Source organism: Hordeum vulgare, chromosome 7H, assembly GCF_904849725.1.
Source record: "Hordeum vulgare subsp. vulgare chromosome 7H, MorexV3_pseudomolecules_assembly, whole genome shotgun sequence".
In the NCBI taxonomy this organism is placed as follows: domain Eukaryota; kingdom Viridiplantae; phylum Streptophyta; class Magnoliopsida; order Poales; family Poaceae; genus Hordeum; species Hordeum vulgare.
This window is the reverse complement of record NC_058524.1, coordinates 607,337,428-607,399,620: the sequence shown is the minus strand read 5'-3', so window position 1 is coordinate 607,399,620 and position 62,193 is coordinate 607,337,428. Positions and strand designations below refer to the sequence as shown.

The 62,193-nt window shown below is 45.3% G+C and overlaps 2 protein-coding genes across 2 annotated transcripts in view; one reads left to right on the top strand and one right to left on the bottom strand.

The window, feature by feature from the left end:
• The first annotated feature begins 21,935 nt into the window (after positions 1-21,935).
• Positions 21,936-23,442, top strand: LOC123412299 (GDSL esterase/lipase At1g28600-like). Its single transcript, XM_045105256.1, has 3 exons — positions 21,936-22,245; positions 22,326-22,541; positions 22,701-23,442. Exons 1-3 carry the CDS (start codon positions 21,981-21,983, stop codon positions 23,246-23,248), a joined length of 1,029 nt encoding a protein of 342 aa, XP_044961191.1. The 5' UTR covers positions 21,936-21,980; the 3' UTR covers positions 23,249-23,442.
• A 37,723-nt stretch (positions 23,443-61,165) lies between these two features.
• The window catches only part of LOC123407040 (U5 small nuclear ribonucleoprotein 40 kDa protein), a 2,598-nt gene continuing 1,570 nt past the window's right edge, over positions 61,166-62,193 (bottom strand). The window contains exon 2 of the mRNA XM_045100074.1: positions 61,166-62,193. This exon is cut by the window's right edge and continues 183 nt beyond it. Coding sequence (XP_044956009.1) covers positions 61,310-62,193 — 884 coding nt within the window. The 3' untranslated portion in view covers positions 61,166-61,309.

The window sequence follows — 62,193 nt, the reverse complement described above, 5'->3', positions numbered from 1 at the left end:
ATAAGGTTAAATAGCAGTTCATATATCTCCGTTGTGGTGTTTGCGTAAGTAAGATGCGATCCTACTAGATACCCATGGTCACCACGTAAAACATGCAACAACAAAATTAGAGGACGTCTAACTTGTTTTTGCAGGGTATGCTTGTGATGTGATATGGCCAACGATGTGATGTGATATATTGGATGTATGAGATGATCATGTTGTAATAGATAATATCGACTTGCACGTCGATGGTACGGCAACCGGCAGGAGCCATAGGGTTGTCTTTAAACTAACGTTTGTGCTTGCAGATGCGTTTACTATTTTGCTAGGATGTAGTTTTAGTAGTAATAGCATGAGTAGCACGACAACCCCGATGGCGACACGTTGATGGAGATCATGGTGTGGCGCCGGTGACAAGAAGATTGTGCCGGTGCTTTGGTGATGGAGATCAAGGAGCACGTGATGATGGCCATATCATGTCACTTATGAATTGCATGTGATGTTAATCCTTTTATGCACCTTATTTTGCTTAGAACGACGGTAGCATTATGAGGTGATCTCTCACTAAAATTTCAAGACGAAATTGTGTTCTCCCAGACTGTGCACCGTTGCTACAGTTCGTCGTTTCGAGACACCACGTGATGATCGGGTGTGATAGACTCAACGTTCACATACAACGGGTGCAAAACAATTGCACACGCGGAACGCTCGGGTTAAGATTGACGAATGGGTTCCGGATGTTCACCGGGGGGGGGGGGCAACCCACCCCGGGGAAGCCCATAGGTCTTGGGGGTGGCGCACCAGCCCTTGGTGGGATGGTGGGACAGCCCAAGAACACCCTATGCGCCAAAGGATAAGAAATCAAAGAGAAAGAAAAAAAGGGGAGGTGGGAAAGGAGAGAAGGACTCCACCTTCCAATCCTAGTTGGATTCGGTTTGGAAGGGGAGGACTCCCCCCTTGGCTCAGCCGACCCCCTTGGGGCTCCTTGAGACTCAAGGGAAGGCCCCCCCCTCTCCCACCTATATATACAGAGGTTTTAGGGCTGATTTGAGACAACTTTTGCCACGGCAGCCCGACCACATACCTCCACGGTTTTACCTCTAGATCGTGTTTCTGCGGAGCTCGGGCGGAGCCCTGCTGAGATTAGATCACCACCAACCTCCAGAGCGCCGTCACGCTGCCGGAGAACTCATCTACCTCTCCATCTCTCTTGCTGGACCAAGAAGGCCGAGATCATCGTCGAGCTGTACGTGTGCTGAACGCGGAGGTGCCGTCCGTTCGGCACTAGATCGTGGGACGGATCGCGGGACGGTTCGCGGGGCGGATCGAGGGACGTGAGGACGTTCCACTACATCAACCGCGTTCACTAACGCTTCTGTTGTGCGATCTACAAGGGTACGTAGATCGAATATCCCCTCTCGTAGATGGACATCACCATGATAGGTCTTCGTGCGCGTAGGAAAAATTTTGTTTCCCATGCGACGTTCCCCTACACTTCTTCTCCTTTTGCTAGATATTGGTTATGCACTAGGGGAAGTAGGAGTAGCGACCATCATCGACGGTTGAAAAATCAGGTGAGCTAGTGTCCACCATATATCAGAGAAGAAGAATGTCGTCTCTTATTGTGGGGGTCGCTTCTACTTCCAAAGAGATTGTCCATTTTGTACACGAAGTGCATCAAGTTTTTAACGTAACCCTCTCAACTTTCTCGCACATGATATGTGGGTGAAATGATGATAGCATGCCAACTTTCAACATTTTCAGAGTTCATTTGTAGTGCTTTTCAATTTCAGGGTCAACTAGCTCAAAAAAAAAAATAAGTAAATGCACGAAGAATACCAATTGAAGTCAGAAATTGTTGAAATTTTGTGATGTGCCTTTGAATGGTGCATTTTGAACACACAAAAAGTATGGAGTTCAAATAAGTTCAAAAAAATGAAATCCCTTTGTAAGAGATGAGTTCTCGTTCGAAACACTAATACTTCGAGAGAGATTGTCCGTTTTGTACATGAAGTGCATCCAGTTTTTGTCGTAGCCGTCTCAACTTTTTAACACATGCTATGTCGGTGAAATGATGATAGCATGCCAACTTTCAACATTTTCAGAGTTCATTTGTAGTGCTTTTCAATTTCAGGGTCAACTAGCTCAAAAAAAATAAGTAAATGCACGAAGAATACCAAATGAAGTCAGAAATTGTTGAAATTTTGTGATGTGCCTTTGAATGGTGCATTTTGAACACACAAAAAGTATGGAGTTCAAATAAGTTCAAAAAAATGAAATCCTTTTGTAAAAGATGAGTTCTCGTTCGAAACGCTGATACTTCGAGAGAGATTGTCCGTTTTGTACACGAAGTGCATCTAGTTTTGTCGTAGCCCTCTCAAATTTTTAAAAATGCTATGTGGGTGAAATGATGATAGCATGCCAACTTTCAACATTTTCAGAGTTTATTTGTAGTGCTTTTCAATTTCAGGGTCAACTACCTCAAAAAAAAAAGTAAATGCACGAAGAATACCAAATGAAGTCAGAAATTGTTGAAATTTTGTGATGTGCCTTTGAATGGTGCATTTTGAACACACAAAAAGTATGGAGTTGAAATAAGTTCAAAAAAATGAAATCCCTTTGTAAGAGAAGAGTTATGTTCGAAACCCTGATACTTCGAGAGAGATTGTCTGTTTTGTACACGAAGTGCATCCAGTTTTTGTCGTAGCCCTCTCAACTTTTTAACATATGCTATGTGGGTGAAATGATGATAGCATGGCAACTTTCAACATTTTCAGAGTTCATTTGTAGTGCTTTTCAATTTCAGGGTCAACTAGCTCAAAGAAAAATAAGTAAATGCACGAAGAATACCAAATGAAGTCAGAAATTGTTGAAATTTTGTGATGTGCCTTTGAATGGTGCATTTTGAACACACAAAAAGTACGGAGTTCAAATAAGTTCAAAAAAATGAAATCCCTTTGTAAGAGATGAGTTCTCGTTCGAAACTAGATACTTCAAAAGAGATTGTCCGTTTTGTACATGAAGTGCATCCAGTTTTTGTCGTAGCCCTCTCAACTTTTTAACACATGCTATGTGGGTGAAATGATGATAGCATGCCAACTTTCAACATTTTCAGAGTTCATTTGTAGTGCTTTTCAATTTCAGTGTCAACTACCTCAAAAAAAAATAAGTAAATGCACGAAGAATACCAAATGAAGTCAGAAATTGTTGAAATTTTGTGATGTGCCTTTGAATGGTGCATTTTGAACACACAAAAAATATGGAGTTCAAATAAGTTCAAAAAAATGAAATCCCTTTGTAAGAGATGAGTTCTTGTTCGAAACCGTGATACTTCGAGAGAGATTGTCCATTTTGTACATGAAGTGCATCTAGTTTTTGTCGTAGCCCTCTCAACTTTTTAACACATGCTATGTGGGTGAAATGATGATAGCATGCCAACTTTCAACATTTTCAGAGTTCATTTGTAGTGCTTTTCAATTTCAGTGTCAACTACCTCAAAAAAAAAAGTAAATGCACGAAGAATACCAAATGAAGTCAGAAATTGTTGAAATTTTGTGATGTGCCTTTGAATGGTGCATTTTGAACACACAAAAAGTATGGAGTTCAAATAAGTTCAAAAAAATGAAATCCCTTTGTAAGAGATGAGTTCTCGTTCGAAACCGTGATACTTCGAGAGAGATTGTCCGTTTCGTACACGAAGTGCATCCAGTTTTTGTCGTAGCCCTCTCAACTTTTCAACACATGCTATGTAGGTGAAATGATGATAGCATGCCAACTTTCAACATTTTCAGAGTTCATTTGTAGTGCTTATCAATTTCAGGGTCAACTAGCTCAAAAAAAAATAAGTTAATAGTTTGGATAGTCAAAATAATTACTTTTGAATATAGAAAATAGTTTTGCATTATTTATTCAATTTCAAACACTTTTCATTATCATAGTTTTGTCAAATTCTCAAATATGCAAAAAGAATTTGAATAAACATAGTTTTTAATTGAAAATAACAAAATAGTTAATAGTTTGGATAGTCAAAATAATTACTTTTGAAAATAGAAAATAGTTTTGCATTATTTATTCAATTTCAAACACTTTTCATTATCATAGTTTGTCAAATTCTCAAATATGCAAAAAGAATTTTAATAAACATAGTTTTTAATTGAAAATAACAAAATAGTTAATAGTTTGGATAGTCAAAATAATTACTTTTGAAAATAGAAAATAGTTTTGAATTATTTATTTAATTTCAAACACTTTTCATTATCATAGTTTTGTCAAATTCTCAAATATGCAAAATGAATTTTAATAAACATAGTTTTTAATTGAAAATAAACAAATAGTTAATAGTTTGGATAGTCAAAACAATTACTTTTGAAAATAGAAAATAGTTTTGAATTATTTATTCAATTTCAAACACTTTTCATTATCATAGTTAGAAAAATTCCAACCCAAATCGTTCGTTTCTCTTCTTCTTTCTCTCGTTCTCCAGCCCGGCGCAGCACACCGACGACCTCGACGACGCCGTCAGGCTGCTCGCCGTCCTCCTCGCCGCCGCCTGCCGTCCTCCTCGCCGTCGCCGTCGTCCTCCTCGCCGCCGCCGTCCTCCTCGCCGCGCGTCGCCCTCCTCGCCGCGCGCCGCCGTCCTCCTCGCCTCGCGCCGTCGACACCTCCGGCTGGTAAGCCCCCCGCCCCCTCCTCCCCAACACTCCGGCCAGTAGAAGAAAAGAAGAAAAAGGAAAAGAAAGGAAGAAAAAGGAGAAGAAAAGAAGAAAAAGGGAAGGAGAAGAAAAGAAGAAAAATGAGAAGAAAAGAAGAAAAAGGAGAAGAAAAGAAGAAAAAGGAGAAGAAAGGAAGAAAAAGGAGAAGAAAGGAAGAAAAAGGGAAGAAAAGTAGAAAAAGAATTTTTTTTTGTCATTTAAATTCTATTGTTATTAGGTTTGTGCTAGATTATTAGGGTTAGTAATATTTAGAATTAGGAAAAAGGAAAAGAAAAAGAGGAGGAGAAGAAAAGAAGAAAAAGGAGAATAAGAAGAGGAGGAGAGGAGAAGAAGAGGAAAAATAGAAGAAGATGAGAAGTAGAAGAAGAGAAAAAATTAGAAGAGGAGGAGAGGAGAAGTAGAAGAAGAGAAGAGGAGAAGTAGTAGAAGAAGAGGAGAAGTAGAAGTAGAAGAAGAAGTAGAAGAAGAGGAGAAATAAAACAAGAGGAAAAATTAGTTTAGGGTTACAAGAAGAAGAAATATATTTTTTTGTCATTTAATTTTGCTATTGTATAGTTTATATGCTTAAGTGTTAATAGTGTTTCTTAGATTATTGCTTAATTTTGCTATTGTATATGCTTAAGTGTTAATAGTTTAATTTTGCTATTGTATATGCTTAAGTGTTAATAGTTTATTTTTAGCAAGAAAATTAATAGAACTAGTTTATTTTTTTAGTTCATTTTACGATGCCTATCCCGCATCCTCGTCGTCGACTCGGCGGAGGACACCTGCTTGATCAGAGGGGCCCTGTCCGGGACTGGGCTCCGCCCGGCTGGTATTGGGAGGTGCTACCTTCCGGGGGGCGTAAGTTGGTGAGGAGCCAGCCCGTCGTTGACCCGATCCTTGTTTGGTGGCGGTCGCGTGGGCTAGTGAGGGTGTCGAGGCTTCCGGACACCGTGGAGGTGGTACGTCACCGTGTCAGCGAGGGGGATGAGCACGTCCGTCGCTACATGGTTGCGTTGGTGGGCAGGTTCAGCATACCTGGCAGGTTCTTCGGGGATCTCACTCGAGCTATGATCCTGTGATGGTTCCTTCTCTTTGGGTGTCCACCGCCCGCGCCAATACCCGTCGGGCGCTACGGTTCTAGATGTATCAGTGATGCTATATGTATGATAGTATTCGAGGAGTATTAGTGATAATATTCGATGATGTACGGACAAAAGAGATGATGTATTTGCTTATAATTGAATGCATGCTAATTTGAATACTACTTTATTTTACGATTTGGTTTTGCTTATTGAATGCTCAAATTGGAAAAGTACTCCTACTTTAAAGTTGTTTTGGAACGGAGTTCCTGATAGAAAAATTCTTTTTTGGTACAAAGGTTAAGAGAACCCGTTAGACATATTTTAGAGTTTAGGTTCTAGCCAGGACCCAGGACTAAAGGTCCTCCTATATAAAACGACACTTCGAAGTTTCCAACCCCTCTTATATAGTTTGTTAGTTTATTAGTTAATCAAATGTCCGTTTTTTGCAGAACTATGGATCCACATATCAGGAACCTCGAAGAGGAAGAACTTCTCGAAGATATAATCAAAGACGGCCCCGACGTTGAACCGGATGAATCTCCGTCGTCATATCTAAACCCCTCCGGATATGGAATGGAGGTCGACCGACACGAAGATGAAGCAGATGGGGCAGGAGATAGGTCCAATGACGGAGAAGGTGATAGCTCCACTGATGGAGAAGCCGGTGAAGAAATAATGAAGTCCGGCGAGGTATACATATGAAGTTCGACAATCACTTGTAATATGTGAAAAATATTGGAGATAGCTCTATATTGTATACATATACATTCATTTGACGAATGTTTCTCCCTCTTAGGCCTCCACATCGAGCAAAGCTACGAAATGAGGCCCGACTAGAAATTTGGATGCACAGACGCATTACACCTTTGAGGTGATATTGCCTACGGGCGAACCCAAGCTTCCTAAGAATGCTGCTGACACATTCAAGAAGCAATGCGGAGTTCTCGTTAGGGATCACGTCCCAATCAGCGTTCGGGAGTGGAACAAGCGCAAAGGGGCAGCCGATAGTGACTATGTCGCCGAAAGGTACAAAGATAATCTTTGGAATGATCTCATGTCACATTTCAACCTGCCAGAATGTGAGAATGAAGACGCCGCAGACAAACTGAGGGCCAAAGTCAAGCAGTGGACTCTAAAGAAGATGGCCGAACTGTTCCGTAGCTGGAAGAAGAAGCTATGGAAAAACTATCTGAAGACAAAGAAAGTGCCAGTGTTCGAGGGGTATCTAGCCAAGCACGCGAATCACTGGAAGGCATTTCAAGAGTACAAGGAGTCAGAAGATTCCCAGGCATTATCAAAAAAGAACAAGATAAATGCCGACAAGAAGAAATATCACCACAAGCTGGGGCCAGGGGGCTATGAGACTGCCATCCCAAAGTGGGATAAGAAAGAGCAAGATCTGCTAGCTAAAGGCATCGTACCTGAACCACTCCGTGATGAGTGGGAATTGAGAGCAAGAAATTGGTTCCTTGCGCATGGTGGTTCGTACGACGAAGAAACAGGGGACCTCATCTGCAGTGACGGTCTTAGGATACCCAGGGAGAATTGGAAAAGGATAGTGAAAGAAATTAAGGAGGGAAAAAGAAAGTTCACTCCAGATAGACATAAAGATTTGCTCACACTGGTCCTCGGCAATGACGAACATGGAGGACGAACGCGAGGCTTCGGTCCTTCTTACCCGTGGTGGCTTGGGTTTGCCAGAGACCAAGACACTTACAGAAGCCGAGAGAGAGCAAAGAAGTGGCAGCAGGATGAGGAGAATGACAAGTTCAACCAGTTGCTTGCCAGGATTAATGAGCAACGGTAGCAGATTGATGAGCTTAGAGGAGTAGCGCGCCAGGAAGATCCTGCATTTGATATTACCGGCGACCCATCTAAGCGGAAAAGCAGCGTGGCTGAATCTGAGGCCCCGCCCGATGATGCACGAAGAATGATAGAGGGCGGTCCCGGCTACCCCGTGGATGGAATCAAGGAGTCAACATCATGTGAACTCCATCAGAAATTCAAGAACATATCCATGAAGGTGGCCGTCAGACAAGCTTTACCTTCTGGCCCTGATGCACGCTGGCATGGCCGTGAGATTCCAACTGGCTTTGCTAAAGTCGGGGTGGATGAAATCATGGTGGGGTTTCATGATATGGAGCTCGACATAGCTGGACCCGAAGATGAGAGGACACTCGGAGAAGTACTGGGTGGAGTCATCCTATGGGACAAGAACTACATCAAGCTTCCAGGCTCGGCCCCAAGGACAACACCGCCTCCGAGTCGTCGTAGGTCACCTACACCTCCATTACCTCCAAGCCCTCCACATGACGTCGGCCAGCACAACACGAGTCCATCTCGATCACCGCCGCCGGACTTGGGTCGTCCGTCTCCGCTGCCGCCCGCTCCGGATACTAAGCGGAAGCGTGCCAGCAAGAATGCTCCGCCGACGATTTCTAAGCGACGGAGCCCCCCAAAGCGCAAACGGTCGCCCCTCCCAAAGGTACCTCATGCTAATCTTCCTATCAGACCTTATGATCGTACCCCCGAGGAAAACGCCAGGATAGCAAAGGAACATCATGATGCGCAGATGAAAAAGAAGGAACCCGAGCCCCGCCCGGAATACACCGAGAAGCAAATAGCATTTGCAAAATACTTCACGACCCTTCCATCACAGTATGACTTACACCATAAGCCTGATGACTATACACGCACATTGCAGAAGGAAGTGAAAAAGAGCAGATCAGGTGCAAGTGCAAGTGGGAGCAAATCAAGTTCAACTACAAGCAAGAAAAAATCAGACGTTCCTCAGCTTGGACAACAGGCCAAACAGTCGATCCCACCCCTCAGGGTGTTAACCGAGAATGTCTCCCCTCCGGTGCAGGGGCAAGATTTCGAATTAGCAAAGAAGTAGGCGGCTGAATGGGGTATCCCGGTTGAAGACATTCTGGCTTCCCAAGACGACAGGTTACCCAAGGGTGCGGTAGCCCCTAAGCCACAGTTTGTCATGGGAGCGCCTTTGGTCAGCAAAGATGATTTCCCAACAAATATGCGTTACTTGCATACATGGTACTTAAGTGAATCAAAGAATGGGAGAACGATGATCGTGGTGAGTGTCCCACGGGAGTACTACGGCCGCCCCGAAGAAATCCATATCGACTTGGATGAACTCTTCCAGATATACAATGGCGACGCCCTCGACAAATCGCTTATGAGTTGCTATTGTGTGTAAGTATTTCAATTCGTTGTCTACATATAACTTGTTTAGTTATTTCAATTCATTGTCTATATATAACTTGTACTCTATTATGCAGAATGAAGATTCTGGATTGTAAAAGTAGGAACATCATAAATTTTGGGTTTATTGACCCAGATAAAATACATATAGCGACGCTAACTGATAAACCCAAGGAGACGGAGGAAAACCTTCTAAGGTTTCTAACAGATCAAAATTTCTGTGACCACATACTGTTTCCATACAACTTCAGGTGAGGGTCTTTACTCTGTTGTGTCCATTCACTTATAAGTGTAATTGATAAGTTACTGACACACACACATATATATATACATGTGCAGCTTCCATTGGATTCTGTTGGACATTCAAATTGATAAGGGAAGAGTTGATGCCTTCGACCCATTATCGAGACCCTTGGAACAGTTCCAAAGCGTGCAGGACATGCTCCAAGGGTAATTTCAATCATTCTTGCGCTCTATCGGTCTCTTTCGATGATTTTCTGATATATCAATTAATGAAAAACTTAGCAAATCATTATCCTTGTCGGGCAGGTTTTGGAAGCGGTTCAAGTGCGTGACTCCCGGTATCGAGCCTGAGAAGCTGACCTTTAGAGCGGCTCAGGTAAGTAGTAGTATGATATACTTCTATTTTCAATACATTTATGATGCTAGATTATTATTTTGATTATATATATTCTATTCTCGTAAAGTGCGACCAACAGCCACGGGGGACGCATCTATGCGGATACTATGTTTGCGAGACCATTCGCACGTTTACCTCTGAGCACAAGGATCACAGATTCGACGTAAGCAATGAACATTCACACCTCTATTTTTACCCATCATTCTTTGTTATCATGATTGATATTCATATTCATCTCCTCTTCTTATATAGTACACGGCCATGAGGACGAAGGTCCTACCAGAGCAACGCGCGATTGCTGTTGCAGAGGAGCTTGCGACCTTTCTGAGGACGGAAGCTATAGATGACAAAGGACAATTTAGTGTAGCTAGGGGCCATTACTGATGTTCGTCCATGTAATCGAATAGACGGGCTCTAGTCCCGATAATTCAGATCTCCACATAATTGTATATATATGCTCGCTTGTAAGATAAGTTAATCTGATATATATATATGCATAATTATTTCTATTTAAATTATATGAAAACTAATTCCCGAACACCAAACAAGGCATCACGTTAATCTCCCGAACACCTTAACCCTAAAACCATAAAACCCAAAAATAATTTCATTCAAAAAAAACCCAAAAATAAACAAAATCTGAAACTCTTTAGTCCCGGTCCGTGTAACGGACCGGGACTAAAGGGCCTGCCCCTGGGGCGCTACGAGGCGCCCATGTGGAGCACCTTTAGTCCCGGCTTGGAACAGGGTCGGGACTAAAGGTTAGGCCTTTAGTCCCGCCCCTTTAGTCCCGGTTGGTGAACCGGGACTAAAGCCCCTTACGGGCCGGGGCTAAAGGCCCCGTCCCCACTAGTGCATCCATTTAGAGACATTCTATGAGAGCTTAGACAGCAGGACCTTGAGGATTTGAAGGACAAAATCTTCCCTTTATTGAATCAAAACTAGTTCACTTATGGACTATGTATGGAAGAAACTTACGGACTATTTCGTCTCCCCCCTGTTGAGCAAGTAATGCCCTAGCCCGGCATAGTAGATAGGTTTAGCTTCCCTTCCTTCAGTTAGCAGAATAAGCGGGACGATGACCGGCAGTAGTATAGGTTAGTTTGTTTTTTCAGTTCCGTTTCTGTTAGAAATTAGCTAGCTTTGCACGACCGTTTATTGAGCATGGGATGGCATGCAGTTGCAGCTGGCGGGTGCGATCCAGCCGCATCGCGAGGGTCGTGGGATGGCACGACCATTAGACTCGGGAAGTGGTTGATCACTCGTTGTAATTCTGCTTTCAAATAAGAGAAATAGAAGAGAGAAAAGCTGCAGTTTTGCACGCAGCACAAACACTGTCTTCATCTACCTTCAGCTCGGTCTGATCCACGAGAGCGAGAGAGCGGCGAGAGCACTCCGTAGGCTTCGGTTCCAACAAGTGGCATCAGAGCCGCGACGATTCCTGGAGACCATGGCCGGCTCGCGTTCCTCGACGGTACACCCGCGACCGGCGACAGTGCAACGGAGAGGGGCACCGGGAGGACTGGCAACGCAGTCGACGATGGCGCACGATCCGTAACTCCGACACGAGGTCGGAACCGCACACGCAGGCGCGGGAAGGAGATCGTCGTGCACGAACGCACGGTCCAGGAGCGTCTCGTCCCGGCCGGCTCCGCGCTGTGGCCCATGCTCACCCCGACGAACTATTTTGAGTGGTCCATGCTGATGCAAATCAACATGGAAGCCAGCATCCCCAAGGACAAGGCGGCGTTGGCGGCCATCCTACGGTCTATCCCACCAGAGATGGTCGGGGCGATCATGGTGAAGAAGACGGCAAGGGAGGCATGGGAGACAATCATGACCATGCGCATGGGCGTCGCGCATGTACGAGAGGCCACGGCACAACGACTGCGCTCCGAGTTCGAGACGATTGCGTTCCGCGACGGCGAGACGCTCGACGCATTTGGCATGCGGATCACCTCCCTCGTCAACCATCTACGATCCCTTGGTGACGCCATGGACGAGGTGAGAGTGGTTCAGAAGTTCCTCCGTGTTGTCCCCTCTCGGTACATGCAGATCGCCCTCGCTATCGAAACGATGCTCGATCTCAACACGCTCTCTGTTGAGGAGCTCGTCGGTCGCCTTCGCTCCGCAGAGGAGCGCTACCTCACCAACGATCAAGGAGGAGGTGGCGGGGCTCAGCTGCTGCTGACGGAGGCACAGTGGCAGGCACGCAAGAACCAGCGCGCCCAAGGCCAGAACGGTGGCCAGGGCGGCGGACAAGGTGGTTCCGGGGAGCCACGCAGCTCCGGCGGACAGGGCGGCGGTGGAAATCGTCGCCGCGGTAAGCAGCAAAACCGTCGAGGCGGAGGCTCGGGCGGTGGTGGAAACGGTGGCCGTGACGGCGCGCCGAACGGGGAACGCGACATGTCTCAGGTGAAATGTTACAACTGCAACAAGTTCGGGCACTACTCGAAGCAGTGCACCGAGCCGCGCCGAGAGCGCAAGGATCAGGCGAACCTTGTGGTGGCGCATGACCAGGATGATGAGGCTACTCTCCTCCTGGCCACGGTCACCAATCTCACCGTCACCACCCAGCGCCCAGTAGAGCGCGTTCTTCTGAATGAGGAACGCTCCCAGGCGCGCACCCAGGAGGACGGCATCTGCGACACCGCCTGGTATGTGGACACTGGTGCAAGCAACCACATGTCCGGCCGCCGCGATATCTTCTCCGAGCTCGACGTGGGAGCACGGGGGATTGTGAAGCTCGGCGACGGCTCCAGCGTGCAGATCGAGGGCAGGGGAACGATCCTGTTCGAGTGCCGCAGCAGCGAGCACCTGATGCTCTCCGAGGTATACTACATACCTTGCCTCTACAGTAACATTCTGAGCATCGGTCAGATGGATGAGCTCGGCTGCGAGACGACGATCGACGTTGGGGTCCTTCGTCTCCGCAACCCTGACGGGCGTCTACTCGCCTGCGTGGAGCGCAACGCAGGGCGTCTCTACATCCTCCGTCTATCTCTCACCAAGCCTGTGTGCTTGCTGGCGAGCGGGGACGACAAGGCCTGGCTGTGGCACTCACGCTACGGCCATCTGAACTTCAGGGCGCTGCGCGATGTTGCGCGCCTAGAGATGGCAAACGGCGTACCCCTCGTCGACCGCATGGATCAGTACTGCGACGGATGCGCGCTAGGGAAGCAATATCGACTCCCGTTCCCGCAAGCCTCTGCGTACTGTGCCGAGCACGCGCTGGAGCTCGTCCACACGAACCTCTGCGGCCCGATCAACCTCACGACAACTGGAGATAACAGATACTTCCTGCTGGTAGTCGACGACCACTCACGCTATATGTGGTTGGAGGTGATCACATCCAAGGCGGAAGCATTCCAGCGTTTCAAGAAGATCAAGGCTCTGGCCGAAGCAGAGTCCGGACGCAAGCTCCTGGCGTTCCGTTCTGATCGGGGCGGAGAGTTCAACTCCATCGAATTCCGCGTGTACTGCGAGGATGGAGGGATCAAACACTGCACCACTGCGCCGTACACGCCCCAGCAAAACGACGTAGTTGAAAGGCAAAACCAGACCGTGGTGGAGATGGCACGATGTGCAGCATGGCCATGCCCGCCATGTTCTGGGGAGACGCCGTCAAGACCGCGGTGTACCTGCTCAATCGGTCGCCCACTCGCAGCGTTGACGGACAGACGCCGTACGAAGCTTGGCACAAGAAGAAGCCGGCAGTTCATCATCTCCGCACCTTTGGGTGCGTCGCCCACGTCAAGCGCGTCGGCCCCGGCATCGACAAACTGGCTGAGCGCTCGACGCCGATGATCTTTCTCGGGTATGCGGAGGGATCCAAGGCGTACATGGTGTTTGATCCAGCCACGAACAAGATGCATGTCACACGCGATGTTGTATTCGAAGAGAAAAGGAAGTGGGACTGGACGCCAGCCCCAGGAGCAGTGGCGCTCCCATCGGACGAACACTTCGTGGTCATCTACAGTGACGAGGAGATCGTCGACGTGCAAGCTCCCTCATCACCCGCAGCAGGACCTCCCTCTCCACCATCCATGCTGGCTGACTCCCCCATCGCGTCGTCATCATCACGATGCACTCCAGACTCTGTTGAAGACGGATGGGCTACGCCGCCAGGTGACGATTGGGAGCGGCACGACCTCGACCACACGCCGCCCCACTATTGCAAGATGAAGCACGTCCTCACCGAGGTAGATGCAGTGGCAAGAGAAGAGCAAGTCGGTCTCTGCCTTGTCGCTGCTGATGAACCCGACAGCATCGACGTGGCCCTGGATGAGGCATGCTAGAGAAGTACCATGGACGCCGAGCTGGCCGCGATTCGTGAAAATGGCACCTGGGAGCTCGCCATGCTGCCGTCCGGCCACCGTGCCATAGGACTGAAATGGGTCTTTAAGGTCAAAAGAGACCCCTCTGGCAAGATTCTGAAGCACAAGGCGCGCTTGGTGGCGAAGGGCTACGCACAGCGCCAGGGGGTGGACTACGACGAGGTTTTCGCGCCTGTGGCTCGCATGGAGACAGTCCATCTGCTGCTGGCTCTAGCGGCGCACAAGGGGTGGCAAGTGTTGGAAATATGCCCTAGAGGCAATAATAAATTAGTTATTATTATATTTCTTAGTTCATGATAATCGTTTATTATCCATGCTATAATTGTATTGATTGGAAACACAATACTTGTGTGGATACATAGACAAAACACTATCCCTAGTAAGCCTCTAGTTGACTAGCTCGTTGATCAAAGATGGTCAAGGTTTCCTGGCCATGGGCAAGTGTTGTCACTTGATAACGGGATCACATCATTAGGAGAATCATGTGATGGACTAGACCCAAACTAATAGACGTAGCATGTTGATCGTGTCATTTTGTTGCTACTGTTTTCTGCGTGTCAAGTATTTGTTCCTATGACCATGAGATCATATAACTCACGGACACCGGAGGAATGCTTTGTGTGTATCAAATGTCGCAACGTAACTGGGTGACTATAAAGATGCTCTACAGGTATCTCCGAAGGTGTTCGTTGAGTTAGTATGGATCGAGACTGGGATTTGTCACTCCGTGTGACGGAGAGGTATCTCGGGGCCCACTCGGTAATACAACATCACACACAAGCCTTGCAAGCAATGTGACTTAGTGTAAGTTACGGGATCTTGTATTACGGAACGAGTAAAGAGACATGCCGGTAAAGGAGATTGAAATAGGTATGCGGATACTAACGATCGAATCTCGGGCAAGTAACATACCGAAGGACAAAGGGAATGACATACGGGATTATATGAATCCTTGGCACTGAGGTTCAAACGATAAGATCTTCGTAGAATATGTAGGATCCAATATGGGCATCCAGGTCCCGCTATTGGATATTGACCGAGGAGTCTCTCGGGTCATGTCTACATAGTTCTCGAACCCGCAGGGTCTGCACACTTAAGGTTCGACGTTGTTTTATGCGTATTAGAGTTATATGGTTGGTTACCGAATGTTGTTCGGAGTCCCGGATGAGATCACGGACGTCACGAGGGTTTCCGTAATGGTCCGAAAACGAAGATTGATATATAGGATGACCTCATTTGATTACCAGAAGGTTTTCGGAGTTACCGGGAATGTACCGGGAATGACGAATGGGTTCCGGGAGTTCACCGGGGGGGGGGGCAACCCACCCCGGGGAAGCCCATAGGCCTTGAGGGTGGCACACCAGCCCTTAGTGGGCTGGTGGGACAGCCCAAAAGGATCTATGCGCCAAGGAGAAGAAAATCAAGAGAGAAAGAAAAAAAAAGGGAGGAGGTGGGAAGGAAGGGGAACTCCCTCCCACCAAACCTAGTCCAACTCGGTTTGGGGGGGGAGAGTCCTCCCCCTTGGACTCGGCCGACCCCCTTGGGGCTCCTTGAGCCCCAAGGCAAGGTCCCCTCCCTCCCTCCTATATATAGTGGGGTTTTAGGGCTGATTTGAGACGACTTTTCCACGGCAGCCCGACCACATACCTCCACAGTTTTTCCTCTAGATCGCGTTTCTGCGGAGCTCGGGCGGAGCCCTGCTGAGACAAGGTCATCACCAACCTCCGGAGCGCCATCACGCTGCCGGAGAACTCTTCTACCTCTCCGTCTCTCTTGCTGGATCAAGAAGGCCGAGATCATCGTCGAGCTGTACGTGTGTTGAACGCGGAGGTGCCGTCTGTTCGGTACTAGATCGTGGGACTGATCGCGGGATTGTTCGCGGGGCGGATCGAGGGACGTGAGGACGTTCCACTACATCAACCGCATTCACTAACGCTTCTGCTGTACGATCTACAAGGGTACGTAGATCAGTCATCCCCTCTCGTAGATGGACATCACCATGATAGGTCTTCGTGCGCGTAGGAAATTTTTGTTTCCCATGCGACGTTCCCCAACAGCAAGTCCATCATATGGACGTTAAGTCTGCATTCTTGAATGGCGACTTGATCGAGGAGGTTTATGTACATCAGCCCCCAGGCTTCGTCATCGCCGGCGAGGAAGGGAAGGTACTGCGACTTCGCAAGGCGTTGTACGGCCTGAAGCAGGTCCCGCGAGCATGGTATGCCAAGCTCGATGCTTCCCTTGCCTCGCTTGGATTCGAGCTTAGCCCTCTGGAGCATGCAGTATACAGAAGAACTACCGCAGCGGGAACACTGATCATCGGGGTGTACGTGGACGACCTGATCATCACCGGCACCAGCATCGACGAGATCACTACATTCAAGGAGCAAATGCAGAGGGTGTTCCACATGAGCGATCTTGGCCTCCTGAGCTACTACCTTGGGATTGAGGTTCGTCAGGGGAATGGGGAGATCACGCTCTGTCAGAACGCCTACGCGAGGAAGATTCTCGATGATGCTGGGATGAGGGGGTGCAATCCCTCTGACACTCTGATGCAGAGCAGGCTCAAGCTGGGAAAGACGGGCGCCGACGAACTCGTGGACGCCACACGTTACAAAAGCGTCGTCGGAAGCCTTCGATACCTCTGCAACACCAGGCCTGATATCTCGTTTTCGGTGGGGATGGTGAGCAGATATCTGGAGGCCCCTGCAGCAGCTCACTGGGCTGCCGTCAAGCAGATACTTCGCTACGTAAGTAGCACGTTAGACCACGGCTGCTGCTACAAGCATGGAGGCGCAGCAGCACCGGCAGTGATTGGCTACAGCGACAGCGATCACGCCAGAGATGTTGATGATTGGCGTAGTACAACTGGGGTTGTGTTCTTCCTCAACTCCAGCCCGATCACATGGACTTCACACGAGCAGAAGGTTGTCGCCATATCGTCTTGCGAAGCTGAATATATGGCGGCGGCAACCGCAGCCTGTCAAGGTGTGTGGTTGTGCAGGCTCCTCGCCGAGCTCACCGGCAACACACCAACGAAGGCAAAGCTGCGCGTCGACAACAAGTCGGCGATTGCGTTGAGCAAGAACCCGGTGCACCACGACAGGAGTAAGCACATCGATATCCGCTACCATTTCATTCGTGAGTGCATCGACGACGGCAAGGTGGAAGTCGACCACATTGGCACTGACGGACAGCTTGCCGACTTCCTCACCAAGGCGCTGGGACGAATCAAGTTCATCAAAATGTGACAGAAGGTCGGCATCGCCATGGTGAGCCTCGGGCGTCGGGATTAGGGGGTGAATTGTTGAACAAGTAATGCCCTAGCCCGGCGTAGTAGATAGGTTTAGCTTCCCTTCCTTCAGTTAGCAGAATAAGCGGGACGATGACCGGCAGTAGTATAGGTTAGTTTGTTTTTTCAGTTCAGTTTCTGTTAGAAATTAGCTAGCTTTGCGCGCCCGTTTACTGAGCATGGGATGGCATGCAGTCGCAGCTCGCGGGCGCGATCCAGCCGCATCGCGAGGGTCGTGGGATGGCACGACCATTAGACTCGGGAAGTGGTTGATCACTCGTTGTAATTCTGCTTTCAAATAAGAGAAATAGAAGAGAGAAAAGCTGCAGTTTTGCACGCAGCACAAACACTGTCTTCGTCTACCTTCAGCTCGGTCTGATCCACGAGAGCGAGAGAGCGGCGAGAGCACTCCGTAGGCTTCGGTTCCACCACCCCCCCCCCCCCCCCCCCCGTTGAATTCCATAGTGGGCCCTGCTTCCCCAGTTCTCCAATTAAACACTGCCAACTCAGTTTGTAGATTAATTCCCAGCATTTCCCCGTAGGTCTAGCAAGGTTCTTATTGAGCCCATCCTTTGATTCATATCTATTCGTTTCAAGTGTATCATTCTGAAAGAGATCCTATGGGTTCATGATGGTGTGTGATGGTAGGTTTTTTATGAGTTCATCCATCCTTGATTTGCTTGTTAGTATGGTAGGGTGTGCACTTCCTACAAAGTTAGGAGTCACTTGAGAGCCTTCAAGTGTTATGAACGAATCAAGAGTTTGTACAAGGCCTGGTGATCATCCTCTTCTGCCATATCATGCACAAGTAAGGCTTTGACCTCAGTAGTATCATGGAAGGTGGCTATGCGCTTTGCGGGCTATGTGTGGGAAAAGTAGCTTAGACCTATGGGGCCTTACAAGTAGGGGTGGGCGTTATTTTTATATGGTTAGTTCGGTTCCGTTTATTCGGGTTTTCAAAATTTCAGCTTTTGTAAAATAAGAACCAAAATAATTGAATTGAAAATATAAACCGAAGCTTATGAACCAAAATTTGCCAGTTCGCTTTCTTCAGTTAACCGGAAAAATGATTATGTGTGTGTCTAATATGTAGGTCACATGGAATAGAAACAAATTATATTTTAAGCACACATGTAAGCCACATGTAATTACAAAAAAAAAAAAATGAAACTCCATGGGCACTAGCACCCATGGTTTATTGATATAGAAGAAGCATCCCTAATGAGAAACCAGAAATTCGTCCCCGACGTGGATCGAACCCTGGTTGCTGAAGACGCCACTGCGCTCCCTTGCCACTAGGCTACAACCTAGTTCTCAAAATGAAACTCCATGGGCACTAGCACCCATGGTTTATTGATATAGAAGAAGCATCCCTAATGAGAAACCAGAAATTCGTCCCCGACGTGGATCGAACCCTGGTTGCTGAAGACGCCACTGCGCTCCCTTGCCACTAGGCTACAACCTAGTTCTCTAAATGAAACTCCATGGGCACTAGCACCCATGGTTTATTGATATAGAAGAAGCATCCCTAATGAGAAACCAGAAATTCGTCCCCGACGTGGATCGAACCCTGGTTGCTGAAGACGCCACTGCGCTCCCTTGCCACTAGGCTACAACCTAGTTCTCAAAAAAATGAAACTCCATGGGCACTAGCACCCATGGTTTATTGATATAGAAGAAGCATCCCTAATGAGAAACCAGAAATTCGTCCCCGACGTGGATCGAACCCTGGTTGCTGAAGACGCCACTGCGCTCCCTTGCTACTAGGCTACAACCTAGTTCTCATGTAATTACTTCTAGGATCAATATACTACTGATATACTACCAGTACTGGTACTTGCATCAACGGAGATTGTATGAGTACCAAGGTTTTTTTTCTCAATTTCGATTTTCTTTCGGGGGGCACCAAAAAATCTGGTTTTCTAAAAATCTCGAAAATACCATCCCAGAAATAAAAGCTCTCATTGAGTACTCGCAGGAGGAATACACTTGCCATCAACTTGGAGTAAGTGGCATACTTCCTTGCAAACATATCTTGGATATTTAAAGGAAATCAAATCAAGGAAGCATGGTGGCAGTTTTATTTCTTGCGCTCGACTAACCGCAGAGGTGTGATTATGTGAGCATCGGGCTCAATGAGAAATCACCCTATTCACATAGTAGGTAGCACCGAAGCAGTAATAATTACCAAAGTTAATTAATGGCAGTAGAAAAACCTAAATTAACTAATGGGCTAGGCGTATCAGTCTTAATTTTTGTTTGGCTAGTTAGCGTAAAAAAAAGGGGATCACACATGGTTTGGCTAGTTAGCGTAAAAAAAAAAAAAGTTTGGCCAGCTCCTCTAAAAAATATATAGTTCGGCTAGTTCAGTTTGTACGGTTTCTATGGACTGGAAACCTGTGCAAAACCAAACACCGGACAACTGCTGCTTTTCCAACTGAACCGAAACACGAAAAACCAATTTATTAGACAATTCAGTTAAACAAGCTTGGTTCGGTTTCTATTTTCTGTGTGAATGTGCCCACTCTTACTTACAACTTTTTGTCCGAACAAAAAAGTCATTTTTTAAAGATAACTAAAGCTAAAATTCTTATATAGCATGCAAGAAATGTTGGTTTGCTGGAAGTAGGTTGGTTCAAACTATGCTAAGCTTTACGTCGCCACCTCAGCAATCGTTGGTTTACTGGAAGTAGGTATGAAAGTCGCCACCTCAGCATGCAATGACAGGCAAGACAACTACTGCCACACTAGCCAGTTACTGACTAATATGAGTATAACAAATATGTATACCTAGCTCAAATAAACTAGAATTTGAAGTTCATTTAGAAAATATGAACGGTATCTGCATCAATTTTTCGGTAACACCGGTAACAGTGTTTTCTGCTCCCCCTCGTATTTTTCTGGATTCGATAGCCAATGCCCTAGTAATAATACACTATTGCAAACCCTATGTTTGCATTTGATTTGACATGCATAACCAGAAATCCAAATGAATAAAGATCATATAATAACTGGATCAACCAAAGACAAAAAACCTAGCTCCGGTGTTTGGCCTCCAAGGACCATACGCAAAAAAAAATTGTTTGGCTAAAAACTACTTGAATGGTTCTAACCAAAAATAGAGAATATTTTTAGAAGATGCAGAAACATCCCACCCAAAATAAATCGGCCGGACCAAATGACCCAATCCCAATTTGGCTTCTCACAAAGTTATTTTATGTGTTTCTCAAAAAAAAACATCAATATTTTTTGCGATGATGTCTCTATGCCTTGTGATGATTCAATGCGAGGACCACATTCAAACCACCTTTAACCCTCCAACCAAACAGAAAATGGGTTCATCCCACTGAACTTAACCAAACACCAATACAGAACCATCATATTCACAAAATCTGAATGGTTCCAACCCACTCATATCTACCATGTGGACAAAACACACCCTATATAAAGAGATGACAAGCCATTTTTAGTTGGTCCATTATCGAACCTCTATAATCTATAAGTAGTTTGAAGAATTCCGAAAATATAGTTCCTTTTGCTATATCATAGGTGCATGAGTTTTTTTTTTCTAGTTCAATCATTCTCCCTTTTTTTTCATGTGTGTTTGCTTTTATTTTATTTTCTTGCTTCCTAGTCGATTTTTTGTTTCTTTCTTTCTGTGCATATGTGGGTAGTGGGCACCTGGGTTCATTCGTGTGTGCGTGTGCGATGCACGCGTACATCTCATGCGCATGTATGTGCGCACGTCTACAAGTGTGTTGACACGTGTGAGCACTTGTGTGCAGTGTGTGCGCACGTGCAATATCAATATGGAACGTAATTCTTCTTCTATGAGTGTGTACGTGTGCACGAGATGATGCCATCCATATGAGATGAGGCGATTAATTTCCAAAGATAAACGTAAGTACTACTCCCTCCGTTCCTAAATATAAGTCTTTCTAGCGATTCTATTAAAAAACTACATACGAATGTATATAGACATATTTTAGAGTATAGATTCATTTATTTTGCTTCGTATGTAGTCACGTAATGAAATTTCTTAAAGACTTATATTTAGGAACGGAGGGAGTATGTAATATGTGTGCAAATTATACTATTTTCTGAAAATTATACTATTATAAGTTTATTCATGCAAAATGTGTAAATACCCAATTTATGGTCAAGTTTTTGTCATCATTTCTTTAAAGTTATTTGCATTTTGTTTCTTTGTTATGATAATACCAAAGTTATTCTCTGATTTTTTTTTTGATTTTTTTTAGTTTTAGTATATAGTCTTGTTGGAAAAGAAGTGATGTCATGTCACAAAATTCAGTGACCTGTTAAGCAGAGGAAGAAGAAGGCAGATGGACCTTTGGATCCCAATTAGATAGGTGATAGTCAGCAGACTGAATATCTAAATAATTTAATCAATAGTCGGCCCATATATAGAGCATGCATTAATGCCAGAGAAATCCATTCTTATATTTTAGGAAGACTGCATTTGCATAGAATATGATATTTAGCAATATATTAACAATGCGCCAAAAATATAATTTTAGGGAAACAATTGTGGGGTAGTACGATACACACTGCTGAAAAAATAGCATTTATTAAATTGATAGACATCATGATATACAAAATTCAACCACATATAACAATCTAATATAAATGGGGATGAAGGGAACTCATGTCGAATACTCAACGAAACGTAGATCTGGAAAACTTCTATTTGCAACCAGATAGATAGCTACGATGCGGAGTTCCATTCGCCATTACTCCATTTCCTTGGCCGTCATCTTCGTCTTTGCCGTCCTGCTGCTCAACGCGGATCTTGGCTCGTGCGGCTGCTTTAAGCGTATCTTCTCCTTCGGCGACTCCATCATCGACACCGGTAACTTTGCATACATCGTCCGCAACAGACCGCCAGGTCCACCCTCGGTACCTCCCTATGGAGAGACCTACTTCCACCACCCCACGGGTCGCGCCTCTGACGGGCGTCTCATCATCGACTTCTATGGTGTGTACATGTGCATGCATGTGTGTTCCAACAGTTCAATTTCGTACGCGCGCTAAATTTTGTGTGTGATGTTTCGTCAGCGCAAGCGTTGGGCCTGCCGCTGCTGCCCCCGAGCTTGCCCGAGGAGAAGACGGGGCAGTTCCCCACCGGTGCCAACTTTGCCGTGTTCGGCGCTATGGCGCTGAACCCGGACTACTTCAAGTCCAGGTATAACTTCAGTGTACCGTTTTCTTGGAGCCTCCACGATCAGCTCGCTAGTTTCAAGAAAGTGCTCACACGGATTGCTCCACGAGATGGTACGTAACGCATGCAAAAGGATACGTTATGGTCAGCTTATCATATTTTAGTTATGCCACATGTCATCTGCAAAAAAAATATATATATATATGCCACATGTCTGCGTCCCCACGCATGTGTTCTTGGTCCATTTACTCCTTTCTCTTTGCTGTGATCAGCTGCCACAAAGAGTGTCCTGAGCGAGTCCCTGGTCGTCTTCGGCGAGATCGGTGGCAATGACTACAACTTCTGGTTCTTCGATCCTGTGCGCCGCAAGGACAGAAATACGCCCCTGCGGTACATGCCGGACGTTATCAGCCGCATAGGAGCCGGCGTGCAGAAGGTGATCAACCTTGGCGCCAAGACGATCCTTGTCCCGGGGAACTTCCCTATCGGGTGCGTGCCGGCTTACCTTAGTATTCATAAGAGCAATGCATCAGCGGACTACGATCAGTTCCATTGCCTCGCGTGGTTCAACGCGTTCTCTCGGAGGCACAATCAGCTGTTGAAGCAGGAGGTCGGCCGGCTCAAGTCCCGGAACCCCAGCGTGAAGATCATCTACGCCGACTACTACGGCGCCTTCATGGAGTTCGTCCGGAATCCCAGCAGGAATGGCATCGACAGCCCTCTGGTGGCGTGCTGTGGTGGCCAGGGACCCTACGGCACTGGCCATAGGTGTGACCAGAACGCGAAGGTTTGCCGGGACCCGTCCAGGTTCGCTAACTAGGACCAGGTTCACATGACGGAGAAGGCATACAGAATCATCGCCAACGGGGTGCTCAACGGCCCGTATGCAGACATCCCGTTGCTCCATGCTTCCTAGGATAATGACTTCTGAGACTTGAAGAATTGTTGCTGCCACCAAGATCTGATACGCTTCTTCAGATTCTTATTCATGTACCTTCTTATCAATTATTCATGAAAGAAATGGTTGGATATGCCACATGCATGATTATGTAATGTAATGCAAACACGCGTGCACTAATATATCCTCACCCAACCCAAGTATAGTTGGAGTGCCAACCATCTCAAGACTGGACTCGCGGGTATGGATGTTTTGCCCCAACGGTAACTTGCTATAAGGTCTTTTTGATTCATGGAATTTAAAAAAAAAACAGGAATGTTAAAATGCAGAATATGCATGCTTTCATTGCTTTGGACCACGCCTATATTTGAGAGAAGCTAGGAACTATTCTTCTACGCAATGGATATGTTCGGTGAAAATTCAAAGGGAATGCATGCCAGATGCACCAACTTGAAATTGTGGGATTGCAAATGTAGTCAGTTATATGTCCCAACAAAAACCGGAAAGAAATTGAATGTTGTGACTTTCTGGGTGATAAATGTAGGCAGGGACGGGTCTAGGGTTTAGACTTGAGGAGAGCGAGAAAGATAACTCACACAAAGTAAGGGACAAAAAATTACAATATGAGCCAGGCAATAGTCACTACAAAAAAATTGAATTTGCCTAATATCCCACTGTAAGGCAAGTGACATTTCACGGCTACCCGGCTTATATACGTGTGCACCGAGTCTCAAAATCTAAAAAGCACGGCACAAATACTGACCTTGGCGTAGATAGAACTAAGCGGAGAATCAGGAAAGAATCTCGGCATACATAAAAACGCTCCACATAGCTTCTAGAAAGCACTCGGATTAGAGTTCTTTCTCGGCATACATAAAAACACTCCACATAGCTTGGCGGTTATGTGACTGTGTGCTTTGCTCTATAAGCCGAGGGTTGTTGCAAGATGCTCGGCGTATATGGAATAGAAGCCGATTGCCCAAATAGGACATTCAGTTTACACTTTACATCTTCTTTGCTGAACTATTTCTTAATCAGCGTTGCTAAGTCTCAGTTCGTTATGTCTCAGTCAATGCTATACTTCTTTGATCTTGCATGAAGATTCATATAAATAATTTATTTTCTTTTTTATCATTTCTTTTTCTTATATATGCTATACCACTTGACTGAGACTTGGTTAAATCTTAATGCAAGAATGAATTTTAAATGTGCTTTATTGAATTTATGTTTATTTATTGCATTTTTTCCTTGCAGCTATTTTCTAACCCATTCTCTCCCACCCACTCTCTAATTACCGCCCTTTTGGTTCCCTCAATTTCCTTCCCACACTCTAATTACCACCACCTTGTCACTCTAAAGTTGTTATTGCCTTGTTTTCTTCACCCCCAATTGTACCCATATTAAGATCACACCCAAAATAAGCGGTTCCGATGCTGACTCACACGATTTGATACATATATCATGTTTGCTATGCCATGAATCATCTACCCCTAGATTTTTTCACATGGGGTGACCCATCTGGACTGTCCTACTTATGTGTGTTATAATAGTTAAAAGGACCATGAGCAACCAAAAACATGCCAACATACACGAATTAGGTCGTGGGCATACCATGATCAAGATATTGAGGGGACACGTCCGCTTTGTGAAGGTAGTGCGGTACCCTTTGCTCCGTTGATGTCAAAACGTTTTTGCTGTCACCAGAGGCCAGTTGGATTCACATACTTGCCCTTCTGGCATATCCAGGGGATAAATTTAGTGTGAAAATGATGATAAATCGATCATATATGAGCATAATGGGTGTATGACAAATGCATTGTTGCCTGGTCGTTTTGAGCGCGTAATGGGTGCCTGACATTGTTTTGTTGCAGACAACTGGTCGAAGTTTTGATTTTGACGGGGCTAATGGATGCCGCCGGGATTGCACGATTGGTGGAACCGACCAAGCTTGTGCCGGATGGACGGCTATGCTGCGCTGCTGGGCATTCCAGGTCTATCGTAGTTGGTTTGGAGATATGTATGCATTACGGTTCACATGAGCAGCTGTCTCATGGACTCAACCCCACACGAACATGACTTCATCAATCAATAAGGCATACAGACGGCCAGAATAGCACACGTGAAAATAGGTCATTAAAAAAATCATGTACCAGGCTATGCATGCATGGAAGCGTTTCGTGCAGGAAGGAAAATTGCTGGTGGCGGCTGGGAGCTGTGGTGCAGTGCCTATTACGGCACAGGATCAACGACGACGACCTACCTTCAAGTGGTGGAGTATGGTAGAAATTGCTGAGGGGCCAAAGCAAAAACATAAGTATTTACCAGGCCTACCTACCTACGGCACAGGATCAACGACCTACCTACAAGTGGTGGAGTAGGGTAGAAATTGCCGAGGGGCCAAGGCAAAGGCAAAAACATAAGTACTTATGGGTGTATATTGAAAGAAAAATCTCATCTAATCCCTCTCCCAAAAAAATTCTTCAGAGTTGGGTCCAAGGCTGGGGGGGGGGGGGGGGGGGTGGGAGTGCACCTATGTGGCCCGTAGGTACACCTTACGCAACCGCCGACGCCTGCCCTACCCATTATCAAAGTTGGGGCATCTATACCTCATCACAAGTTCGATCGTCTTGCCATAGATAGATAGATAGATAATCGTAGATCCAAGTGGTCCTTGATCTAGCTATAGCTTAATTGTCCGTCCAGTGGACAGCACATGCATGTAGAGAAGCGTGCGCATGTACTAAACCGAATGGTGTGCCGCTGCATTCCATTCCATGGATTATATTCCTCCTACGGATCTTTACCTGACACACCGACAGCAAAGCCAAGTCAGCACCTACCATTTCGAAGATGAACTTTACGTGCCGATTAATCGAAACGCGGTCAATTTGAAGCATTTCCTCAAGCAAGTATTTAGGGAGTATTGATTACTCTTACTCTTAACTACACTGTAGGGGACGGGCGGAGCGAGGATTTAAACATGGGGAAGAGATAGTGAAGCCATATTTTTTTGCCTCACAAAATATCCAATAATATTATATCAAATATCATCAGCATTTAACATTGCCTAGAAACAGATTTTTTTTTTCCAACTGAAGTGTGTCTAGTTATAGCTAATATAGGTCAATAATTCCATAGACACACTGAGTAGATGAAGTTGATAATCAAATTACTCCGAAATATGCCATGAAATGCTTGGCTACAAAATATTGTCATGCGTAAATTAAAGATACAGAAACAAGAATAAACCAAATCATTGGCTTTAGCTTGCATTTAGACATGTTCCAATGGCAATCATCAATGGTTGTATTGTGAAACTTGGTGGTTGAATTAGAAAAATCGATGAATACATACTTAGAAAATCAAAAGATGCTGCTCGTCCCCTCTGCCACTAGATCATAGTAGATCAGATGGCCGACAGTGTGCGACAACCATCAGTCCATCACTGCCTACCGATTCTCGACGAAGCATTGATGAGTGCATCACAAATCACACAACCAAAATAACTAAAATCTGATGTATAACAATACAAGATGAGAATTGAGAGAATGCTAAGTACATAGTGTGATGTATGAAAGTTGGCTAGTTAAGTCTTAGACGAGAAATTGACGAATGAAGTAGTTGTTTTCGCCGACGTATGAATCCTATCGTTAGTAAGGATGATGAGCAGGCGGCAATGACACACATGACGGCGACGGAAGAGCTTCAACCTAAGCACACGGTAATCATGGGAAAGAATGCCCAATGCCCCGGATAGGTTAGTCTCCAAATCTGGCCTTGTACTGTACTCTGGACTTCTTGGTCACGAAAAACAAAATGACTCACTAGTGGGCCTTCCTATGGCCCTTCGTTTTTTCCAGAATTCTCATGTCAAGTTAGGGGGGGGGGGAGTAGTTGTATACTAGAAGGGTTGTTACCAAATCCATAATATCAAATAGGTATCATCATACTCATCATGTAATGAAATTTCATTTTTTTTATCTACCATTGTGGATATCAGTAACTTTGGCTCTTAACTTGCTCAAAGTTAAACAAATTTGAATTTTCAAAAAAACCAATACACCTTATATTTGGGAATTGAGCAAAATATTTATTTTGTGGATTAGGACATATGATGAGTGTGTTTTATTTTTACATATATAATGTGGTGTTTTCGTGGGTCTTCTGTGATGTGATTATATGTTATCTACTAATCAAACCATATTGTAAATTTCTGCATTGGTGAATCCATGTACTATATTAGTGCTAGAGTATCACATGGCAACACTTTTTTCTAGGTGATGAGAGTATAAATAAGATATATCTTTTTTATAGGCCGGTAGCTGCTAATTGAATTGAAAAATCATTGGTCCAGTCAAAACCATGAATAACATTACAAATTCAGTACATCAATCGAATGAAAATCTCCAAAATTAAGGAGCATAGTGAACTATAAGAATTGAATGAGACAACTTGAAAAATTGTTTAGCCGGTCAAAATGGGGTGACCCAATATTAATATCATAGAGATACAAGTTACACCAAGCCAACGCAACAACCCAATTTCGTAAAGATCCTGTTATCCTCGTGTACCCTCAAAACGCTTGTAACCTGAAAACGGATGCAGACAACCAAATTATAAATAGAAGAAGTAAAAAAAATCCTGCTACGACGGTCAATTCCCTGTAGCTACAGCATGAACAACCACTTAGATAATACCCGAAGTCCAAATTCTCCAAAACGACGCCTCTAAGACAGTGCACAAGTACCGTCATCGCCTGAATCTAGATATTATATTTCACCCTGAAGAAGATACACACTCTCAAAACGGTTTATTCAACAATGGCACTCTCAGGAATAACCAATAAAGACAAGCCCTTGGGTTTCTTCCTGAAAGATAAGACTTTCTACTTTGTTTGTGCTGCCGCCCCCATTTGTTGATGTCACTGCTATGAGTCATGAATCACGAAGAAAAGTCCTCATCGCCAGGAAGTCTTGATCCCTCATTACAAGGCCTCAAACCTCAGCCGTCGTAACATTCTTTGCAATTGTCTTCACCATTGAAATCTTAATACCTACATGCCCCATAAACTGAACAGATACTGAAGCTTCACGTCACACCCTCCTGGAACCACTTGGGCGGAAATAGGGCGCACATGACCGAATCGCATATGATCCAGCAATCTATAGGCCAAGAACCCAATGAAGATCTGCAACAGAGCGTTCGAAAAGTCGTTAATGTTGGGGAACGTCGCATGGGAAACAAAAAAATTTCTACGCGCACGAAGACCTATCATGGTGATGTCCATCTACGAGAGGGGATGAGTGATCTACGAACCCTTGTAGATCGTACAGCAGAAGAGTTAGTGAACGCGGTTGATGTAGTGGAACGTCCTCACGTCCCTCGATCCGCCCCGCGAACAATCCCGCGATCAGTCCCACGATCTAGTACCGAACGGACGGCACCTCCGCGTTCAGCACACGTACAGCTCAACGATGATCTCGGCCTTCTTGATCCAGCAAGAGAGACGGAGAGGTAGAAGAGTTCTCCGGCAGCGTGACGGCGCTCCGGAGGTTGGTGATGACCTTGTCTCAGCAGGGCTCCGCCCGAGCTCCGCAGAAACGCGATCTAGAGGAAAAACCGTGGAGGTATGTGGTCGGGCTGCCGTGGAAAAGTCGTCTCAAATCAGCCCTAAAACCTCCGTATATATATAGGTGGGAGGGAGGGGAGGAGGCAGCCTCAAAACCTAAAGGTTTGGCCGAAATTGGAGGTGGAGGAGTCCTACTCCAATCCTACTTGGAGTAGGATTCCACCTTCCCACTTGGAAACTCTTTCCACCTTGTGTTTTTTCCTTCTCAAACCTTATGGGCCTTAGTGGGAACTTATTCCAGCCCACTAGGGGCTGGTTTATCTCTTCCCATAGCCCATGAGACCCCTTGGGGCGTGACACCCCTCCCGATGGTCCCCGGCACCCCTCCCGGCACTCCCGGTACACTACCGATGAGCCCGAAACCTTTCCGGTAATGCAGGAAAACCTTCCGGTAACCAAATGAGGTCATCCTATATATCAATCTTCGTTTCCGGACCATTCCGGAAACCCTCGTGACGTCCGTGATCTCATCCGGGACTCCGAACAACATTCAGTAACCAACCATATAACTCAAATACGCATAAAACAACGTCGAACCTTAAGTGTGCAGACCCTGCGGGTTCGAGAACTATGTAGACATGACCCGAGAGACTCCTCGGTCAATATCCAATAGCGGGACCTGGATGCCCATATTGGATCCTACATATTCTACGAAGATCTTATCGTTTGAACCTCAGTGCCAAGGATTCATATAATCCCGTATGTCATTCCCTTTGCCCTTCGGTATGTTACTTGCCCGAGATTCGATCGTCAGTATCCGTATACCTATTTCAATCTCGTTTACCGGCAAGTCTCTTTACTCGTTCCGTAATACAAGATCCCGTAACTTACACTAAGTCACATTGCTTGCAAGGCTTGTGTGTGATGTTGTATTATCGAGTGGGCCCCGAGATACCTCTCCGTCACACGGAGTGACAAATCCCAGTCTCGATCCATACTAACTCAACGAACACCTTCGGAGATACCTGTAGAGCATCTTTATAGTCACCCAGTTACGTTGCGACGTTTGATACACACAAAGCATTCCTCCGGTGTTAGTGAATTATATGATCTCATGGTCATAGGAATAAATACTTGACACGCAGAAAACAGTAGCAACAAAATGACACGATCAACATGCTACGTCTATTAGTTTGGGTCTAGTCCATCACATGATTCTCCTAATGATGTGATCCCGTTATCAAGTGACAACACTTGCCTATGGCCAGGAAACCTTGACCATCTTTGATCAACGAGCTAGTCAACTAGAGGCTTACTAGGGACAGTGTTTTGTCTATGTATCCACACAAGTATTGTGTTTCCAATCAATACAATTATAGCATGGATAATAAACGATTATCATGAACTAAGAAATATAATAATAACTATTTTATTATTGCCTCTAGGGCATATTTCCAAGAGTCTCCCACTTGCACTAGAGTCAATAATCTAGTTCACATCACCATGTGATTCCAACGAATCCAACACCCATATAGTTATGGGGTCTGATGACGTCTTGCTCGTGAGAGATGTTTTAGTCAACGGTTCTGAAACTTTCAGATCCGTGCGTTCTTTGCAAATCTTTATGTCATCTTATAGATGCTGCTACTACGTGCTATTCGGAAATGCTCCAAATATCTACTCTACTATACGAATCCGTTTCACTACTCATAGTTATTCGGATTAGTGTCAAAGCTTGCATCGACGTAACCCTTTACAACGAACTCTTTAACCACCTCCATAATCGAGAAAAATTCCTTAGTCCATCAGTTACTAAGGATAAATTTTGACCGCTGCTAGGGATTCAATCATGGATCACTCTCTGTACCTCTCAACAGACTTGCTGCAAGGCACACATCAGGTGCGGTACTCAGCATGGCATACTTTAGAGTCTACGACTAAGGCATAGAAGACGACCTTCGTCTATTCTCTTTATTCTGTCGGGGTCGGGTTTTGAGTCTTACTCAAATTCACACCTCACAACGCAACCAAGAACTCCTTCTTTGCTGATCTATTTTGAACTCCTTCAAAAACTTGTCAAGGCATGCATCTTGTTGAAACTTCCATTAAGCGCTTTCGATCTATCTCCATAGATCTTTGATGCTCAACGTTCAAGTAGCGCAATCCAGGTATTCCTTTGAAAACTCCTTTCAAACAACCTTGTATGCTTTACAGAAATTCTACATTACTTTTGATCCACAATATGTCAGCCACATATACTTATCAGAAATTCTATAGTGCTCCCACTCACTTCTTTGGAAATACAAGTTTCTCATAAACTTTGTACAAACCCAAAATCTTTGATCATCTCATCAAAGTGTATATTCCAACTCCGAGATGCTTGCACCAGTCCATTGAAGGATCACTGGAGCTTGCATACTTGCTAGTATCTTTAGGATCGACAAAACCTCATGGTTGTATCTCATACAATGTTTGCTCAAGGAAACCGTTGAGGAAACAATGTTTTGACATCCTACATGCAATATTTCATAAATAGTGCAGCAACTACTAACATAATTCTAACAGACTTTCAGCATCGCTACGATTGAGAAAGTCTCATCATAGTCAACTGTTTGATCTTGTCGGAAACATCTTTGCGACAAGTCGAGCTTTTCTTAATAGTGACTTATCACTATCATCGTCTGTCTTCCTTTTAAAGATCCATTTTTACTCAATAGTCCTATGACCATCAAGTAGTTCTACCAAAGTCTACACTTTGTTTTCACACATGGATCCTCTCTCGGATTTCATGGCTTCCAGCCATTTGTCGGAATCTGGGCCCACCATCGCTTTCTCCATAACTCGTAGGTTCACTGTTGCTCAACAACATGACCTCCAAGACAGGGTTACCGTACTACTCTGCAGCAGTACGCGACCTTGTCGACCTACGAGGTTTGTAGTAACTTGATTCGAAGCTCAATGATCATCATCATCAGCTTCCACTTCAATTGGTGTAGGCGCCACATGAACAACTTCCTGCGCCCTGCTACACACTGGTTGAAGTGATGGTTCAATAACCTCATGAAGTTCTACTACCCTCCCACTCAATTCTTTCGAGAGAAACCTTTCCTCGAGAAAGGATCCGTTTCTAGAAACAAACACTTTGCTTTCGGATCTGAGATAGGAGATGTACCCAACTGTTTTGGATATCCTATGAAGATGCATTTATCCGCTTTGGGTTCGAGCTTATCAGACTGAAACTTTTTCACATAAGTGTCGAAACCCCAAACTTTCAAGAAACGACAGTTTAGATTTCTCTAAACCTCAGTCTATACTGTGTCATCTCAACGGAAATACGCGGTGCCCTATTTAAAGTGAGTGCGGTTGTCTCTAATGCATAACCCATAAACGATAGTGGTAATTCGATAAGAGACATCATAGTATGCACCATACCAAATAGTGCGTGGCTATGACGTTCAGACACATCATCACACTATGATGTTCCAGGTGGCATGAACTGCGAAACAATTTCCACATTGTCTTAACTGTGTACCAAAACTCGTAACTCAGATATTCATTTCCATGATCATATCGTAGACAGTTTATCCTCTTGTTACGACGAACTTCACTCTGAAACGGAATTGAACTTTTCAACATTTTAGACTTGTGATTCATTAAGTAAATACTCCTGTATCTACTCAAATCGTCAGTGAAGTAAGAACATAATGATATCCACTGCGTGCCTCAGCACCCATTGGACTGCATACATCAAAATGTATCACTTCCAACAAGTTACTATCTTATTTCATCTCAATGAAAACAAGGCCTTGCTCATGTGGTATGATTCGCATGTCACTAGTGATTCGAAATCAGGTGAGTACAAAGATCCATCAGCATGGAGCCTCTTCATGCAATTTATACTAACATGACTCAAGCGGCAGTGCCACAAGTAAGTGGTACTATCATCATCAACTCGTATCTTTTGGCACCAATATCATGAACATGTGTGACACTACGATCGAGATTCAATAAACCATTGAAGGTGATTATTCAAGAAAATAGAGTAACCATTATTCTCTTTAAATGAATAATCGTATTGCAATAAACATGATCCGATCATGTTCATGCTTAACGCAAGCACCAAATAACAATTATTTAGGTTTAACACCAATCCCGGTGGTAGAGGGAGCGTGCGACGTTTGATCATATCAATCTTGGAAACACTTCCAACACGTATCGTCACCTCGCCTTTAGCTAGTCTCCGTTTATGCCGTAGCTTTCATTTCGCGTCACTAATCACTTAGCAACCGAACCGGTATCCAATACCCTCGTGCTACTAGGAGTACTAGTAAAGTACACATCAACATCATGTATATCAAATACACTTCTTTCGACTTTTGCCAGCCTTCTTATCTACCAAGTATCTTGAGTTGCTCCGCCTCAGTGATTGTTCCCCTCATTACAGAAGCACTTAGTCTCGGGTTTGGGTTTAATCTTGGGTCTCTTCATTAGTGCAGCAACTGTTTTGCCGTTTCACGAAGTATCCCTTCTAGCCCTTGCCTTTCTTGAAACTTAGTGGTTTTACAAACCATCAACTATTGATGCTCCTTCTTGATTTCTACTTTCGCAGTGTCAAACATCACGAGTCGCTCAAGGATCATTGTATGTATCCTTGATATGTTATAGTTCATCACGAAGCTCTCACAGCTTGGTGGCAGTGACTTTGGAGAACTATCACTATCTCATCTGGAAGATTAACTCCCACTTGATTCAAGCGATTTTCGTACTCAGACAATCTGAGCACATGCTCAACGATTGAGCCTTTTCTCCTGTGCTTTGTGGACAAAGAATCTTGTCGGAGGTCTCGTACCTCTTAACAAGGGCACAAGCATGAAATCACAATTTCATCTCTTTAGAACATCACTTATGTTCCGTGACGTTTTACAACGTTTTCGGCGCCTTGCTTCTAAGCCATTAAGTATTTTTGTACTGAACTATCGTGTAGTCATCAGAAACGTGTATGTCGGATGTTCACAGCATCCACAGATGACGCTCGAGGTGCAGCACACCGAGTGGTGCATTAAGGACATAAGCCTTCTGTGCAGCAACGAGGACAATCCTCGGTTTTACAGACTCAGTCTGCAAAGTTTGCTACTATCAACTTTCAACTAAATTTTTTCTAGGAACATATAAAACAGTAGAGCTATAGCGCAAGCTACATCGTAATTCGCAAAGACCATTAGACTATGTTCATGACAATTAGTTCAATTAATCATATTACTTAAGAACTCCCACTCAAAAAGTACATCTCTCTAGTCATTTGAGTGGTACATGATCCAAATCCACTATCTCAAGTCCGATCATCACGTGAGTCGAGAATAGTTTTAGTGGTAAGCATCTCTATGCTAATCATATCAACTATACGATTCATGCTCGACCTTTTGGTCTCATGTGTTCCGAGGCCATGTCTGCACATGCTAGGCTCGTCAAGCTTAACCCGAGTATTCCGCTGTGCGCAACTGTTTTGCACCCGTTGTATGTGAACGTTGAGTCTATCACACCCGATCATCACGTGGTGTCTCGAAAACGATGAACTGTAGCAACGGTGCACAGTCGGGGACAACACAATTTCGTCTTGAAATTTTAGTGAGAGATCACCTCATAATGCTACCGTCGTTCTAAGCAAAATAAGGTGCATAAAAGGATTAACATCACATGCAATTTATAAGTGACATGATATGACCATCATCACGTGCTTCTTGATCTCCATCACCAAAGCACCGGCACGATCTTCTTGTCACCGGCGTCACACCATGATCTCCATCATCATGATCTCCATCAACGTGTCACCATCGGGGTTGTCGTGCTACTCATGCTATTACTACTAAAGCTACGCCCTAGCAAAATAGTAAACGCATCTGCAAGCACAAACGTTAGTTATAAAGACAACCCTATGGCTCCTGCCGGTTGCCGTACCATCGACGTGCAAGTCGATATTATCTATTACAATATGATCATCTCATACATCCAATATATCACATCACATCGTTGGCCATATCACATCACAAGCATACCCTGCAAAAACAAGTTAGACGTCCTCTAATTTTGTTGTTGCATGTTTTACGTGGTGACCATCGGTATCTAGTAGGATCGCATCTTACTTACGCAAACACCACAACGGAGATATATGAGTTGCTATTTAACCTCATCCAAGGACCTCCTCGGTCAAATCCGATTCAACTAAAGTTGGAGAAACCGACACTTGCCAGTCATCTTTGAGCAACGGGGTTACTCGTAGCGATGAAACCAGTCTCTCGTAAGCGTACGAGTAATGTCGGTCCAAGCCGCTTCAATCCAACAATACCGCGGAATCAAGAAAAGACTAAGGAGGGCAGCAAAACGCACATCACCGCCCACAAAAACTTTTGTGTTCTACTCGAGAAGACATCTACGCATGAACCTAGCTCATGATGCCACTGTTGGGGAACGTCGCATGGGAAACAAAAATTTTCCTACGCGCACGAAGACCTATCATGGTGATGTCCATCTACGAGAGGGGATGAGTGATCTACGAACCCTTGTAGATCGTACAACAGAAGAGTTAGTGAACGCGGTTGATGTAGTGGAACGTCCTCACGTCCCTCGATCCGCCCCGCGAACAATCCCGCGATCAGTCCCACGATCTAGTACCGAACGGACGGCACCTCCGCGTTCAGCACACGTACAGCTCAACGATGATCTCGGCCTTCTTGATCCAGCAAGAGAGACAGAGAGGTAGAAGAGTTCTCCGGCAGCGTGACGGCGCTCCGGAGGTTGGTGATGACCTTGTCTCAGCAGGGCTCCGCCCGAGCTCCGCAGAAACGCGATCTAGAGGAAAAACCGTGGAGGTATGTGGTCGGGCTGCCGTGGAGAAGTCATCTCAAATCAGCCCTAAAACCTCCGTATATATATAGGTGGGAGGGAGGGGAGGAGGCAGCCTTAAAACCTAAAGGTTTGGCCGAAATTGGAGGTGGAGGAGTCCTACTCCAATCCTACTTGGAGTAGGATTCCACCTTCCCACTTGGAAACTCTTTCCACCTTGTGTTTTTTCCTTCTCAAACCTTATGGGCCTTAGTGGGAACTTATTCCAGCCCACTAGGGGCTGGTTTATCTCTTCCCATAGCCCATGAGACCCCTTGGGGCGTGACACCCCTCCCGATGGTCCGCGGCACCCCTCCCGGCACTCCCGGTACACTACCGATGAGCCCGAAACCTTTCCGGTAATGCAGGAAAACCTTCCGGTAACCAAATGAGGTCATCCTATATATCAATCTTCGTTTCCGGACCATTCCGGAAACCCTCGTGACGTCCGTGATCTCATCCGGGACTCCGAACAACATTCGTTAACCAACCATATAACTCAAATACGCATAAAACAACGTCGAACCTTAAGTGTGCAGACCCTGCGGGTTCGAGAACTATGTAGACATGACCCGAGAGACTCCTCGGTCAATATCCAATAGCGGGATCTGGATGCCCATATTGGATCCTACATATTCTACGAAGATCTTATCGTTTGAACCTCAGTGCCAAGGATTCATATAATCCCGTATGTCATTCCCTTTGCCCTTCGGTATGTTACTTGCCCGAGATTCGATCGTCAGTATCCGTATACCTATTTCAATCTCGTTTACCGGCAAGTCTCTTTACTCGTTCCGTAATACAAGATCCCGTAACTTACACTAAGTCACATTGCTTGCAAGGCTTGTGTGTGATGTTGTATTATCGAGTGGGCCCCGAGATACCTCTCCGTCACACGGAGTGACAAATCCCAGTCTCGATCCATACTAACTCAACGAACACCTTCGGAGATACCTGTAGAGCATCTTTATAGTCACCCAGTTACGTTGCGACGTTTGATACACACAAAGCATTCCTCCGGTGTTAGTGAATTATATGATCTCATGGTCATAGGAATAAATACTTGACACGCAGAAAACAGTAGCAACAAAATGACACGATCAACATGCTACGTCTATTAGTTTGGGTCTAGTCCATCACATGATTCTCCTAATGATGTGATCCCGTTATCAAGTGACAACACTTGCCTATGGCCAGGAAACCTTGACCATCTTTGATCAACGAGCTAGTCAACTAGAGGCTTACTAGGGACAGTGTTTTGTCTATGTATCCACACAAGTATTGTGTTTCCAATCAATACAATTATAGCATGGATAATAAACGATTATCATGAACTAAGAAATATAATAATAACTATTTTATTATTGCCTCTAGGGCATATTTCCAAGAGTCTCCCACTTGCACTAGAGTCAATAATCTAGTTCACATCACCATGTGATTCCAACGAATCCAACACCCATATAGTTATGGGGTCTGATGACGTCTTGCTCGTGAGAGATGTTTTAGTCAACGGTTCTGAAACTTTCAGATCCGTGCGTTCTTTGCAAATCTTTATGTCATCTTATAGATGCTGCTACTACGTGCTATTCGGAAATGCTCCAAATATCTACTCTACTATACGAATCCGTTTCACTACTCATAGTTATTCGGATTAGTGTCAAAGCTTGCATCGACGTAACCCTTTACAACGAACTCTTTAACCACCTCCATAATCGAGAAAAATTCCTTAGTCCATCAGTTACTAAGGATAAATTTTGACCGCTGCTAGGGATTCAATCATGGATCACTCTCTGTACCTCTCAACAGACTTGCTGCAAGGCACACATCAGGTGCGGTACTCAGCATGGCATACTTTAGAGTCTACGACTAAGGCATAGAAGACGACCTTCGTCTATTCTCTTTATTCTGTCGGGGTCGGGTTTTGAGTCTTACTCAAATTCACACCTCACAACGCAACCAAGAACTCCTTCTTTGCTGATCTATTTTGAACTCCTTCAAAAACTTGTCAAGGCATGCATCTTGTTGAAACTTCCATTAAGCGCTTTCGATCTATCTCCATAGATCTTTGATGCTCAACGTTCAAGTAGCGCAATCCAGGTATTCCTTTGAAAACTCCTTTCAAACAACCTTGTATGCTTTACAGAAATTCTACATTACTTTTGATCCACAATATGTCAGCCACATATACTTATCAGAAATTCTATAGTGCTCCCACTCGCTTCTTTGGAAATACAAGTTTCTCATAAACTTTGTACAAACCCAAAATCTTTGATCATCTCATCAAAGTGTATATTCCAACTCCGAGATGCTTGCACCAGTCCATTGAAGGATCACTGGAGCTTGCATACTTGCTAGTATCTTTAGGATCGACAAAACCTCATGGTTGTATCTCATACAATGTTTGCTCAAGGAAACCGTTGAGGAAACAATGTTTTGACATCCTACATGCAATATTTCATAAATAGTGCAGCAACTACTAACATAATTCTAACAGACTTTCAGCATCGCTACGATTGAGAAAGTCTCATCATAGTCAACTGTTTGATCTTGTCGGAAACATCTTTGCGACAAGTCGAGCTTTTCTTAATAGTGACTTATCACTATCATCGTCTGTCTTCCTTTTAAAGATCCATTTTTACTCAATAGTCCTATGACCATCAAGTAGTTCTACCAAAGTCTACACTTTGTTTTCACACATGGATCCTCTCTCGGATTTCATGGCTTCCAGCCATTTATCGGAATCTGGGCCCACCATCGCTTTCTCCATAACTCGTAGGTTCACTGTGTTTCCAATCAATACAATTATAGCATGGATAATAAACGATTATCATGAACTAAGAAATATAATAATAACTATTTTATTATTGCCTCTAGGGCATATTTCCAAGAGTTAACAGCCTGATCCATGAGGGCCAACAACCGGCAGAACACCATCGTAAAGAAAAAAGAACCCAAGGACCAAGCCACCCGCCGGTTTCCCACAACAGGCCGGAGATCTCAGCAGGCACCACTACCAGCACCCGCACCATACGGAGATGAGTAGCTGAGCCGCACCAAACCCATTTAACTAGTCGTCGTGCCTCCCTCGCGGCCATAGCGACAGCCAAAGTCACCGGAGAAATCTAGAGCGACTGCTCTACCGCCCATCTCTGCCAGACGAAACACACCGTCGAGGGCCAACATGGAACACGAGAAACGACGGGGCCCCTACCGCCATCAGTCACGCAAGGATGATGAGGGCCCGCTGCCACCGCCGTCAGTCTCGCCACCTTTGACCAGAGGTGTCCTACAGGGGGACGGTGTGGCGGTTATGCTAGGGTTCCACCCGAGTCGCCCCGGCTGGGAGCGAGGCGGGGGCCTCGGCTGGTTTTCGAATACTTTTTTCCGGATACACGTGGGATGGACCCTATTCGAATTGAAGACCTCAATTGAATGTGGGCTTTTTAAAACTGGCAAGCATAGTGCTATAGGAGATATATGTATGCATGATATTATTATTAGGAAACTCCTTCCAAACAGTCCGTTATAAACATCCGTGTCGCCAGCCACCTGCCTAGGGGCCACGGTTTGCGTCCTTTTTACCTGCGCACACGCCGTGAAGCCAACCTGCCAGTGCCGCTCGGTCCATGTTGCGTTCTCGCGTGGCCGTGGGTTTCTTCTCCCGGCTATGCCTACTGTTGCTGCTGTCGCTGACACTGACTTGTTTTTTTTTTTTGTGCAAGATCTGACTTCTTATTTCTAGTAATACTACGAGTTAGTTGATATAATACTCAATAAAAACTGTTGCTATTTTTTAACTCACAAGATACTGTAATAATTTAACAACTATAAGAGCAACTCCAATACGGTGATTCAAAAAGACACATGTTTTATTTGTTTTTTTGTCCGTTTGAGTCGACCAATCTGACGGACACGTTTGCTTTTTCATTTGGATATGCCAATGTGTCCAACGTGTGACAAACCCATATTTTCCGGCGTAAAAAAACTATCGAAAACACATGACCGAAATAAAGTTAAGTAAACATAAATGACCTGTCAACCGCCGGCCAAAGACCACTTATATATTATTTAAATATTTCAATAAAAGTCGACGCTTGCATACTGCCCCAAGCCTCGTCCTTGCCCTTGCCCTTGCCGTCATCGTCGGCACCGGTGAGGTCGATGAAGATGTGCAGCGACCCAGTCCGTCCGAACGCGCTCTACCACACTGCTAAGGATGCCTCCTCCGGCGTTTGTTGCGTTGGCGGCATTGCAGCGCGGCAAGCACGATCTAGTGGCTATTAAGCCGGCTGCAGCCCGGTTCACTACAGGCGGATGATGCCTAGCGCGCGCCGTATTATCATGTCGTGCGAAAAAAGGACTTGCATACATTGTCTTGACGGCTAAAACTGGATTTGATTGCCTACACATGCCAACGTGTCAATGTGATAGACACAAGCCAGCCTACATACACATCTTTAATTAGTACTTCCTCGGTAAACAAAAATAAGAGCAAATAGTTATCTAAATGCTCTTATATTTCTTTACGAAGGAAGTACTTAATTTTCGTATTGTAGGATGAAAGCGCCAAACAGACCCGCAGGCAGAGCAGGACCGATCAGGAGCCGATCTGAAACCTGCGTCCACCGTCCATCAGATCTTAAGCGCAAGAGCAATGAAGAAAGGAGCTCCGTCAATTTTCGTGGGGAAGGACAGTGAGCTCAGTCTCTAGCACATCTGCATACTCTACTTATGTTGTTTCATAGAAGGTATTCATCATTTCATCTTGAGTTATGTTGGACGAAACTGAACCCAATTGCTGATCTAAATTATTACCCCATCCAAGATGAAGAATCCAACAAACATAACGAAAACCCAAACCAGAGAGAGGAGAAGAGGGGAGTGCCGTCAACGAGGAGGCGGGCTTTAGCAGAGAGGACACCGCATTGGGGGAGAGGGATATCGGAGACGGGTCACTGAGATCGTCCTGGAGCTTGCACTGCTGCAAGTCACCAACAGCTCTTTGTCTAGATCGTGCAGCCCGCTGCTCACCTCGGTTCATTTATGTTAAGTAAATGTTCTCTATTAAAGTTAGGACAAATTAATCACACAGGTAGAAAAACAAGTACCAGAATCACACCCGACAACAGTTTCACTCTATGGCTCAGGGAATTTTTTGGTATATCGCGAAGGTAGCAGCAACAAAAAGACATATAGTACACCCGATAGTAGAAAAGCCAGTCTCATACCAAAACGGAAAGGTGTGAGTACTCTCGGGTGTAGTTTGGAAAAAAAAATTATCAAACAAAATCCAAAAAATCTGAAATTTTGAAACAACAAATTTTGCAAAATACAAACCAAACAAGATGAATAAAAAAATCTTTCAACATCTCAGTCGTATCAAACAAAAGCAAGTAGATACTTTGGGAATAGGACAACATCGGCGCGCCGGCTGAAACTTTCGGTCGGACACACGTGAGCCGCCGGTCCATCAGATCGAATTTGGTTTGACCGTCAGATCTGTCCATGCAGCAAAATTCGTCGATTGAAGCAAAACATAAACAGCGATGTAGCAAATTTCAGCTACGGATGCAGCAGAAATATGGTTGTAGCAAAAAATATCAACGTGGTCGTAGCAAAAGAAATGACAGCGTTTTGATTTTCGGTTTGACATTTTTTTCGCCCTAGGCCGAGATGGACGAATTTCTGCCATTTTCAAATTTTTCGGCCAAAATTTGACCAAAATTTGGCTGAAGTTTGACTAAAATTTGACCAAAATTCATCAAATTTGACCAATTTCGACGGAAAGATAGATCTCGCCCCAGGCCGAGATGGCCAAAATTCGGTCGAAATCCATTTTTTTGGCCGAATTTCAAAACACAGGCTGATGATGCGTGGTAGCAAAACAAAAATGTAGGTTGTAGCAAAACAATCCAATGAACTCGGGTTGCAACTCTAACTAACGTGTATGCAGCTTTTTTAGTGAACGGTTGTAGAAAGAAATGATACCGATTGTAGTAAAAATTAATACTGGTTGTAGCAAAAATCAAACGCCAGTTGTAGCGAAAAATTCGACGAACTCGGGTTGCAACCAAACGTGGATGCAGATTTTTAATGGATAAATTGTAGCGAATGAGAAACGCTTGTAGTAAATTTAAACGCCGGTTGCAGCAAATTAAACAAAAAATGCTGCGTAAATTGACCAGCTACACGCGCGGGTCGCTCGCGACCGGCCAAACGGTTCGAACGTTTTCCTTGGGAATATCAACACGGCCGTTGTGCTGGCCATGTTGCGCCAGGAAATTGCAAGGGCATGCAGCTCATTACACACTGCATATGCAAGGCCAACCAATCAAACGGGCGTCAGCTGCATAATGTCATCAAATTTAATTTATTTATTGTGTTTGTGAATGTGAGATGCCCTTGAGGAGCAGGAAGACCTTGAGGTGCTGGGCTGGCCGTTCCCGGGAAACTTGGATCCGTACTCGATGACCTTGTTTTATCAGGCCAGGACCAAAGATCTTGAGGTGAGATGACCTTCAATAATTCAATCTTGGCACTTGAAGATTACAGAACCATAGCAAGAACTCATTATCCAAGAACCAGACTTAGAACCCTATAAATTAGAAGACGGGAAAAATGAAGAAGAGGAGGAGGAGCACGGGCTTACCCGTCCACCGTCAGGTAAGGAACATGCCGGCGATGGAGTTGTTTTGGTCGATCGCCACAAGGCTCGCGACGCTGCTGCTCCTGCTCGCCCCCGAGCTCGCGCCACGGTTGCGGTTGGATGAAGTTCTGCCCGCTCGACATGGAGAGGGAGAGGAAGGGGAGGAGGAAGCGCCCAACATTCTAATACATATTTTCTGGCTCCGCCATTGACTCTGGAAGGAAAAAATGTTTTTTTAATCAGGGTGGAAAAATGTTTAATGATGAGTTCGCACGATGTGGTGTTTTTCTAGGAAATATAAATATAGCATAGACTTTTCTTGGACGAAAACACAGTGAGATACATCGGCTGCCTACAACAAAAAGAACGTGTCCTCCTTGGAATTCTTCAAAGGATGAAGTCAGTATTTTCTTTGCCAACTTTGTTCCATTGCAGAATGTGATGTCGTAATAAAAAAAGGCAGGCATCCAGATTTTTTTTATTGAGACATGTCATGTCGTTCTATCATTGCATTATTAGAAGAAAAACATTATTTACATTCTCCCAAAAAGGTTAGGATCCAAGACCGACATAGTGGGCCAGTTGTCCGATTCTGTGCTCCTACTGCCGTGTAGGAGAAAGCACTCGCTGCCCTAGAGGAGAACCATTCGCGACAGCTCAAGCAGATCCCGCTATGGAACTATACATAGCGCATACCCTCCTTGAGTTTCAAGGAGATCGAAGTTGTGGTATCCCTAGACCAGGGTATTGTTGGGACAAACCCACCGGCGACCCAAATATCGAACGAGGGTAGATGAAGGGGACACCATGATTTTTTCGACGACGAACGCCGCGGCGCATCAACGCATGTATCTTGGCTTTATTTTTTTATCGACTCAAATACATACATGAGGTACACATGCACGCACGCGGCATAATCCGGAAGAACTCTCATATCGATCGGACACACATCACGATCCGGACGGAGACTACATCTTCTAGGCCCCTCACACTTGGCTTGACACACCCCGTCGTTGGGCAACACACCGGAGCACGGCTACACACCGACCCTGCTACAAACAATACACACAAGGCTTTTATAGCCGGCTGCACACACAATCCAGCGGCCACACACCCCACTAACTCACGCACGAATCATCCAGCCACTTAGCCAACTAACTAAGCCACTAGCTATATGCATGGTCAACGTCAGGACGTGGGCAACCAACTGCTCCGACCGCACCATGACTTGGCTGGCTCCAACAGATCGCACACCTCGTGCATTCAGCTCCTCCACGCAACGAACGTGAGCACGGGCTCACGTCAGGAGACACGCGCATGCCACGACTCGACTTGGCCGCACTCACGCCGGTCGCCGCCGTCTACAGGCATGGCTTATTGCCAACAGGTATTTCGGTTGTTTAACCTTTTGTGCTCACAGATTCATACGTAAACCATATGCAGCGTGGTACAGTTGAGTAATGGTGCAAACAAGATACACCACCTCCAGTTTAGTTAGCAGAAGCTAATCTTATCCCAATGACTCCCAAATCTAACCTATTTTGTGATAAGTGTGTGTGGCATATTTATAGTTATACTGTCTCTGCACACAATCATAACCAAGATAATAGCTGAGGGGAACTGCTTTGAGGAATAATGCAGTACTTTTCATGGTGGCTAGCTCTCTTGAGATACATTTCCCATATCTTTCTGTAGTCTGGCTGCAAGAAGACATTGTATAAACCACAATCGATAGGAGCGACTTGGGCCAGCTTGTCGCTATAAACCTTGGTAGATGGGAGTTATTTTGGCTAGTTAGCATCTATAAACCATGGTGGGTGAGAGAACTATATATATCCACGGACAAGAAGGTGGTTCGGAAGAAACAATTACAATAATAATTCAGCGACAGCGAGGATGGTGTACGTGTAGCATTGTAGATGGGTTGTTGGATTGATATACTTAATATTTGGAAACACTTATGATCAACCAACGGATCACTCACACCTCGTCATCCACCTTGTTCGGGGTAACACATGTCTCACGGGTTCCCACTTCCCACACACTAGCTTTGTTCCTCGACCTTATTTTCGTGTTAGTGTCATGGATAAAACCGTGTGGTTAAGCTCGGGTGGAGACCCACACTAACTCTTCTCCTGATGTGCCCTCTTGCCGAACGCCCCTCCTCCCCCAGCCCACATAGAGATTGTTCCATGGACCAACTCATAGTTGGAATTCCCGTTGGAGACCATAACGACCATGGATTTATGTCATGTTTTTTATCTCGAATCCATGCCAACCTAGAGCTTGGATGCAGAGGCAGGTGACACTACAACAATATTGTCGTTGACGCTACTGACAGAACAAGTAATGGTGGTGGATCCTGGAGAGGAGCGTCCGGCGGTGCGGATCCAAGGATCGAGGGAGGGAGTATATCGAGGGGGGCTCATGTGCGCGCGACAGAGAGAGACTTCGTGCAAGAGAAAGGGAAGAGCCATGGTTCCGCGTGGTTAGCTCAATTTAGAGGGACTGTTCGGTTTCAGGTCTCAGCAGACTATTCGGTGGGTGGAAACGAGTGGGTTATATCCCAGTTATGAACCAAACACTAGAACATGGGCCAGGAATATGTCCGACCCGTTGCATTTCGATTGGTTCCTGGAACCATAGACATCCATATAGAACCCCAATATATCTCTATCTCTTTCTTTGTCTTTCTGCATCCATATAGAACCCCAATATATAGAACCCCAATATAGAACCGGTGGCCATATGCTTTGATTCATTGTAGCGTCGCAAATGAGGCCATCGACGAGCCACCATCGGAACCGGAGGTCGACGAATTGTCGGCAAAGGTGCTGCTGCAGGAGGAGGAGGCCACGAATGCGGGTGGCCATCTTCTTCGATTTTGTCATGCGTGGCGGTGGATGAGGGTCGAAGAGCCACCGCGGGAGGCAGAAGTCGACGAGGAACTGCCGGTGTAGGAACGACTGCTGGTGGAGGAGGCCTTCGCGGCCTCTCTTCTAGTTGCCGAATACCATCGCCGTGTCTACTTAGAAAAAGCACCTTGATAAATGTCACACATGTGGCACGAAGTAGCAACAGGACGATGTTACTTCGTGCCACACTTATCATTTGTGTAAAAAAAATGCTCCATGAGGCAACTCTATTCTACCTTGGCATTCTATACGAGTAACTCTAATATATTTTGATATCAAAAAGAAAAAAACCTACAGTTGCAGAAAGTGTTACGTGAAAGATCAGCAGGAGCCAAGCCCGCATACTCGGTAGACATGGGGACTTTGGTCGATTTTGAATATATTTTTTAGAAAGTGCAATGTATTCAAACCATAGCCAGGTCATAGAGACACGGGCGTACTCCACTGCATCCTTCCAGCATAGCTGTCCCAGCACTTTTGCACAAACAGTTCTAGAGAAAAGAAAATTTACAACGAGGTCCCTCTGTATTTCTGTTTGCCCAGGGCGCAATCTTCACCGTGCATCTTCGGTGTAGCTACAGAAGGAACGCATCAATACCATCACACCGTCATGACTCCAACTTGCATGCCGTCTCCATCAGAGGCTTTATCAGTACCCGTCACACCGGACGGGAGCTGAGATCCGGTCGGCCAGCCCTTCACCGTTCACCACCACCACAGGGACACACAGAGAAGAGAGAGCTCGGACGAAGCAGGGACCACAGGGACCAACTGTAGGCTGCGTGCCTGGCCAGCCACATGCCCGGACGTAAGGTTCGGCCGGCGCGCCGACTACAAGTGTTTTCCTTTATTATTAAGTAGAGAGGTAGACATTTTAGAAAGTGCAATGTACTCAATCCACTGCATCCTTCCAGCATAGCTATCCCAGCACTTTTGCACAAACCGATTTCGAGAAAAGAAAATTTACAACAAGGTCCATCTGTATTTCTGTTTGCCAGGGCGCAATCTTCACCGTGCATCTCCGGTGCAGCTACGCATCCAACCTGCATGCCGGGCGCAATCTTCACCGTGCATCTCCGGTGCAGCTACGCATCCAACCTGCATGCCATCACCATCAGAGGCTTTGAGAGCCGCATTAGTACCGGTGCCACCAGCCACCGGACGGGAACATTGGCTGGGAGGAACTGCAGGCCAGCCCTTCATCGTTCACCACCACCACGGGGACACAGAGAGAAGACAGTGCTCAGACGAAGCAGAGATCCGTGAAGAAATCAGCACCCCACCTACCTGGAGTGGGACAGCAGCTCAAAACTCATGTAGACGTACGAGCACCGCCAAGAGGTAGCCGAGCGATGCACCCTCGCTGGCCCTCCAACTCCGGCGGAGCACACGCACGCAGCACGAGGACTCGAAGAGGGGGGGCGAGGGATCCATAGAGTAATGGTACGAACTAGGTGCATGGCAGTAATGCTTTGTACTTCGAGATGATCTATTCCTAATGCCTCTCAAACCTAATATATTTGTGATTGTGTGTGCCTTTACCAGAATAAACTTAACTAAATCTTCATGACTCTTGAGGAGTACTATATCCATGGTGGCTAACCCGCTTGAAATAGATGGCCTACATGTACATTTCTTTAGCCCCCTCTAATAGCTAGCGGATCATATAATAAACCACAGTGGACAGGAGATACTCTAGCTAGTTGATAACTGCGAACCATCCTCGATCGGAGCTATGTATATGCACATACTCCGGATGGGAGCTAGGAAGAAATAAGGACAATAATAACTCGTTATCAAGAAGGTAGATGGTGTGTACCTATGAAGATGAGTTATGACTTCATCTACTTTTCTCTTTCATATAAGTCTTACATGATTGTACTCAAACTACACATCAACTGTAGGAAAGGACGCTTCATATATTTGGCTGGATATTTATTAGTACAAATGACATACAACTTCTATATCCAAATAATTGTAGTTGTGGAGAGCTAGCCTAGTTCTCCCCAACTACAATTACTTAGGTACCGAGGGAGTAGTTTACAAGAAACTGATCCCATTTGGCCAAAGAAGCACTAGTAGAAAATGTGGCTTTCGGCCGGAGCCCTAAATCCCATTAGCCTCGGGTCCAAGTAAAACCGATACCAATATCAGGCATTGGTCCCGGTTCGAGCTGCCAGGGCCTGGCGGGGCAAGAGTCCCTGTTCGGTTCGATGCATTAGGTTCGGTTCGTGCCAAAAACTAGGACTAAAGATCCGGCGACTGACATGTGGCGTGTCGCAGTGGTGGCAATCGTTCGTATCCTCCTTTATTCCCGGTTGGTGGCTCAATCCGGGACTAAAGGTCTGACATGTGGCGTGTCGCGGTGATGGCAACCGTTCGTATCCCCTTTTAGTCTCGGTTGGTGGCTCTACCCGACACTAAAGGTCCAAATGGTTCGCCTCCCGCGTCGTTTCGAGCGATGAAAAGCACGAACCGAAGCAGAGTCGTCATTTCTCTGTTTCTTCTTCTATCTCACTCTCCTCTCTTCTTCCCCTCTTGTTCCCCTCTCTTCTTTTCTTCTCTTCTTCCACCATGCCAACCACTCGCTACGGACAGGTGCTTGCACATGGCACGACCGAACTCAATGTCGTGTACAGGAACGACAGTGCCATGGTGCCGGGTTTTCTTTCCTATTTCCAGGAACGGCTTCAAGAGGGGGAGGAGAATGAGAATTTCATGGGGCCTGGTCTGGAGAACACGACCAATGCACAAGGTGTTGTCGTCATCCAACTATGTTTCAAGAGACATGTCATGGTCTTCCAATGGGCGAGGTAAGTTTTAAGGCTTTCTTTGATTCAAGGTTATGAAAATTGTGTATAGTGATCTAGGTTCCATTGGATAGCAATATGCAGTTTTTATGTTCCATTGGATAGCAATTGCATATAGTGATCTAGGTTCCATTGGATAACAATATATATATATATATATATATATATATATATATATATATATATATATATATATATATATATATATATATATATATATATATATGAGTCATAGTTAATTTGTGCAGTTTCTATGTTCCATTGGACAGAAATGTCATAGTTAATTTAGAGTTTCTTGATCAATTCATAGGGTATGAAAATTGCATAGGATAGAAATATGTTCCATTTAAATCCTAAAGATCAATTTCTCTTAAGTTGTAGTGAAACAATTTTCTTTGTTGCATATTGACAAAACCGTGGGAGAACATATATATATGTCATAGTTGATTTAGGGTTTCTTGATCAGTTCATACGATATAATAATTGCATAGGATAGCAATATGTTCCATTTGAATCCTAAAGATCAATTTCTCTTTAGTTGTAGTGAAACAATTTTCCTTGTTGAAGCAGTATGTAACATTTGGTCCATTTTAATTTGTTGGTGTTGCAGTAGGACAAGCATTTTCCAGAACTCATGGACTTCCTTCGCAACGGCATACATTTTGCTAGTGTTGATATAAGGAACGACAAGCTCAAGATGAGGCACAGCTTCGGTATTGAGATACCAGCTGACTGCCACATTGATATCCAAGATAAATTGAAGCTTGAACATGAGAAGACTTCCATGGCTCATATGGCAGTCGCCATGATCGACGAGGAGTACGCTGATATGAAGATCAAATTCCCAAGTTATCAGCACAAAAAGTGGAAGAGGACCCCACTTGACGGTATCAACATTAAGTATGCAGCAAAAGATGCATACGTTTCACACGAGTTGTACCGCAAGATTCAAATCATAAACTATGGCCAGCGTCACCTCGCATCAGCATCAGCACCACGAGTTTGGGGACTTTCTGATTCAGACGAGTAGTGTTCACAACGACGAACACTTATATATATATATTTATGCTAGCTATTATTATGTACTGCTTGGACGAGTATTATTATGTACTGCTTGGACCAATTTATGTCTAGTTTCTGTGTGTGCCATTAGTTTCCAAATTTGAATGATTTAACCCTTTCTAACTTCATTTGATACTTTTCATGGTATCATGCATTTCGGCCACATATATAGCACTCTTGATCTGCTGGTACAAACTAATGACCTTGAAATTGAAATATTCTGTTATGATCAATTAAAATATTATGTTAATAACAAAAAGAATGAAGTAAAAATAATCAATTAAAATATTCTGTTATGGTCAACTAAAACAAAACTATAATATTTTTTAATAGCAAAAACAATCAACTAAAAAACTATCGAAGGAACACCTCATGCCATGGGCCCGAGACAAAATACAAAATAGGTTCCTGAAATTTTCAATTTTGTATCAGTAAAGAAGTATATCCATGGAATATCACATATTGCAATGGCCAAATAGTGCCTTCTAACTATCGAAGGAACACCTCATGCCAAAGCATATATAAATTTGCTCGAGTGCAGGATATATGTAGAACTGAAACTCGATGCTTATTGATGAACTTAAATAGATTAAACATGAAAAAAAATACAAATTATAATAAAGGATACAAAACAATACCAAATCAATAGTTTGCTTTATCCATTCCCCCATATGTGTAGAAACTCCTGTTATTGCAGGTTGCCAATTAAAATATGCCTTCATCTAATTTTTGTGTAGCATCAAATAAGATTGATATAAAAATACATCAATTCGGGCTTCATCCATACACCCACATATTTTTTTCAGTTCAAATTACTCTGTAGTTAACTTTTCAAAAAATCAGTTTATAAATCCACACATACATCATATCAGTCCAAACTTCCAATGCATCTTCTATTGTTGTTTGCCTGGTTGAAGAAATTAGTAAGTAACTCATTGATTAGTGGTCGGGCGATTCAGTGTACGCGACCAGCGTCCGCGGCCAGGCGGAGGACGAGAATCATTGCCAGGCATGATACGACTAGTGCAAGCATAGAGCAATTAGTAGGCAGAGCTAGACTGAGGGAGAGCTGCCGTCAGAGCATGGGAGATCATGAGAGAGGCGGCGCGTGTGTGCAAGCGGGGGCTGGGACCTAGAGGGTCATGCTCTAGGGCTTAAGTTGTAGCGGGCCTCGCACAGGAAGTTTACATCGTGTTTTTTCTTTAATCTGGGACCCATAATTTTGGGTGCCATGTGCGGTCGGTCAATTTGGACCCCCTCATCGACGGGCCTGGGCGCAGGCAAAAAATAGTAGAGGAATTAATTAGCCATGCAAACATTACTTTCATCCCTATTGCAAAAATTAGTTATGTAAAAATCTCCGACGTGCAGTGCAAAAATTAGTTAGCAGTGCTCTATTGCATCATTGGGGATTATATAATATAGCAACTTTGTTAAATTTTTTGCTGAACCTAATTAAATAGTTTCTACTGGTATCTAGCAGTAAAAATTTAGAAAAGTTTATTAAATAGTAGGAATTGAAATAGTTGTAGAATTGGTTCTCGGCGTTGACGTACGATGCCTGGCCCGCATCCTCGTCATCGACTCGGTGGCGATCACCTGCTTGAGAAGCGCCAACATGTGCGGGACTGGGCTCTGCCTGGCTGACACTGAGAGGAGCTACCTTCCGGGGCGCGCAGCTTGGTGAGGAACCGGGCTCCCGTCGTCGACCCGGAGCTTCTTTGGTGGCGGTCGCGTGGGCCACTTTCGGTGCCGAGGCTTCCGGCCCCCGAGGAGAGGTACGTCGTCGTGTCAGAGAGGAGGACGAGCACGTCCGTCGCTACATGGAGGCGTTGGAAGCCAGGTTCTCCAATACCTGGCAGGTTCTTCAGGGATCTCACCCAAGCTATGATCCGGTGATGGTTCCTGCTTTTTGGGTGTCCACCGCCCGCTCCTCGGTACAGCGGCAGCTCTTTGTTGGTTGATCAGTTAGATATTATTCGAGAGATGTGTTAGTGATGTATTCGAGATTATATATTCGGTGATATTAAGTGGATTACTGGATGATGCATTATTTAAGTGGATTATTTGATGTATTAGTGATATTATATATACATGATGATCTTGCTAGCTAAAGTGAATACTAAATTGTTTTATCTTTTTGTCGGTTAGTTAAGCTATGGACGGTAGAGACAGAGACCATGATCAACAGGATGTCTTGTACGACATGATACTAAATTTGCATGTGCTCTCGTTTTTGTTGCATAATGAGATTAGATCAGATGAGTACCCAACGATCGTCGGAGGAGTCGTCGACGATCGCCGGTGAGGAGTCCCTGACGATTGTCAGAGGAGTCCCCGACGATCGTCGGTGATAAGTCCCTCACGATCGTCGAAGGAGTCCCCGACGGTCGTTAGAGGAGTCCCGGACGATCGCCGGTGAAGATTCCCCAACGATCGTCGGTGCGGAGTCCCCGACGATCGTCAGAGGAGTCCCCGACGATCGCCGGTGAAGAGTTCCCGACGATCACCGGTGAGGAGTCCCCGATGATCGCCGGTTAGGAGTCCCCGATGATCGCTGGTGAGGAGTCCCCGACAATCGCCGATGAGGAGACCCCAACGGTCATCAGAGGAGTCCCCGGAGATCGCCGGTGAAGAGTTCTCGATGTGCCCCCCCGCTCAAAGTGTATTCCAATACGGAGGTGTGCTCGAGCGGAGGTATGATGAAACAACTGATATCAATCCAAAGTTTGTTGCACTGTACGGAGAAGCAGCCAAGACTCATGGCATGTCTATTGTTCGGTACTTAAACCATACAGGATTTCACTGACGTAGCATACCGGTACCGGCACAGGTCTCCTCTCGTCAAACCTGAGTTAGTCAACGAGCTACCAACAAAAATGCGAAGATTGCATAACTGGTAATCATTGTACCTGACAATGGACTAGTAAAAGTCATGGACCCGAAACGCAAACCCCTCGCTGATTGTGTCGGCCCTTCTTAGGGACATCATTCTTGAAGGTGTGCATTTGCTTGAGGGGTGAGTGGATGGTTTCGGCAGTGGTATACATCAATTGCTCAAGTTACATTATATCCTCCTACTAAGTGAGCTTGCTATACTTGGATGGAATTAACGTAGAAGATAAAAGTAGGAGTACAATAGTGCCCGGCAGTTGTTTTGCGTGACCCCGCTGGGCATTTCCATGTTGCCGGCTAATTTCGCGTATGCACTAGATTCAAGCACACGCACAACCACAAACATAAAATCCAACAGCAATTACTTTGTTAGAATGTTCGCTCCCTAGCTAGAATTGTCTTAGAAGTATACATGAAACTGATTCCGTTTTAACAAAGCATGTCTCAAGATCTTTCATATATATGTCAATATGTAACTTCACATATACACAATTCAACCCCACCATCAGCCAAATAAACAGACTTAATAAATCAGAATTTGGCACAGTTACTTGTCCATTGGTCGGTGGGAGCAGTGGTTTGTCTCAAGCAGTCCAGTACACTACCAGCTTCCTCTGCCGGCCAGCACCACTGCATTTCACCAACCCTTAAGTATTTTTATTCAACTGCCCCTCATGATGTTTTTCGATAATCTGGTGTGGTGTGTTCTTCGGAGTGATCAAACGCTTGGATTTTTTTTTCGTGGAATTGTATTTTTTGATAAAAATACAGGCAAGAGAACTATTTGAAAAATGCTCAGTAGGCTCGTACTATTAAAATTCAATAGCATCTTTTAAGAAATGAATGTCATAAGCCGCATAACTTTTGATGTGAGTAGAGATCGTAATTGTAGCATATCCTTGGTTTGTAGGTAAAAAATTATCTACTCAATACATTAAAGACCAAAACTGACAAAAAAAATGAACAACTTATAGTAACAAATGGATTTTTTATGGTCACCTGGGAGGGGTTCCCCACTTGAATATATATTCAAAATAAGCCAAAATGGTTGGGTTTTACAGCAGTGAGGCAAGCAGAGAGCGATCAAGACAACCAATGTAAGGAGATCTTGGAAACCTAGCTAAACGCAATCAAACAAGGCAAGAAAGTTGGGTAGCAGTGTGATTTTGGTGTTCAGGGAGGAAGCAAACACGCTAGACATGATCCTCCCCTCGACAGGTCTGGGGGAGAAACTGCAAGTTAGGGCGTTGCGCGGGGAACAGCGTTCATGTGCTTCCATGCATTATAGAACGAGAGAAGGGAAACCATTTTGTGCCACCCTCACATCAGTATGCCCAAATTCCACATCAATCTAGTTAGGTCTGTAGCATCTCCTATACATGGGACTATGGCGCACTTGATTGTACAATCTCTTGACCACTCCATTCTCGCTGAGCTTTATGATGTCATACGCAGTGGCAAGCTTATATATTCCTAATGCCTCACATATCTAACATTGTCTTGATTCCTGAGGAATACTATATCCATAATGGCTAACGGTTGAGATAAATAGAACATACATATAGCTTTCTTTAGTCTCCGTCCTGACCACTACAATACACCATGGTGGATCATACCAAAAATATGGTGGATGAGAGATATTCTGGCTAGCTACTTGAGAACCAGAAACCACACTGTGGGCGAGAGCTATATATATATATGCATGCACACCAGATGACAGCTGGGAAAAAATAAAGACGATAATGATTTAGCTAGGGGGATTTATGACTTGTAAATCCAAGAGGGGTTTATGACTTGCAAATCCAAGAGGGATTTAGCTAGAGCGAGATATATTGCTGCTAATTTTTTTTGGTATGCACTAAATTCAAGCAAACGGAGCAAGTGAAGAAAGATAATTTTCCTCGCTAGCTTGAACAATGCAAACAAAAAGAGATCTACGCATTCGGTAACACCTACGGAAGAGGTGAGCCAGATAGTATGGTACATCGACAAAGTAATCTTCCGTGAACATATTGTGGCCGAGAGCTCGGTTGCATGGAATACAAAGATGGCCAACTGCCGATCCGTGGCGCTTCTTCTTCTTCCCAGCTTCCAATGATTACAAGAGATGCAACAAGAGGAGGTGTTCGGCATCATCGTCGAAAAGCATCTTATCTATGTCGGTATCATCTGAGTCCGACGATGAGGACAAACTCCAATCATCCAACGATGATAATAAATTCGGGACTTTGTCATGAACCGCCCGTCGGGAAAAAATTAAAATGCTCTATATATTACCTTTGGCCAGAACCAAATCAGTCGGAAGCAAAGTCGTTGCCCCTAACTTCCTAACCGTCAGACGAAAAGAAATCCATAGCCACCGTCGTCCCTACTTCTCCTCGCCCCCTTGCTCGCGGCATTGGCACGCGTGGACGAATGCGCAACTCACTCATGGTTCGAGAAGCCAGATTCGCCTGCAACGAGCCACACCACGAAGCTATTGGTCGGAACCATGGTGGCGACGGTTGCAGCTCGCCCGCTGCAAAAATTAGCCACCTCCGAGCACAAATCTTGGTGAAGAAGACGCGAACGAGGACAGCCAAAGCTCCAATTGCGCAGTGTGGCCAGGGGAAGCAAATGCCGCCTAAGATTTGCATCGGGGGCTGCGGCGGACCAGCTGCCACGAGCGAAAAATTCCTTCCCTCCAAGTCGCGCTTAGGATACTCATCGCCGGCCAAATAGAAATACACAGCTGCCGCCGCCCCCTACTTCCCCTCGCCCCCTTGCCTGCGTCATTGGCACGCGCGGATGACTGTGCGGCTCACTCATGGCCAGATTCACCTGCAGCGAGCCACACCACCAAGCTACTGCTCGGATCCATGGCGTCAGCGGCTGCAGCCCGCCTGCTACAAAAATTAGCCACCTCCGAGCTCCAAGCTTGGTGAAGAAGGCGCTGATGAGAACGGACAAAGCTCTACATTGCGCAGGGTGGCCAGGGGAAGCAAACATCGCCTCTGATTTCCTTTGGGGGTGGGAATGGAACAGCGGGCATAAGCGGAAATTTTGCTTCCCACCAAGTCGTACTCACGATAGAGGGCACCACAAAGGGGAAGCAGAAAACGCTACGTTTGGTGGCTAAAGACGAAAATATGGAACTTGACGCAAAAGTTTTACTGGTCGGGCCGATATACTAGGCCTGGTCAGGATGTTTTTTCGTCTCGTCCCATATATCAACGATTATTTTGCTGGGCGGGTAGATTTGTGGCATTTGGTAGAGTTGCACTAACTTCTGAGGTGAATAGAGATCGTAAGTGTAGCATATGCCTGGTTCATAGGTAAAAAATAACTACTAAATCCATTGAAGACCAAAACTTAACAAAAAATCAACAACTTGCAGTAGCAAATGGTTTTCTTATAGTCACCTCGGAGAGATTCCCCACTTGAATTTATAATAATCCAAAATGGCTGGGTTTTACAGGAGCGACAAACAAGCAGAGGGGGAGTGCGACAACCAATATAGGGAGAGCGTGGAAACCTAGCCAAACACCATCAAACACAAAATAAAAAAAGTTGGCAGAGGCCGGGGTTTTTCCTCCTTTTTAAAAAAAAGTTGGCCAGCAGCTTGATCTTGGTGCTCAGGGAGGGGGCCAACGCGCTAGACACGAACGTGCCTCCGACAGATCTAGAGAAACTTCAAGTTAGGGTGTTGCTCATTGAACTGGGTTCATGTGCTTCCAAACAATCTAGTAGGTTTGAATAACTATTTTGTGCTTCCCCTCACATCAGTAAGCCAAATTCTGCATCAATCTAATCAAGCCCATAGCATTTCATATACTTCGGGCTTTGGCGTGCTTGATTCTACAATCTCTTGTCCACACCATTCTCACTTAGCTTTACACAGCGACAAGCTTATATATTCCTAATGCCTCCCAGATCCAACATATTTTCTGATGTTGTGCAATTTTAACGAAATAAAATTAGGCAATTTGTCTTGACTCCTGCGGAATACTATATCCATAGCGGCTAACTCAGTTGAGATAGATAGCCCATGTATATAACTTTCTTTAGTCCGCCTCCTGACCACTACAATAAATCATGGTGGATGACAGATATTCTAGCTAGCTAATTGATAACCGTAAACCACAGTGGATGAAGGCTATATATATATGGTGGGTGTAGGTAAGCACCATGGACCGAACAATGGCAATTGATTTGCAGATCACAAGTCGGGCGGCGCCCTTGGGCGGCGGCGTGGTCATCTAGTGGCGGCGGCATGGAAAGGACGCCGCGGAGGACCAGGCTGGGCAGATGGGACCAGGTGCATGCGGGGGTGGACTCCGGTCATGGCTTGGCCGGGGGTGGTCGCCTTGCTGAGGGGCGGTGGCCCCCCGGGAGGTGGTGGCCGGTGAGGTCCAGGTCATCCTTGGTTGCACGGCGTGGAGTTACCCATGTCCAAAGCGGAGCTGCTCCGACGGTTAGGCGGTTTCTAGGCGGGTTCCGTTCGATACAGGACAGAGAAGAGCGTCCTTGAGATTCATTATGGGCTCTTCTCGCATTGCACGGTGAGGTGGCAACCCTCCCTTCAAGCTCCAATGGTGGTGCCCTTCGGTAGTGGTCGGAGCGTCAAGGTACCCCGCAGTGGTAGTGCGGATGTGAATGATTGTCAGATCTGGGCGGCCAAATCAGGGGCTTTGAAGGTGGTCTTGTAGATGCACAGTTGTCGGTTGGAGTCTTGAGCGGCAGATCTGGGTGAAGATCTTGTCTTCGGCAGCTGGCCACAGCCGGTGATGGCGACCAATGTCGTCATTTCCTTCTTGAAGGCATCATCGAGGTGAAGCTCACGACTCCTCCCGCTACCTTCGGGGAAAACCCAAGACCAACCGATCGGATGAGGGCGGCGCCTTTGTGTCGTCCCCTCCTTAGGGGCGTCATTCTTGGAGGTGTGCATTGGCTTGAGGGATGAGTGGATGGTTCCGGCAGTGAAGCGGCCCTCCTTGGGTAGCATAAGCGACGTGGAGTCTCAATGGTGGGGTGCGGCAGGGTCTTGGCGACGGATGGGTGATGATTGACGTGCGTAGAAAGGAGGCTTTATCTAGCGTCATGGGGCATCGACGACAGGTCTGACACGATCGATCCGTCAATACCTACTCTGAAGATGGACCGGTGAAAAATAACGGCAGCGGCCTTTGAGAGTGCATTGGACCGGTGTGTGACCCAGACCCGGCAATGCGGCTTGGGTGTACCCTCCGGCTTTAGATGTTAGCCTTTGGTGAAAGGCCTAGATATTCGTCTCAGACAATTTGCACCATTTCATCACATGGACAGGAGTAGCGTTATATGCTACCAAGATGACGGCTTCACACTTATTGGTGTATTACTTTATAATATATTTGTGAATAATTAATAAAATAAAATTGTTTAAAATCAACCGGATGAAAACTCTTCCTCGTAAGCCTCCCTCTTAGTGCACCACGTGTCGCTATGGGCTCCTCCACCATTCTCATCCCCCTCCTTATCTTCTCCCCTCGCGTGTCCTTCATCCATTTACTATATCCCATATTCTCGATGGTCAAGTGGCAGAGCAAAGGCACCACCGCAATGGAGGCACCTGATTCATCCTCATGTCACCGGGTAGTAGAGCGCCAAGCAAGGTTGTTTGAAGCTCCGTCGCGGCTACATTGAAGCGCCACCGAAGCTGCATGGCATCATTCTCGTCAATGTTGTCAAGGCGATTGTACGATTCTACGACTTTACAATCCGAACAAACTCCTCTTATTTTACGATTTTGATTTATAGAATCTACCTTTTTACCATAGTTTAAAAAAGTGCTAGGTGTTAATTGTGCGTTTTACAACCGCCTTGCACTTTTATGCACTTTTCTGATCAAAGCGCATGCTTATGCGCAGATTAAGCGCAGGTATGCGCTAGGCATTTTGTTATCGCCTAGAGCCTAAGCGCATTTAAGCGCTCGCTTAGGCGTGCCTTTTTAACTATGGTTTTTACGATTCTAATAGTGAATATTCTACGATTTACGATACTGCCATGGAAGCTCCGATTCGATTTAGAATCATGATTCTGATAATTAACCTTCCCACGCTGCATCACAGCTTCCGCCGTCATCTCTCCTCCCATGGTCGCGGCATGCTGCATCGTGGCATCCCCCGTCGTCGGCTGCGTTTCAATGGAGCGCGCAATGGGCTGCTATGAAGCACATGGGGGATCATTGAAGCTCCGTCGTGGCTATAATGGAGCTCCGTCGAAGTTGCAATGGAGCTTCACCGAGGTTGCAATGGAGCGCGGTTGTGGCTGCTATGAAGCTTCGTCGAAGACATCGTCTGTGCGGCATCGATATTTTTCTTGTCCTTGGTGTTTCCATGGCCATGGTTGCAATGTTGCAGCATGCTAGTGCTCCCGGAGCGCCGCCCGGCGCTGCAATGAAGGGTTTCGAGCGATGCATCGGTCGGTGGCGGCTCTTGGAGATGTGCTGCAGCTTTTGCCGATGCCGCGAGGTTGCCATGGCAGGTGTTGCTTCGGTGGAAGAGGATCCGAGAAGGAAGACGTGTGGTGGGGTTGTGTTGATTGGATCGAATGGCCATCCAGCGCTAAATCGGGCGGCTACCGAGACGAATGATTTCGAGAAATCATCCGACTGATTCGTAGGAGCCGCCTTAATAAAATGATTGTATGCGTTGCCGCCTTAATAAAATGATTGTATGCGTTGCCGAGATGCATAGGCGAGGGGTCATCCTCCTTCTTAAAACAAATTGCCTCTTATGATGTTTCTTGATAATCTGGTGTGGTGTGTGCTTCGACTTCAAAAGACAGAGTTAGTAATTTTTTGTGGTGTGTACTTCGACATCAAAAGACAAAGTTAGTAAAAAAAATATCCATCCACCATGGTCGGAGTGTTCAGTGGTGCTTGGTCGGTACTACTATGCGCTCAGTTTGCAGGGTAACTTTGATCGAGGCAGAATTGGATCTATATTTTCTGACATGGAATTGGTATTTATTTATTTATATTGATAAAAAGACAGACAAAAGAACTATTGAAAAAATGCTCAGTAAGCTCATACTATTAAATTCATATAGCATCTTTTAAGAATTGAATGTCATAAGCCGCACAACTTCTGACGTGAACAGAGATCGTAACTGTAGTATATGCTTGGTTTGAGGGTAAAAAATGACTACTGAACACATTGAAGACCAAAACTTGACAAAAAAATGAACTTGTAGTAGCAAATGGCATTTTTATGGTCGACAAGGAGATGTTCCCCAAAATGGCTGGGTGTTTTACAGCAGCAACAGGCAAGCAGAGGGAGAGAGCCCAACGTAGGGAGAGCTTGGAAAGCTAGCTACATGCCATCAAACACCAAGGCAAGAAAGTTGGGCAGCAGCACGATGTTAGTGGTCAGGGGCTAGACACGAGCATCCTCCCGACAGTCTGGAGGAGAAACAGCGTTGATGTGCTTCCACGGATTATAGTACGAGACAAGGGCTACCATTTTGTGCCACCCTTACAGCAGTAAGCCCAAATTCTGCATCAATCCAGTCAGGTCTGTCACATCTCTTATACATGGGACTTTGGCGTGCTTGATTCTACAATTTCTTGTCCACACCATTCTCGCTGAGCTTTACACAGTCATAGTCAGAGACAAGCTTATATATTCCTAATGCCTTCCAAATCTAATGTTGTCTTGAGTCCTGTGGAATACTATATCCATAGCGGCGAACTCAGTTGAGATAAATAGAACATATATATAACTTTCTTTACCCTGCCTCATGACCACTACAATAAACCATGGTGGATGATACAAAAAATATGGTGGATGAGAGATATTCTGGCTAGCTAGTTGATAACCATAAACCACACTGGATGAGAGCTATATATATGCATGCAAACCAGATGACAGCTAGGAAGAAATAAATACGATAATAACTCATCGAAAAGGTGGTGGACCTATACCACCAAAGATGAGTTATGAGCTATGACTTGCTATACTACTGTAAGTAAGCGTAGGATTTAGCTAGAAGTATACATCCATTCCTCTAACTAAGTGAGCTTGCTATACTTTGCTGGATATCAATATAAGAAAAAATCTCTAGAGTTACATCCACTCCTCCGACTAAGTGAGCTAGCTATACTTGGCTGGAAATTAATGTAGAAGATAAAATTAAGACTCCAGTACTGTGCAGAGCCTGTTTCGCGCAACTCCGCTCGGCTTTTCCACGTTGCCGGCTGATGTCACTCATGCACTAGGCACACACACAGCCGCAAACATAAAATCCAACGGCCATTACTTTGTCAGAACCTACGTTTTTGCCAATATGTAACTTTCAGAAGTATCTCAAGATCTTTCAGAAGTCATACCAAGATCTTTCAGAAGTCAATATGTAACATCATCGAAGTCTCAAGATCTTTCAGAAGTCAATATGTAACTTCACATATAGACAATTCCACCCCATCACCAGCGACATAAACACACTTAAAAAGATCAGATTTTTTTTTAATAAAAGAGAATTTTTACGAATATATTTCATCTTGCTATTAGTTATGAGTTATACAGGAAAGAAACAAAAACACTGTCCAAAACCCATTATTTTCATCAATAACAGGTATCACCCAGAATTCGGCTGTCACACAGCCAAGGCAGACCACCATGACTATGGTAAATAAAAAGGACACAGCAGTCATACTCTTTTGAACAGAGCCACATGAATAAAAGTTGATGACTAATAAATTGTGTTCAGGCACATTGTTGACAATCTACGATTGATTAAAAGAGGATCAACCAAATTTATTAATATATGGTTTGCCCTTTTGAGGCAATCTTTTAGCTGACTAAACTTTTTTTCTGGTTATATATATAGCACCGACAGAAACTCATCTAACAGAAAAAGGCAAGTTTTCAGACTAAAACAGCATTTGACTCGATACACTAGTTAGACAATGTAATTCAGCAGGTTGACTCGATACACTAGTTAGACAATGTAATTCAGCAGGGAACAGACAGGTGAATAGGTTTTGAGAGAGAGCACACCAGTTAGTGATTAAAAGGCAGAATGGACTCTAACAAGAACCGTAAGGGTACTGAACAAGTAGCAGTTTGAAAATTCGATCAGCAATCCAGCATTCAATGTCTCAGACAGAGCAACATGGTACCTGCGGTCTTCAGTTCTCTTTCATACCCAAATATTACATGAACTCCTAGCTGAGGAAGTGATGGCGTCCTAAAGCTCCCCGAGATAAATCTGCTTGTCGCTACCGCAAGACCCAATGATAGGCTCGGTGGGGTGGAAAGCGGTTTCGTTGACGGAACCGTTGTGCCCAGGAAGCTTGTACAAGATCCGCCTCGATGTCGTGTCCCAGATGTAGACCATGCGATCAGCACTCCCAGCAGTGACCTTGCGATTGTCAGGTGACCAGCTGCACTTCAACAGGGTCTTCTCAAAGTTGTGTTGATGCCCTGTAAAGGTCTTGATGTTGCGGTTCTCTGGTGCGTAAGGGCGCAGATCCCAGATCTTGAGCTCATTGTCCATTGCATTTGTGAGGAGGTAGGACCCATCAGGACTAAGCTGCATCCCAGTTATCATGTCCTGATGCCCTTTGAGACATTCTGTGACTTCATTCTTGCGAAGATCCCACCACTTGACGTCGTTGTCCAGGCCACCAGTGAAAACCTTATCTGCAGCCTCTGAGAAGCTCACGGCGGTAATCTGGAACTTGTCTGGAAGTGTTTGGATAGCCCCTCTCTGACGCAGGTCCCAGAGCTTTGCTGTACCGTCGTCCGATCCACTCACAACAAGAGGTGGCCACTTGCGTGACGGGCAACATGAGTTGACAAACGATGCGTGCTCAGCCATCTTCTTAACCTGCTTGCCAGTTTCAACATCCCAGACCCTCAAAGTCTTGTCAGGGCTTGCAGAGATTATCTGGCTCCCATCAGTGGTCCAGTGAAGGTCAAGGATAGCATTCTTGTGCCCCCTCAGTACCATGTAGTTCTTACACTCACCATGGACATACCACAGGAAGATATCCTTGTCATGGGAGCCTGATGCTATCACAGTTCCAGCAGGGTTGAACTTCATGCAGTAGACAGCGCTCTGGTGGCCTG

What these genes read in the sequence shown, in the direction of transcription:
- LOC123412299 (XM_045105256.1), top strand. Translation starts at nt 21,981, where the DNA reads ATGCGGAGTTCCATTCGCCATTACTCCATTTCCTTGGCCGTCATCTTC. An exon ending in TCTCATCATCGACTTCTATG is followed by an intron (nt 22,246 to 22,325) that starts GTGTGTACATGT and finishes ATGTTTCGTCAG; the next exon opens with CGCAAGCGTTGGGCCTGCCG. An exon ending in ACGGATTGCTCCACGAGATG is followed by an intron (nt 22,542 to 22,700) that starts GTACGTAACGCA and finishes TGCTGTGATCAG; the next exon opens with CTGCCACAAAGAGTGTCCTG.